Source organism: Sceloporus undulatus, chromosome 8 (genome assembly GCF_019175285.1).
Source record: "Sceloporus undulatus isolate JIND9_A2432 ecotype Alabama chromosome 8, SceUnd_v1.1, whole genome shotgun sequence".
Lineage (NCBI taxonomy): Eukaryota > Metazoa > Chordata > Lepidosauria > Squamata > Phrynosomatidae > Sceloporus > Sceloporus undulatus.
Window position 1 is genome coordinate 8,239,531 of NC_056529.1, and position 72,089 is coordinate 8,311,619.

Sequence of the window (72,089 nt, forward strand, 5' to 3'; positions counted from 1 at the left end):
ACATTAAAAAGTAACATATAAACTGTGAAGAAATTATAGATGAGAAATTATATTAAAGGGATTTGAGGCAATATGGTGGCCATTCATCCATTTTGTAAACTCTAGTAATGGAAAACTCAGCTACCAATAATGTCCTAAAATTCTAGAGAAGCATTTTGTGAATCTGAAACATTGTTATGACTCTTGTAATTAAATGGAAGGGGGAAGCAAGATAGTTATAGACACTGCACCTATGCTCACCAGTTAAAAAGGTATATGGCTGAGAGGTTACTATATGGAGAATATTAACTAATATATTCTATATACACATGTATATAGTACGAGTGATATACTGGCCTCCTCTTTTCATAGGAAATCTGAGAATGGCTGTTGTGCTTCTCTGCACATTACTAGCTGCTCAATCTTCATGCACTTTCCTACCACAAGTAGCGTGAAAGATTACTTCCATATAGTTGAAGCAAGAGACCTATTCGATCTTGTGGTCATCTATATTCCAATTCTGACTCTTGGGCCTTTTAGCAAATGCCATGATTTTAGTTTTTTGATAGTTGAGATCTATTTGATCCTCTCTGCAGAACTGTTCTTAGTGCTGCTTTTAGGCCAGTGGGTCTTCTTGAAAGTACCGCTGTATCATCTGCATAAAGCAGAATTGAAATATGCCTTCCTTCTACTGTCGGAGGATAGATTCTGAACTAAATTTTCTCAATGACCCTTCAGACTGCAAGAGGCTTGCATCTGTTATAACTCAGTTCCTCCTTGTTTACCTCCAACAACATCTTAGCTAGCAAAACAGTTGTCAGATCTCTTGGTAGATCTCTATGAGAATTCTGCTTCTTCTGGCAGCAGAATAGCAAATTTACTGACAGAAGAACTTTGCATCAAATCCTTGTACATACTTGTATAAGAATTGCATTGTTAATCCACAGCTCCTGTTTGTGAACAAGGATGATATTGAACTCAATGTGCAGCGAAGGACCTCTACCACTGCTGATTGATTTGGGGTTTGACACATTGCCACTAATTAACATTTAGCAAAATGCATTAGCCTGGGATAAATTACCCATTTCTAGACTTGCCAGACTATTTATATTGTCAAAATTTGTGGGACTACTTCTGAGAAGGTATGAAATGGCTGCCTCTTGCTCCAACAAATGAGACTAAAATGTAGCCATTAGAATGGAAGAAGGGAGACCACCCTAACAGTGGGTGTTTTTCCACAATCTGCCCTTTAACATTTCTCCTGCTTCAGTTTCCAAGTGAAAGCTACAATTTAGAAATGTTAGATTCAGCATTACCAGTAATCATATCTAGGGTGCCTGTGGCATCAGATTTAACCAACTCGCACAGCTTGATTTGACAAAGCATTGAAGACAGTTTTTCTTTACAACTGCTAAGGGCATTGTGAAAATTGCCTTGGAGAGTGTTAACATAAAATTCTATCCAAAAGCCAAAAGACGGACTTAGCTCTTAAGGTGACAGTGTGGCATTATTAAATATATTATAGCATTGTAAAACAATTCTGGTGGTATAAATGTGGTCCTCAATCTTTAAGGAGGCAAAGGACTCTAGCAATAGGTTGGCTGCAATCCTGTTGGTGACGTATACAAGAGTAATGTTGTATGTCACAAAACTACCATTCCCAAAATTCCATAGCATTGAACCAGGGCAGCTAAAGCAGTCTCAAACTGGATTATTTTTGCAGTGTGTTTTGGTTGTTGAGGAAGAAGGTATTAACTACATATTTTGTAGTTTTGTTTTGTCCCTGTGTTTAGGAGCTTCCCTGACCTGTGCCCTATGTCAAAACTTTCAGGCCTGCACTATTGCCTAGTGACTTAAGTATTGGGTTCGTTTCACTCATCTCTGTCTGAACTGTGATTAAAAGCATAGAAATACATTCAAATTTCATGCTGTTTGGTTAGCTGTTCAATAAAACATTCTTCCACATCAGACATGCAAATTTGTGCTCAGCTCTATTTACTGGTTACAGTGAACTGTTAATAGAAGATGTAATGGGAGCACAATTGTTCAAAGCAAGCTTTCATTTCCATCCTCACACTAAATTCACATATGGCCAGATGAGGTGCAGAACAGTAGATATAAGCAAGGAGAAACAGATAAAAGAATATATCAAGGAGAATCTGGTTTACTTCAGTGAATGCAAGTTATCAGGGAGTGATGCAATGAACCTAGAGATTCTGAAAGACCTAAGTATGAAAGAAGGTCAGATAACTCATTTTCTTTTCTTTTTCTTTTTTTTTGGGGGGGGGGGTAAAAGATTAAATCTAGGGGAGCACTGAATGAAAATATATCTCATTAGTTTCTTCCGAGTAGAAAGACGTTCTCTTCACTGGTCTGCAGAAAGACCTGATGCCAGCTCAGTACTGCCAGCATGGGTAAGAGCCAGTTGTGTTGTCACTGAGTCTGGTACTGTCACTGTGTTGTTCCCAAACCTTTCCCATCCTAAGGGTATTGGCTTTTAGAACTATAGTCATCCTTCTCTGTCCACTGATTCTTTAGCCACTGATTCAGGGGGGATGTAATCCCATCCAGGACTGGTTGACACACCTCCAATCCCAGGTTAGGAGCATCTCTGTCTTGACTGGATCCAGCTTCAATTTGTTTTCAATTTGTTTGATCCAGTCCAGCCCAGGCATTCATTCAAAAGATTCACTTATCCTGGATTTTTCCTTCCCCAGCAGTTTCATGTAGATGTCAATAGTACTGAAGATAGAATGGCTTCTTGTGGTAGGCCATATAACAGCTCTTTTTTGATGGTTGGTTTGAGGTCCAGCTATTCCCAAGCACAACCATCTAGAATTTGCTGAGAGATAGGACTAGATCCACTGAAGCACAGTGCCTCTGATTCCCAACTTCCTCAGGTATTCCAGAAGGATACCATCATGAATGGTATCAAACATCACTGAGAGGTTCAAAAGCACCAGCAGGGAGACACTCTCCCTCTCAATGCAGAGGCAAAGATCAACCACAAAGGCGACCGTAGCAATCTCAACTCTGTATCCTGCTCTGAAGCCAGTTTGAAATGGGTCTAGAAAATGTATATCGTCCAAAACTGCCTGGAGCTGGAAGGCAACTGCCCTCTCAAGCACCTTGCCCAGCAAAGAGAGATTTGAAACCGATCTATAGTTGTTGAAGTTCAGGAGGTCCAAGAAGGACTTATTTTTTTAGAAGTGATCCTATTGCTGCTTCTTTTAAACAGAATGGAAAACTTCCCTCCGTGAGATATGCATTAATAATATATTGTAGCTGAATCAGCCAGGAAGGACAGGATTCATGACACTATTTCTTTCCCATGTGAAAAACTGGTCCACATCTTTTTCTTATGTACATAGATTTTGCAGCTATTTTTCCTAATGTAGATTTTCCTCCACTTGTATCTTTACATGGATATTCCAGCTGTGTCAGTTTTAATAAATTCACACTTTTAATTTGTGCTTAGGTTTTGTATATGACTAGTTTCACCAAAAACATGTCAGAAACCTCACAAATGTGTAAATTTGTTAGGTGAGAGACCTATTGTTGTGAAACAGGACTCTGGAAGTTTGAATACTGCATCCAGTTCTGGGCACCGCAATTCAAGAGGAACATTGATAAACTGGAGTGCGTCCAGAGAGGGGTGACCAAAATGGTGAAAGATCTAGATGCCTTATGAGGAGTGACTTAAAGAGGTGGACATGTTTAGCTTAGATAAGGTTAAGAGGTGACATGTTAACCATGTTTAAATATTTGAAGGTGTTTCGTAATGAAGATGGAGCAAGCTTGTTTTATTTTGCTCCGGAAACTGGAACAGAGAGCAATGGACTACAGGAAAAGAAATTCCACCTCAACATTAGGAAGAACATCCTGAGAGTAAGACCTATTCGACAGTGGAATATGCTTCCTCAGAGTGTGGAGAAACTTCTTCTTTGGAGGTCTTTAGACAAAGGTTGGATGGCCATCTGTAGGAAATGCTTTGATTGTGTCTTCTTGCATGGCAGGGGATTGGACTGGATGGCCCTTGTGGTCTCTTCCAACTCTATGATTTGTGAAACAGATCCTTTTCTTTATTCCAATGAAATTCCTTTCCTTACAGCTTCCAATAATATCTAGAGGACCGCAGGGGCCTGCCCTTGAGTTATAAGAGTAGAGAAGGGTTTGAAATGAGTTATAAAGTTTCTTCCTGAAGAAGCCCCACATTTCAAATCTCATCGTATCATCAAATAATCCCCAGAGAATGTACAGTGACCTCATGCTGGCAATAATGTTTTTAATATGAAAAGATCACGTCCTTCATGGGATGCCAGCAGACGTCTGCTTGAAAATGTGAGCAGAGCTAGTCCCATTCATGTCAATGTAGGCTCTTTGCTGTAAACATTCTACGTTACATATTTAATTTAAAAGGATTCTCCTGGTTTTATTCTTAATATAAATATTATCTCAGCAGTTATTTGTAAATATAGTTCCAGCAGTTCTTTTAAAAATTTGCTTCTTCTTTTTTGTATCCTTGCTATGCTAATGTGCAATAACCCATTTAATTACTGGAACAATATTTGTACTAACCAATGGAAGCATTTCCGTAAGGCGATGGCTGGATTTATTCTAGAATAGAAAGTAAGTACATTAGGGAATGGGGAGTAACATAAAAGCACACATAAAGCTATTATCATGCTTTTTATCATCATTCTCAGCTGTCTCTAATAGTCTGCGACATCTGCCATGTAGGCTGGGGAAAACAACCACAGGCCCTGCTTTCTTCATTGTCGCTGTATGTTTGCAGTGCTTGGCCAGCTGAGATTTCTGATCTCGCATAAGAATTTGAAGTTTGAGACTGAAGTAGAAATACCTGCATAGCAAATGTGGGGCTGAAAATGTCTTGGGTATCATGGCCCAATTTGCAAATGAAAGTCACAAATAACTTGAATATCTGATCAGGATGAGATTAAACATAATTTGACGAGTGCAACGTTCCCCAGGCTGGTGGTCTCCATATGAGTATCTGACTGAGGTTGAGGCCTTTATTCATAGATCTCTATTCATAGTATAGTGCTGCTGTTGTTGTTTGAGAGAAGAATTATTTCGTACAAGTTTATGCGTCCTCTGTAAATATACCACGTCCCAAATTCCCCTTGTACAATTCCCCACCCCATTTCGCCAGCATCTGTGCTCCCCAACATATTAAATATTGAATCTTGAGAGTCATTATCATGGAACAATATGTAGAGGTGCAAATGAATGAGGTAGTATAAAATTGAAGTAGATAGTAAAGAAGGTAAATGAGGTAGTAAAGGAAGCAGTATAAAAATAGAACAAAAATATTAATACTACAGGAATAACGGTAATAGGTTTTTAAATTGGGGGGGGGCTGGTTTTTGAAGTTCCATTTTTGGAACCATTTTGATCAGTGGTACCAGAGGTGTTGGCTATCTCCTGTCTCCCACCCTCTTTTTGTATTTGGCTGATTTGGGGTGGATCCATGCACTGAATCTGGTTGTAGTTCCTAATCGTGTACTTGGGCGGGTTATAGACCGGCAAAAAATACATATTGAATACGTATTAGGGTTAGGAAGGGGCGGTGCTTCCAATACATATTCAATATGTACAATATGGTGGCGGCCGTTCCACACGGCCGCCGCCATATTGACGTAACGGATGCTCTGCGTCCGCACGTGGCGCACCGGAAGTGACGCCGTGAGTGCGCCCTTTGGTACTTACGGCGCCTCTTCCGGGGCCCAAGAAGGAGCACGATTTCCGCGCTCCTTCCTCTGAGCGTCCGGGAGCCCCACGGTGTGGCAGCTGCGGCTCCCGGACGCTACAAGCGGTGGCGGCAGGACAGCGCTGCTTCTCGGCGGTATGTAACCCGCCTCAGTCTCCAAAATACCCCTTGTTCTCTGATTCATTTGGGTGACCACAAGCTGTACAAGGTTATTTCATTTGTTAGTTTGCTGCTGGATGCAGTTTGCTAAAATTCCACAGTGTTTCCTATCTAATGTCATCATTGACCCCCTTCTTGTCTCCTCATCTCTAAATAGTGCACTCTCCCCTCTTTTGATCATGTTTCCTCCCTTATTTTCTTTGCCCCCTCATCTCTTGCAAGATGTTGCAGGGAACTGTTAATCTGCAAGGTGGAATGCTGCAAAACTTTATCAGTGTTGTCACCAATGTTCTTTCTTTATCTCAGTGGTTCTCAAACTTGGGCCCTCCCAAACTGGCTGGGATTTCTGGGAGTTGAAGTCCAAAACATTAGGAGAGCCAAAGGTTGAGAACCACTGCCTTATCTCCTTCTTCTGCGCTGAGCAAGAATGCAGGAATGAGAGTCACCTTTGGGTTGGCCAAAACAGCAGTTTTTCTTAATAAGAGAGAAATAGGAAATTAAAAATGTATTCTATTGGGATGACAACACAATGACACCATACATTCTTCTAGAATGCAGTTACCCTTAAAAACATAAAGAATCATTACAGAAACATACATTATAATCTTGAATATGTGTGGAAGTACCCTCCCTCCCCAGAACATATATAGCTGTCCTTACAAAGAAAGCATATATAACCAATACCCAGTACGTACATTTTTGTTGTGGTTGTTTTTTGTTTGTTTTTTTTGCAAACACCTGCCTTACATGCCTATTGTCTATTATGGACCATTTGTATCACAATAGCCATTATTACTATTGCTCCACCTCTAGTACTCCATATTAAGTAGCACAGTGGTCCTTTTTCTCCATCAGTGGGTTCAGAGGCACTAGTGGATGTGTGTATTCCAGGATCCATGGGGCACAAAGCAAACATGATACTATCCTTGCCATTGGGAGCACCATCTGATAAAAAATTAGAAAAGTAAGAAAAGATAAAATCTATATTAACATTTCTTACAGAGATAAGCAGGAAGAATAAAGTATTAAGGCTGTAGAGGTCTCACATCCAACAGTTCAGTGTCAGCATGCTTTTTCGTCAATTAAGGGTAATATAAATGGGACAGTGCACAGATAAAGTTGCCATGCCAGGCGCACCCAGAGTGAGCATAACACACAAGGTGTGTTATGGTGTAGGAAGGAAAAGGCAAATAGACTGTGGACTTGAGGATGTGGCTAAAGGGCTGCCCAGAAAGGTTTCCTGACGCATGCAGCAGGAGATGCTTTTTTTCATGAAAAAATTGCAGAGACTAAACAGATTGTGGCAAGCTTTTAAATAACCCACAGCAAAACAAATACAGAGTGCAGGGGAAGGAAGTTCATGTTGCTTCCAGATCTTAAACCTTTGTCTGATTTCTTTACTCTCCGGGAACCTGACGAAGCAACATTAAGGATTGCCAAGTGGATTGCTAAATTGATGGCCTTTGATTTTGAAATCAAGTTATTTACCAGGTGCTTAAAGCCCCTCTGCTGATTGCTTGGCTTGTCTTCCAGTCCAAATCAGGAAGACAAAACAGCAGATGAGCACAGAGACATGGCGACTGCAGAAATTTACCCATCTATTGAAGATGCAATCACTCCTTCTGAATACAGAGTATCCATAAATGACGACATGCAGTATTTTGAATTTTCCCCGTATTTTCCAAAGGCATTTGTAACAGGGAAGGGAGTACAATCAATAAAAGCCTATATTAGATGAGCTGATTTCCTGAAATATTTATGACCCACTCCACAAAAATAATTGTTTAGGACAGTTTTGCATGGTCTCTTTTATGGCCCCTATTGCAAAATATGGCCCCTATTGCAAAATAATTATGATTTAAATTTTAAAAAATGATTTAAATTACTGAAGTATTTGGTTTTCCATTTCATTTACGTTCTTCCACTTTGAACGCTTCTAGCAAAAACATGACAAACACTAACATATTCTCATTTGGTAGTATGGGCACAGGCTCCAACATTTCAGAGACCTCAAAAAACCAGGATGCAACATCAGAGTGTGGTCAAGATGGCAAAAGTTAATAATGATGAAGAACAGCCAAGCTAGGATGGACTGCAGCAGTTTGCTTTTGCCTCCATTTACTGGGAAGTGCAAGATTTTGCCCTCTCCTATCTTTTTCCACCCCTCTTTTGAGTTGAGTACAACCTACTTTTGCCATTTGAACTCACTTTGCAGAAAGTGAACTAATCTGATGACAAAGGGGGAAAGTGTGAGGAGGACAGAGAAATTAAGGTCCAAAACACACTGCTGAAATAATCCAGTTTGAGGCCACTTTAACTGCCCTGACTCAATTGCTAGGAAATTCTGCGAACTGTAATTTTGTGAGACATTTAGCCGCCTCTGTCAGAGAACTCTGGTGCCACAATAAACTGTGATTCCCAGGATTCCCTAGCACTGAGCCAGGGCAGTTAAATCAGTCTCGAACTGGATTATTCCTGTAGTGTGTTTTGGAGCATAGACTTTTTAAAAGCAGTTGAAAAAGCAAGACTCCAAAAGAATTAATCAGGAATATCCCTGTCAAATCAGGACAGTTGGAGGGTATGCATGTGATAGCCAGCTCCATTTTTGTGGTGCACTCACATTTTAGATGCCAAAGATTGATTCCATTGAATATTTCAAGTTCCCTGGTCCGGATGCACACGTGAAACAGGATTGGGACCATCCTATCCATTCAGTATTCTATTAGCTTTCTAGTAATGTGTGGCAGATGTCTCCCTAGGGAACATGTTGTTCCAAATGGTAAGAGCTTTCTGGGCTGTGATTAAGATTAATAACCTTGTGGGCATGGGTTTTCACACACTGGCTTTATTTGAGACAGACATTACCAGATGTGCCTTCACAGAGCTCTTATTCTGTCTAAAACACTTATTTTACCCGTAGCACACACAAATTGCAGTTACATCCCCATCTTTTCATTCAAAAGCAAATGCACTGAAGCACCAAGAGGGCTTTTTTCCCATTTTTGTTTTTCTCGAAATGAGAGAGAGAGAGAGGAAGGGAGAAACAGAGAAGGAGGGATTCTTTTATTAAACCCATTTCCACCATCTTCATGTAAATGGCATATAGCCTGTGTACACGGTATCTGCAGAATGGGACTGTGGAACGAAAGCTCATCTCCAGCATTAATTTGTTTGATATTTATCTCATCTAATATGTAAATTAAGAAGCTGTAGCAGTCATTAGCATGAGCTAATGTTTCCTTTAAGCTAAGAAAAATCTCTGGCTGATGCAGTGTGGAAGAAATAACTGTACTCATCTCTGAAGCTAATGATGGTCTTATCACAGCAAATACATACATACATACATATATATATATATATATATATATATATATATATATATATATATATTAAAACTACTGTAGGATGGAATAGGATTATCTCCTTCCTTCCTTCCTTCCTTCCTTCCTTCCTTCCTTCCTTCCTTCCTCGTTTCTTCTTTTCTATTAGAAAGAGAAAGGGATTGCTTAAACATTTTTGGTAAAAATATAAGTAAAGATCCTATATCAGAGATTATGATGCATAACTTTATGATGATAGAGCCACATGATGCACAACCATGCTAGTGACTTGTTACAATGCATGATGACAGACTATGCAATGTGTCCCAATGGGAAATGTGTGCCATTGTGCATTGGGCCACATTGTCCATCAGGACATATTGTACATGGAGACCATTGTGCAATGGCCACATTGCTGGCACCATTTATGCAATGATTCTGGAGGCATGGCCATTGTTGTGCTCCTCTCCTGAGAATACAGTGTGCAACATTACAATGATTGTACGTGATTTTAAGTCAGTTTATGATGATGGAAATACCTAACATGATGCTAGTCATAATATTCTTAATCTTGATGGCTGGACATACAAAGAGGAAACCGATTACAGGCCTTCCATCTAGGGCTTGCCCAAGATATATTGCTGCTTGATGTAAACAAGTCTGATAGCTGGAACATCTATTTTTACCTTCTTCCACTACACCTGAGGGGGGAGGACAGGTTGTTTGTCAAACCCTTCCATATGCTTTACAAGGAACTTCTGGAATGACATTACCACTCTTGTCTACTTAGCTGTGCCTAAAATAAATGTGATTAAATTCAGTGATCTATTATAGGTAAACAATGGGTAGTATTTGGGTTTCATATGTTTCATGCCATTGGTTTTTTTTTCCCCTTCTGAATACAAAGAGCACAGATTCAATTAATCCATGAGCTCTGTCTGCCAAAAAGCTTTCCTGTAAGGTTTAGCTAAGAGCATTGCTTCACAGTTGGGTTTTGCATGTTTTTTCTTCTCCACCTGAATCCCAGGAGACATTTTTGAACTAACAGCTCTCAACAGGCTTTTCTAAGGGATGCAAAGCTGAAGCTAATCCTGCTAAGGATCTCTGCTGATACCCATACATGTCAAGTGTCACCTTTGTTGTCAAACTGAAGAGTTCACAACTGTAGAAGGAACAGGAAGGTCAGCAGGGAGAAAGATAAAAAACGTTCATTGGGAGTGAAAGAAAACTAGAGGTCAAAACTACCTGTTATCTTTGAGCCACACTAATGGGACACAGAGGTTGGTTTACTAAGAGCTTCAGTATAGAAGCTGCTGCCCTCCATTGATTGTGTAGAATGCAGCAGTGAGTTTAAGTCAATACATTTGTGGTTTCTATTTTTATAGCATGGAAGAGATCAGAAGTACAAGCTCCATGGGGCTGAACCAGGAAAATGAAACAATTTATTTTAAATATTTAAAATAAAAATGATGGTAACATATAAAAGACACAGGGTAGTGTAATGGTTTGAGTATTGGTCTATTCGTCCAGGGTTTGAATTAGCCATGCTTAGCCATGGAAACATATTCTGAATTTCTGATGTGTGCAAGTGTGATGAGACAAGGCACCTGCCACTATTGCCCACATATGCCATGACTTACTCCAGTATGAGGCATTGTTCATGTCCCAAGAGGCAGCAGCTGTCCCTTCCAGGCTGGCATGTGAACGCAAATGCCCAGGCAATGTACACACTGAAATGGCAGCAAGGACTGTGGCCAGAGAGATTAATGGGACATCAAAAGGGAGGAAGAAGCAAACAGCAGGAGGATGAAAGGAGGACCAGCAAGGAAAGAAAGAAAGGAAACATGACAATAATGACAGTCAAAATGGGAAAGATGGATAGAATGGAAAGGATCTGGAGTGGTGAGGATGCTGGATATACAGACTGAAGGTGGAAATTGTGAGCTTGAGCTGGAATCAACAAGGGGAGCTTTCGTGGTTGAAAGTCCTAGTCAGAGGGAGCTCTGGCCAATGGAATGTTCCTTGGATTAATGAGAAAGTGAGTCTTTCCCATTAATCCCATGTGGGTCTAAAATCCTTGTTATTTACAAGTAAACTGGTTGAACACAGAATGAATGAGGGTCCATGTGGGTCTAAAATCCTTGTTACTTACAAGTAAACTGGTTGAACACAGAATAAATGAGGAGCGACCAAGTGAGCGACATCTATGCCCAAGCCATGGAAAGCAGCAGATCAAATCAGAGGGGGTCTTACAAACACTGAGCTGGTAACCTGCTTTCTTAAAACCCCCAATGAAACCCTGGGACTATTAATGTGAAGAATTCTTCTGATTAAAGCAGTTGAATGGAAGCCTCATTAAATTGTCCTCCTTTTGTAATCAAGAGCTGGGTAAGTGAAGTACCCTACAAGATCATGATTCAAATTCAAAAATTTGGTGGTTGGCCTGTTTAAAGGAACACATAAAAAAAAGATTTAAGTTTGTGTAACGTAAATTTTATAGGTGGATTTTATTTTATTAATTACAAGTCTGAGTTGGATTGAATTTAGTAAGAAGATTACATTGTGAGAAAGTCTGAAATGGATAACAGTGACTGTAAACAGATGGAGCTGGGGAAAACAGTGAGGGCTTTGGCTTTGGCTTAACTCTGTGATTGCTGGAAGGAACCAAGGAGGATGCAGCTGTTTCAGGATCTTCTACAAGAGATGCTGCCACAGATCCATTTGTTGAAGAACTGAGAATTCCCACACTTGATGAAGTATTTGAAAGGAAATATGTTATAGAACTTGAGACAGGAGACTCTGGAAAAAAGCTAGTAGATCTGAGCGGGGGAGATAGTGTATAGTGAAACTGTAACAGGGGATCCTAATGTCAAAAAGATAAATCAAGAGGTAGAGAAAGCTGGCCCAAAGCTGGCCCAAAAAGGAGGGACAAAAGCCACTCCTTGCCAGCAGCCCATTTGGGACTGTGGCAGCGGTCAGCTTTGGGAGTGCGGCATAGGTCTCCATGTTCCTGGGCTGACCAGGTACCAATCTATATTTCCTTTCTCCTGGCCTAATCTCACTTTCCACATGATACGTCATTCTTTATATAAACTAAACTAGAGGATGACAAGATGTAGCTTTGTCTGACCTCCTTTACTAATGGGAAGCCATTCTGCTTCTCCATATTCAGTCATAGTAGTCTTGTCGAGAGTATATGTTATGCCTCAAGACAAATAAATGTTGAGGAATTCATCATTTTTTATGATCTACAATATCAAAGGCATTTGAAAGACCATGGCCTCAAACAGATGGCCCAAAAGGACTGCCATCGGGTTGCACTGGAGGTGGGTGCACATGACAAATTGGGCCCTGATGCATGTGGCTGCGATGGCCCCCACACAAATGGACCCCATGCTGTCCCCAGGTGGCCCTTTGGGGGACCCTATTGTGGCCCCATGTCTCCCTATATAAAGCAACAGGGTCTTAAGATGCTTGGAGGGAAGGCTTTCTCTTGGTTCCAACAGTGCCACAGGCCATCTGTAAGAACATATGAGAAAGCCTTCTCAGGCTGCAGAAGTCCTTTCCCGGGGGGTCTAGGGTAGACCACAAGTGAAGACCTTTTTATTTAAAGAATACATTTGATGGTTATGTAGTTGAGGGAAGTCTTTCTATGGTGTGTGCTTCTTTTGCATTTCTAATGTTACCGTTTTTAAACTACTTAAAAATTAAGAACAATTAATTATATGAATTATTTAATGCTTAGCTTTCTGAAAATTACTTTGCCTGCTCTGGAAGCCATAACCTTCCAAACTGCACACAGTTATACTTGCACACAGCTGAATTCTTGGTTGTAGTAACTGGCATCTTGAAGGCTCAGAGACACAAGCATTGCACCAAGCAGGGGCACAGTAGAGGATATATTTCTGAACAGAAATTTTTGCTTACTTTCCCCCAAATCCACAGAATAGAGTGTCAGGTTTTGTCATCTTTGTAAAATAGAATCTTGCTTTGCACTGTTTCTATATATAGCTGTGAAGCAGAACTAATACATTTCAACTGATAAATGCATCAAAGGGAGCATGGCTAAAGCAATAAACAGTTCCTGTGGTTGTGGGGCTGTTTATGCACTACAGGAGATGGAGGAGGTTGCACTTTGATGTAGTTATTATAATAATGAAAGTAGTAGTTGGGTTTCACTTTATTTTATTTAAAATCTCACTTTAAAAAAGTTTTTTAAAAGTTATGTGAACCCTTAAAGAAGAGAATAACATGGTAGATTGATGGCTTTCATCTCAGATCAGGAGAGGAAAAATTAAAGGTTGTGTCCCTTGGAAAAGCTATATCCTCCTTCCATTGCAATAAACAGACAATTAGCCATGTATGCAATTCTCCATTAATTTTCTGTTCAAAAGAATCAATAAGTGACTGTAGTGGGCTTGTTGTTGTTTTTGTTGTTGTTGTTGTTGCAAGAAAGTCTTTAAAAACAGTTTTAAAAGCATATTCACCATTTGTACAACATTTGCATGTCATTGTTTTGTGCAGAAAAAAAGCTTTACATGGAACTCTTGCTTGTACTATCATAGAGATTTAGAACAAAGGAGAGAGATAATAATTTTCTTGCAATGAAAGTTTCAATTATATGACTCCATAGCAATAAAGCATCCCCAGAAAGATGCGCAAACATGCACACTATAATCCAAGGTATAAACTGATTTTTGCCATTCTGGTGGTTGTTTTATCTGTTCGATTCAGTCAATGTGAAAGGTGAAAAGTTCCCATTTGCATTCCATTACTTGGGGGGAAATTTGATCCACGGGAGGTGATTTAAAGGTTTCATTTTAGGAGATTATGTATTAGATATATTAAATTAAATTAGATACACTAAACAAATAAGTATAAACATGTCAGCATTTGGCATAGAACAGTAAAATGTTCCCTAACAATTGTCTGTGTTTTTTTTCACCCTGAGAACATTTAAAAAGATATGACACATGCAACCTCAAATAATAAGCAAGCCGCTTCGACTCACATAAATCTTGCTAGATAATTCCGAAAAGGATAATGGGTTTTTTATTGAAGATGTGTGGTTCATAGAGTATTGATATTCATATTTTGATTTTTGGTCATTGGTGCACAGAAGGCAGGCACATTGCTTGGCTTGAGAAGGTCAAACTGATTTTGTGAGCACTGAAATGAAATTCACTGTTACTGTAAATTTATGTGCAATTCAGTGTTTTTAAACCTATGGCATAAAACTGGGTCCACAAGCTAATATGTAGCCAGGGCCTCTTTCCCATAATTTGTGTAATGTGACCCTACATGTCTGCTTCAGGTTAAACAGCTAGTGGCTTTTTCTGTGGAGCAAGTTCTTATGTTAGAATAAAGTCATAGGGAATAAAATTAACCCTAGGAAAACTCTGTTTTAATTATTTCAATGGACATTTTCCAGTATCAAAAAGTGCTGTAGAACCAAACACACACATCCACATATATCTATATACCTAAAGGCACTATCCAAAATCAGTCCACAGCTCAAAGGCACCATATACATCTTGAAATGAATAGGAGCGTTCTCTGACCAAAGCCCATGACCTTGTTACATGGTACCAGCATCCTAAGATAAGACAAGTAAGCAAGATGATATTCATAGCTCTGTCATTGTTTTTGTTTGCCTCAGCAAAGCTGTAAGGTTTTTAAAAAGAAAGAAAAACTGAATCTGCATAAGCTAAAAAAAGAACAATAGGCATCCAAAGAAACACGCAGGGCTCATTTTCACTTCTGAGCTACAAATGCTTTAATAGTAAATGATTAAAAAGAAAGCCCTATGCTTTTGATTCCAGACATAAGACCTGCAGCAGTGCTTTGTAAAATTTGAACTGGGCCTCATAGAGCAGTAACTAGCATTGTTGGAAATGTGTTTTTCCTTTCTTTCTTTCTTTCTTTCTTTCTTTCTTTCTTTCTTGAGACACACATACCATGCTCCAGGTCAGAAAACGTGAATCAGTTTATTGTTTCATCAACCTTTTGCAATGGGAGAATCTCTAAAGCTAATTGTTTACATTTCTGGGTGGCTTTTTACAGTATTAACCCCATGGCAACTCATATAAAAGAAACCCAATACACCATCACATTTCAATAAACAGTTTTAAAAGACCACTCTGATCCAATTCACAGGCAGCAGCACTCTATTACAAATTAGACCTGATGTGGTTTGTCTTGGACTAGGACTCTGGGAATGTTGTTGTTGTAGACTTCAAGTTCTTTCTGAATTATGGCAACCCTAGGGCAACATTGCGATGAGGTTTTCTTGGCAAGATTTGTTCAGAAAGGGTTTGCCATTGTCTTCGTCTGAGATGGGACTTGCCCAAGCTTACCAGTTGGTTTCCATAGCCATAGAGATCTGAGAGATCAGGGTTCAAATCCTTGATCAACCATGGAAACCCATTGGGTGACCTAGGACAATATTCGGCTTAGTTGGGAACAAGCTATCCTGGCCTGCCATCATATTTCCCAAGGAAGATCTGGCCAGTTTTAATTTATGCATTTTTAATTTTGGGTGGGGTAGCTTTCAGAAACCTTTAAAGTCATTTGCATGTTCTGTTACCCCAGACATCTTGGATATTTCTATCCCTAATCCCCTGAAAATTTACCCCTTGGGTCACTTACTGCCCTTGATGTTGGCAGAAGCTCATACTGTATATTCATTGCAAACTGGAAGCAAATCACCCTCTTTAATATTGCAGGCGGTATTTATTTTTCTTCCTCCAAGCTGCATAAGTAGCTTCTTCTCTCTCTTTTTTAGACTTTGCAATGAATTCATGAGGAAAATGTTGAAATTTACCATCTTGCCCTGAGATATCTATGAATGTATGATGCTTTTTACAACTCGTAAAGTAAAATGTGAGTGATTTACTGCATTTTGCAATAGCTGCAGATAACCAAGGGCATTTGTGGTGTACTCTTCCTGTACAATATGTCATAAATGATGTTACTGTGAGTCATCATTCTGCTGCTATTTAAAAAAATGCTTGCCTGGCCTTGTAGAGAAGGAATTGGAGTTTGCTGGTGCCAAGCTGAGAGACCTGTGCCATCCAAATGTCTCACCAATATTTATTTATTCATGCCATTTATACACCACCGTTTCCTTAATTTGGGACCCAAGGTGGCTCACAAAGCTAAATAAAGATCAGCCAAAAACCCTGCAATATTTAAATTAAAACACAATTCAGATGTATCATGCTAAAAACCACAATTTTTAAAAAAATATGTGTATATCTAACAAAACTGAAAAAACAACCAAGTTTTTAAAAAGAGTGTAGACACGCTGCATTAAAAGGCTCCTTGGAAGCAGTTACTTATTAACAGCCTCACTGAATAAGAAGTTCTTGGTCTGCCACAGAAAGGAGAACAGACATGAGGCCAGCCTAGTTTCCCATGAAAGGGAATAATTTATGTAACTTGGCATGCAATTAACTAAGTAGCAAAGGTACTAACAAACCTGGTTACTGAATTGCGAAGATGTGCAACTAATGCACATAGGGAATGCCAATGCTCACGGGAAATCCCCTTGTCAATGCAGTATTGCATATCGACCCCTTTGCTGGTTCTGCTATGTAGTTACAAAGCAGCAGCACTTTACTGAATACGGAAATGGTGCATCTTTAAAATTCTACTTCCCATACATGTCAGTCTCCTTACAAGTATGCAACCCCCAATAGAATTCCAGCCTCCATCTGTAGAATAGATATACTTTTATTTGTCTGGGTAACTGAGTTCAGCCACAACATGCTTATTCCCTCACTTTTCCCAGGCCATCTGTTGTGTCTTTTTAAGATGGTAAGCCTAAATTTGGGTAGCTACTCCAGAGCCATTCATTCATTCATTTGAAGGAAGAGATAAAAATGGCAGTCCATTCGTATGTTTCCTGAAAATGGGGGGGGGGGGGGCATGTATTACAACCCCTAGTCACAAATCCTATGGTTTGTTCCACAAAATAGCCTGTTCTAAACAAATAGACTGCTGTTCAGCAAAGCTAAATAATGTGTAACAGGTGCTGATTAGAATGATAACTTCTATGAAATAATGCCTGTTGGATGAAAGGAATTTTGTTCTCACAATTGCCAGTGAAATAATTACACTCTTTTCAGTTCTAAAATAAATATCATTCCAGCTGTGTGGCAATAAACATAAGCCTCTATCACCAGCACTGCTGTCAAAGGCCTAAAATCTGTTTTTTTCTTAAAGGTTTGACTAAGTCTGAACTTATTGCACCGAAGTCTCTAATTCTGGCTGTGTTTTCTCAACATAATGGACCCTGAAAGGCAATGCAAAAATCAAGCTGATGGATGCATTTGAAAGCCTAAGTTAACAAGTGGTCTTAGCTCAGGGTTGGCCAACCTTAACCCACATGGGTTATGAAAAACCAATGGAAACTCTATAGACGATTATATTGAATCATTTTGCCAGTTTTATAATAATACCTGACTTGGCTCCTGCTTTCCACTACTTAAAACTAAAATCTCCTGTTTAAAAGCTTGCCAGCAGCCCCTATATAGACTGCTGTAAACGGGTTGACCTCCCCAGCATCCATGTTAATCTTTGCGCAAAACCATCTATACTGTCCTGTTAAACCGCCAAAGAAATCAGGTATGATCATTTCTGTTTTGAAATGCGGCACATGATAAAAACCACGCATTCTTTTTGAACTCAGTGTCCTTCTCTCAGTGCCGTTCTGTTTACCAAACTCAGCAGTTCAATTATCAAAGATTGCTATAAATTCAGCATGCCCATAGAGCCTGAGGAAAGCGATCTTATTTGAAAAGCTGCCTGCTGGGCAGGTTCTCAGTAGCCTGGGGGTGAGGGATAGTTCAGTGGCAGAATGCCTGATTTAGAAGGTCCCAGGTTAAACTCTTGGAATCATAGCAAGACTGATAAAGACCAGAAACCTCAGGCATCCACCACTATTCAGAATACAGCCTCAGTGGAGTAATGTCTTCAGTAAAAGGCAGCCACGTCTGCACACTGTAACTATGTACAGCTTAGAGTCCAATATATTGGATTTTATTGTTTGTACTTCTTCCAGACTCATAGGGCCTGAACAGACAGACCAAAATAAAGCTGTTTTGGGTCACTTTGGAGGTATGCTGTTTAAATGATGCATGTGTCCTAAGAGGCCAGAAGCCACTCGAAAGCCACGCTCTAGACTTAAGGACTGGAACATAGCTTTGCTGCAGTTGCTGGCCTCTTAAGACGCGTGTTTCATTTAAACAGCATACCTCCAAAGTAACCTGAAGCAGCTTTATTTTGGCCTGTCTGTTCAGGCCCTGAGTCTGTTTGGACGCTACATTATGTTTCTCAGGAAGGCAAGTGTAAAGAGACATGAAGCATATCTACGAGGTGGAGGAAAATGAAGTTATCCTCCCCGCCACAAGCAAATAACAATTCTAACCCCCACTGAAAATCTTCTTCGCTCACCAAATTTCTAGCATTGCTAGAATACTTGGAAGTTTTTTTAATTGGAATGCAAATATACTCCAATGCAAAGTATGGGATGCACATTCATAATCCAAAGTATAGGATGCACAATCACAATGCAACATACGGAATGTACAGCCACAAAACATAATGCTTAACTTGCAAAGACAAGACACAGGTGAACATGCTATCCGTCCAATTCATTTAAGGATCAATTTTTTTTACATATATGTGTGTGTGTGTGTGTGCAACGTTCTTCACTCTAGTTCTGCATTGTTGGGGGGAGGGGAGTAGTGGCAATTTATAACATGTCAGAATCCTTATGTTTTATCATGCCAGTACTGGTTTCCCCATGTATCACCCTCTTTTGCTCTGTTATGTTTTTCTGTTGTGGTTTTAATTTGCCTGTCCTGGAATGCAATCTGTATTCCTCTTAAATCAATGGCAACCCCCCTTCCCTAGTAATAGACATGGATTCATTTTGCACAATTCAGTTTTGCATTGAGAGGTGAAAGAAGACTTCTTCTTTTTTTAAAAAAAGTAGAACTGAAGAAATCAGGATTTGTGAAGATCACATTAAAAGAGGGAAATTTGCCACAAACTGTTCTAGTGGAAAGAAAAAACATTAAACCACCTCATATCAAAGAAAAAGGTTTTGGCAATAGTTTGAACAAAGGGGAAATAAAGCAATTATATTTTGTTCACATAATAACAGAATCAAGCATCTCATAGTACTGCGAAAGCCTGAGGTCCATTTTCCTTCATATAAGGTTCCTAATAGAACAAGATTCAAGGGATAACAAAAGTTGGACACTTGTGCCCATTGTTGTGTTACCATTTTGGATAAAGGGCAATTGTTCTGAAAGCTGCAAAGAACTGTTTTAGCCGTTAATCATCTTACACATCCACTTAGCAAAAGGGATACAAGAATCATTAAAATTCTGCCATTCAGAGAGATAATAGATATCTTTTGAATAATATTCATTATATAGTCTATGCAAAAAAATTACATTGTTGCATTAATCAGAAGAGAAATAGCTAAACCTTACATTGTGCTCCTCAATTGAAGTATGACTGCTTAAGCTGATTACAACAAAATCTAACTGACTGCATATTTTTCATCCCAAGGTTAAATTCTCAATTAATTTTCCAGCATATTGCTGTCTTTGTTAAGTGCTGCTTCTAATTGCACTAAAACAATAGAATTCTCTGTTTGAATTGAGCGCATGAATTTAAGACACTACCAGAGATCTAATAGGTTCAAAAACCGCTCCAGAGCACACACAACCCAAATTCCCATCTCTGCTTACTTTTAAAATGAGGTTTGAGGCAAGAAAACTGTATATTGTTCATTCTCTTTTCTTTTTTTTCTTTCTTTCTTTTTTTTTAAAGGTGAAACCAAAGCTTCAAATTACAGTTATTTCCAATAATCTTTGGTAAAACCCTTTCATAGTAATTGCAGGGCAAAGAAAGCCTTTCCTCCTCAGAAATGCAATTTTTAGAAAAATCACTTAAAACAATTGTGAACAAACCACACAAAACATGTTATTTACTTCTGAGGTGCTTCAGTAACCATTTCGTTAAAAGCCATTGGTTTCTTCAGAGGTTGCCTTTTGCCTGATCTGTTCTGTCACACCTTCTGAAGTCAACTGACCAATGGCCTAAAGTTTATTTTAGTCCAGATTAGAGAATAACCATTGAATCAATTGCATTTACCCACGTGTTGCTGATGCAACAATTGATTCAATGGCGCTCTCCAGACCACCCCAAAAGGGCAGGCTGGAGGCACCCAGTTTTCCTTCGGAGGGACACTGCAGCAGCCAAACTATGCGGCGTCCCTCCAAACCAAAAAGAAACCGTAAAAACCTGGTTCTTCTTGGCGCATGCGGACAACGTCATCAATGTGCCATTGACTCGCTGTGATACATCCATGACGCAAGCGCGGCACCCAAAGGTGCGGATGCTGCGCCGCACTTGTGTCATGGGCACACACCCCATATGGAGGGGAGGACAGCATAATGGCAGTGGCGGCACGTTCTAGGGTTCCATAGCGTGTTGTTGCTGCACGCTCCAGAACCCTAGAATCTGCACAAGCTTCTTGCCCGTCTGTCTCAAGCCAATGGCTCTATTCTCATTGGGATGATTTCATGATCTCAGCCTATGTCTCCTAATTTTTTATATTTAGGTTAATGCAGAAGACTCAGTCTTTCGGATGTATTTCAGCTTACCATGTCCTTTTCTCTTACACGTGATTTTATGTATTAATTTATATTGGATGATAGTGATGATGATGACTGCTTTTGAAATATTTTGTAAATTAAAAAAATATATACAGTAGAATCTCATGACAGAGAATTTGAATGCTGGGTTGTACCCCAGTGATGTTTTGGCCCTCTTTCCCATTTTTCTATATTTCCCCATTTTTGCTATATCATTCCCATGTGTATTTCTCAAAATACAGCACTGGGACATTTTTTACAAGGCTTAATGCAGGCATAAACAAGATGCAGGCCACCAGAACTCCCCAGCCAGCAGAGCCAAAGATGAGTGAGTTATAGTGCAGTTACATCATATAGCTTTGGTCTCTTCCATGGCTTTAGCCAGTTTTATGTAGAAGCATCCCAAGAGCAAAATATTCCACAGTATGTCTATTCTTAAATGAAGGAGAAATTCCACCCCACATTTTGTTGGCACTAATGGGATTTTTGGCACAGCACTGCTTTTTTCCCCAGAAGTTCTACTGTTGCGTCAACATTTTGTCCATGGTTTGTGATAGAAAAATTCCACAGTGGGTACAACCTGCTGTTTGTGAACTTCGGTTCATCTCACAATGGCTCTCTTGAATTATTCTGAAACTTTTCGCACATTGTAAATGGCATAAACATGCTATTGTGAGTTATAAAAGAGGCTGCATGGAGCAATGTTCCAAGATCGGTAAAGATTCTAAAAGGGGTGATAAATCGATGAGGAAATGCACATTTCACCTGAAAGTGCTTTTCAGCAGTTCAAACCAGGAGATTGTAAGCAAGACTTTTATAGCAGCATTAAAATATACCTACCTGTCAGTGGATAGTCTCACATTTGATGGCTTACAAAAGGAGAAATGTCATAGGTTGGTAGTATTTTTGTTGAGAAAACATGGCAGGAGCCTGTCCATGCCTACCAGTTGTTGTGTTATTATTTCGCATCAAGTCCTTTGAATCTATGAATGAGAGACCTCAAGAAGTCCCAGTCATACCAACGCAGGGCCATGACTTTCCAGAATGAATCAATCTTCTAAGCGTTTCAACTACTAAGCATTGCACTTTACCAAGTGAAATGGTAAAGTTTATTATCAACTTTTCCAGTGAGTCACATCATCTCATGTTTAAATATCTAAATATCATGTTTAAATATCTAAAGATAGCTAAAGAGTTCAGACTTGATTTTAACATTTCAAATGAACTGATATGCCTAGCAAAGGAAAAGTATACATCTCGTATACTTATGATGGCTTTAAACAATGTGGGGAGGCATATCACCTTGTGTGACTTCTTTTCTCAGTAGGCAAGTCTTTGTTTCCTCTATCTCAGTGCCTCATCCAGTTTGTACAGATCTTGGAATAACACTGCATAACAGGTCATTACCACTAAACTCGAAAAACTATAATTTCAACAATCTCCTAGCTGCCATGGCTAAAAATGTAATATCTGCATTACTGTGATCTTGCAGTGAAACCATTTGTTCACACTAAATAAAGTCTTTTTTTCTTCTTTTTTTACAGGAAAGAACAGTGCAAAATAGTATAATCTGCACCAATTCCCAACGTCAAACATTCCTTTCTGTACACAGGGGAGGTGGATGTAAAAGAAAAGAAGAATGACAGGCAGAATGAGTGTAAGAACAGAGAAGGATCTCAGCAGAGCATTTACAATCAGGAACAAGGGTGCTAATCAATGACGAAGAGGCTTCCGAAAGGACATGAAACAAAAATATTCAAAGCATTTCAAAATCCAGTCATTTTCCAAGAGGCTGTGATTTATTAATGTCCTTCCTGAGATTCTCTTCACTTGGTTGGCCCCTCTGATGTTAAACACGTGCTATTCTTGTTTTATATATTTTACTGCTCCTTTTCTTTCATGCCACAGATTGATGCAACCAGAAGTTCCCAAAACACGACGGTGACCTTTTCATATGTATATAATTTATAAAATAACAATCTGCTCAGTATAATATCTGCACGCAAGCTAAGTTTTATTTAACACACTAAAGTCAAATGATATTGTCATGTGGGTATGCCAATTGTTATCGCCCACTCCTTACAGCATCTGTAGAGATGTCTTCATCAATTCAACAGAAAGAATTTGGCTGAGATCCTGCCTGGCATGAATAGGGAGTCATGTTTTTTTCCCAGGCAGCTGCCAAGCCTCTTGTGTCATTGCTAACTTAAATAGTTGTGAAAGGTAAGGAAGGTGATGAAGGGTGTACCTACACTGTATAAATAATGCAGTTTGCACTACTGTAAGTGTTGTAGCCCCATCCTACGGAATCCTGGGATTTGTAGTTTGACGGGGTGTTTAGGCTGCTTGGCCAAAGAGTGCTGGTGCCTTACAAAACTAGAAATCCTAGGATTCTGTAGGCTGGAGTCAGGGTCAGTTAGTAGTATCAAACTGTAATATTTCTACAGTGTAGATGCAACTCAAGTAGCATGGACTGGCTCTTGTTCCTCTTCATATCTTTATTTTGAGTTAAAAGCAGGGGGAACAAGAGACAGTCCCCACTGCTTGGTCATCTCTCCCTTTCCCCCTCTTCACTTCCATGAAGACATTGTACACACCATGTATGATCTCAGGCATGTATTTTTGTACTTCTGTATCTGCCCATCTGTTCAATGCCTACTGACTGCTGCACCTAGACAGAGAGGCTGGACACCATGTTATGGGTTAAATGGGATGGTGGCAATTTTAATACAAATACCAATCTGCTAAATTCACATATAATTCTCCTTTAGTAGACAATGTGTAAGAAAGGTAAGGCAGTGGGAACACAGCGGCCAATGGTTTCAAGACCACCAAATTCTAAACAAATGCTGTGGGTTTCTGATAAGCATCTGGCAAGACCATATTAGTCAATCCATGGATGAGTGAAAGTGGTCCATTGGAGGCGAGGCAACCTGCATTTGCCAAACTGCAGGTTTTCCTCTTTCTCTGGTTTTCTAGAAGCCCTAGGGCTTCCTTCCTCTCAATTCAACTCATGTCTTATGTGTCCTTTTTCCTTCCAGACCCACCACAGGGCCCCCCAACCCAAATCCTTTGAATGTATTGCTAAAGCTGATCATTTAGTGCATGGGTGATGGGTGGGAAAGGCCAGGGCTCCACAAAGCCTGGAAATGACATACAATGGCCATCCATTTTTAATCTAATGGTATCAAAGCAATTTATTTTCTAGGCACTGCATATAGCTCTCCCATTGATTTGGGTTTCCTAATTATTTTCAAGTGATCTTTAATGGATGAAAATACTTTCAGGATTAGATTTCTCTCATTAGCGACATGTACAATTTCAATTAAGTTCATTCTCTCTTCCGTACATTTTCTCAGCCAATGATTCCCTCCTGCAGTTCCGCCTACATTTTGACCAGCTAATCAGGGCTATGCTTGGGTGCATTTTAATTGGAGGATTTCTCGACACTGGACAATTTGGCACGTACACACACTTTTGGAGATTTGTTTTTTCTGAAACATGGAAGGAGAGATTGGAAGAAAGAGAGTGATACTGTTGGGAGCAAAGTGGACAGAAAAATCATCAGAAGGTGTGAATGGAAAAAACGGCAGGGGGATGCATAATGCACAGAGTTCTCCAATGAGAGAAAATTTGATCACAGTGCAGCTCACAGTGTGAATCACGCTGTTTTTCAGATAAGCTGCAAAATAAAGTTTAGCAGGGCATGTTGTTTTACAAGTTGATGATGATCTGTGTGAACTCATAGCGGAAACAAGCTTGAAGCTTTGATCTAAATTTGCTGTGCTTCCTTTTGTACAGCATGCTAGATTTGCCTTCCTCTATCTATCTATCTATCTATCTATCTATAGCCTTCAAGTTGGCTTTGACTTATGGCTACTCTATGAATGAGATACCTCCATGTTACCCTATCAACAGCTCTGCTCAGGTCTTGCAGACTCAGGGCTGTGGCTTCCTTGCGTCTATCCATCTGGAATGCAGTCCTCTTTTTCTAGTGCCTTTCCTTACCAAGTATTATAATCTTTCCTAGTGAGTCACATCTTCTCATGATATGACCAAAGTACAACAGTCTCAGTGTAGTCATCTTGGCTTCTAGGGAGACTTTAGCCTTGATTTGCTCTAGGACCTATTTACAGATAAAAATATTTACAAGATAAAATAGTGAACCCATTTACAGAAGGAACATTCAGTGCATGGTTCAGGTATAAGAAATTGTTATCATCTTCCCCATCAGCCCTTTTCCTCATTGAACTACGGCTCAGGGGTAGGATGAAGCTGGCTGCATTTTGGTAACTTGTGCCCCATTCAACTGTGCTCTGGGGTTTGTGGGGTTTTGGGTGACATTTATGATTATGACAATAGTGCCACAGTCATGAATATTTAACCTAGCCTAATATGGAGCAGTAACAGGTCTGCAACTCTAAGCAATGAACCTATAACTGCAATACAGGATGCCAGCCATAATTAAACTATCAATAAAATTAAAAGCAGTTAAAAGCAAGCTACTAGAAAGAAGAGCAAATATAAGCAACACACCACATTAAAGGGCTTTCCTCCTGAGCAGTCAACCCTCAAAGGCCTGCTGAAAGTGAAGATCATCACCTGCTTATGAAAGGATAGTAAGGAGGGCAGTAGCCAAACTCTCAAAGGAGGGAGCTCTGCAGGTGCGAGAAGCCACCAGGAAGGCCCTTTTTCATACTCCCACCCGAAGTATGTGAAGGTGATGGGACAAAGAAAAAGGCCTCATTAGAAATCTCAAGACTTAGGTAAGATCATATAGGGAGATGCAGTCCTTCAGATAACTGGGACCTCAGCTGTATAGCTATTACTACTAGGAACAAGTACTGAAATGTTAAAAATGTTAAATGCAAAACAAACAAACAAACAAACAACCTGAACTCCAAGTTACCAAAATAGCACTCTCTAAAAATTCACATTAGCAACCAAACTTTGGTGCAGAATATTCTCATGGAACAGTTGACGCTGCTAAGTAATTCATGCAAGGACTGGACCTTGTGCCTAAACGACTGCTCCAATATCCTTTGTGTGCTTTCACAAAATGGAGCGTAATCCTCCATTTTGGCTCCTTTCCAGATTTCCAATATCTGTCTGAATACAGTTCAGCATTACATTTGGAGTATTACCTAGAAACATTTGATTTAACAATGACCTTCTCAGTCACAACTCTTTGATAACATTTTCCAAAAAGACAAAATAAATAAATAAATAAATAATAAAAAATAAGAGGACCAATTTTGTTTTTCTATGCAGTTTCATGGTCAAGAGTTTTCATTTTGTTACTTCCCATGCTTTTTCCATGAAACAGAATAAATAGTCTTTTTCTGTATTATTGCTAATCTTTTACCATTGTCTTTGTTTTCTATTACTTCTTTGGCAAGGCCTCCAAGGCTGTCTAATTCCTTTTCTTCTTGTTGTTATTATGTCTTTGTCAAGCACTTCCCAATGTGATGTGTCATTGCGTTAATTAAAACAATAAATCGAACTCAAGGTTTCTCACTTTTCTGTTTCAACAGATGCTCTCCAGTTCATATTAATCTTCTTCTCTTGCTCCTCCTCTCCTTAGTCTTTGCTGTTAATTCACCAAATATCATAAAAAGATTACTTGCTATGTAATTCAATCAATCAATGAACACATGAACAAAGCAAGCCTTATCCAGAATCAGAATCAGTCGTAAATTCTGAAGTGCAGGAACTCATTGTGGCAGTTCCCAAAACAGTGGTGCTGAGCAATGTGGAGGGGACAAGTAGGCTTACCTCTGGGGTTTCTTGATCTGTGGGGAGAATCCATTGACTGCACTGCTGGATCCTACAATGGGCCAAACACTGATGGGCAATTGGTACCACCACTTTCTTCTGCAAGGATGGACTGGCCAAAACATCTGCTGGTTCAAATTGCCCCACATCATTATTATTTTTTCTGCAAAGCACTATAATTATGGTACTATGTAGTGGATTCAAGTCAGACACCTACTCAACCCCATCTATTGTTAATTAACCATTAGGATTGATCGGGGTCCGAAGCAGCTGCCTGATGTCCCCACTCCCTCCTGTGAGCAATCGCCAGCATAGGTCCCCTGTAAACAAACAAACAAACACACCTTGTGCCACTTGCACAAAGGTGTGTGGGAACATCAGGTAGCCATTTCTTAATCTACAGGGGAATAGACACCCCCCCCCCATTGATCCCAGTGGTTTGGGGGACTTTCATGGTGCCTACATTGACTCTAAAGTGTGTAGGGATTGGGAATAAGTAGCATACAAATGCATAACTGTAGGTTATATATTCATAATTGCCCAACAGGATTCTGCCCGTCGTATCTGTTGAAAGAGTGTTCTCATTCTGTCAAGGATAAATTAATGGCCAAGACCAAATATAATTATAATAGCAGAGCTCCATCCCCACAGTTATATTTTACAAGACCACCTTCCAGAGACATACCTTTTCACATGGCAGCTTTACAGATGAAGGGAATTTGAGGTACTGCAGATTGGGGCACTGCTCTCTGTCTAGGCTTTCCTAATCTGTGGCACATCAAGATCAAGCTGGTGTAGACACCCCTCAGGATCCTGGTGCAACTGCTTGCCTCAATATGCCCTGTGACTGGGAGAGCATTGCAGTCATCATTTCTGAGCACCATGTTTTGCAGTGCCTTGGAAAACCTTTAGTTGGGTCTCTGCAACACTGAAACATTGGGCTTTGGGTGGGGTGGTGGTCACATAATGGTTGTAAATGTAAATCTGAAACAGTTATGAGATTAAAACTCCTCTTTATGATCTCAGAACTACTGAACAGAGTGCCAGCCAAAGAATTTGAGAGCAGCAATGGTCATGCTTGGTTCAACATTTTGTTTTGAAGATTAGCTCACCATTAAAATCAACCAATAGTTGATTTTGTCACAACAGCATATTGTAACACCTTTGTGACTAAGTGAGAGAAAGAGGTTTCTAGAAAAAGCTTAGAGAGAGTAAGTCTACTTCAGCCTACGCATGGTCAGATGCATGAAGTGTCTATGGGCACTATTAATATGTTTACATTCCCATTCCTTGCTAGGAAGGGGCAGATATTACTTTTCAGAATTTACAGAATAAGGAACAAGGAGAATTTTCAACATGGATATGAGTTGCAGCATCAGTGGGTCACCAGGGAGGAGCAGGGATCTTTTGTCTGCCTTTCCTTTTTGTTTTCATTTCAACAGGTTGCTGCAAAATTTATAAGCCTCACATGAGGGCTCGGGAGGGTTTCCTCAGTAGTTTATGATTCTATTACAATTGAGACTTCACATAAGCCATAATCCTCTATTTGATAGACTTGGGCAGCTACACACCTTAATCAAAGGGACATCTATGACATTCAGGAGTGTGCTTAGCATTTGCGCTCAGCAGCAGTTGTAGGAGCTGAGACAAAGAACACAAACTGAAAATTATGGATGAACAACAAAGTACTAATGCAGTAACCCCTTCCAGATTTTCTACCAAACTTTCAATTAAACAAACATGTGTAGGAGACAGTGGCACTACTCAACCTTCCCTAGACCATTTTGGAACACTCATGTAGCATCTATGGGCATGTGCAGACTAAACATATGGTTGGTTTATGCTTGTAAGATACCTCTGTTGTGTAACTGAATGGAAATCACACAATTCTTTCCTTGGATCAACAGTCAGTGTGGTGCAATAGTTACAGATTAAGAGTTAGCAGTTAGGTAAAACAGGGGCAAGGACATGGGGAGCATATTTTTGGAGGGCAATATTTTCAATGAGGATTTGCCTTATGGCACTGCATCCCAGACACCTGAAATTTTGCTGGCATTATGTTCCCCAAGGACCAAGATGCAGGTGCCTGACAAGTTTATATTAACAGAGAAAATGCATCCTATACACTATACGAGACATGAAGGTGGAGAGGTGGAGGCATCAGAACAGGATCTATGCCAAATCTGTTTGGATAGTCACTCCTGGAGTACATTTCCAAAAGACTCAAAAATTTAAAGTCCTTCACATCCCCATCTATGAAGAAATTTGTCAATTTGACAAATACATAGCAGAAATAATCATATACTAAATACCTAAGTATCCCATACCTTGAAAGGGCTCAGGCAATGCCATAGCTAAGAAATGAAACTTGAATAAAACTTGGATTAGCAGTTTGCAAGCCAATCTGGTCTTGATGTACCATTAAAACCCACACATACACACACACACACCTGGGATCATTGTATAAATAATACTAAATCTTGCATCAAACCAATTGCTGTTCTTCACCAGTTTCAAAAACTGCTAAATAGAAAGTAAATGTATCCTTCCCTTCAAAGCAGTCTGTTTTTCCCCCAGGTGCCAGCTTTACATAGTAACCTGACATCTTCTCATCAACAATACTTTAAGAGCTCATTGAAATAATGAAATAGCTGCAGTTACTTCCATTAGTTGGTTTATAAATAACACCTGCTGTTTAGTACATTAAAATGAGAAGTGATGAGTTGCTCTTGGAATACCAGTACATCGTTTCTGCTGAACATTTAACTCTTCAGTTCAAGGATATGTCTTTTGACATTTATTTGTTTCTTTACCTGTTGACTGGTGATGGCGATGATGATTATAATGGTGGGGAGGAAGACGAAGGAGTAGCACTGTAGGAGCTTGAATGCAGGTAAGCACCATGGAATTATCAGGCATAACTCAGAGTTATATGCATTGTTTCCAGCAATAGGATGAAAGAATGTGAGATTTTTCAAAAGAGGGGTGCACTCCCATCAAGATTGTCAAGATTGAGGGGGAGATTCTTGGAGAGTGCACAGGGAACTAGTGAGTAGCTCCTTACACACTGTCCAAATGAAGACATATGCACACATATCTCATTGCAGACATGGTGCAAACATGTCCATCCGTTAGGGGTGTGCTGAAAGCCTTCTGGGGTGGATTTTGGATTTATCTTCCATGCTCTTCCTTCCAGTTTGTTTGTCGATTGTTTATCAATGCAAGGAATTGCGTAAAAGGTTCATTGCTGCACCATTGCTGCCTGGAGCAATGGATGCAAGCTACAGGAAAAGAGATTCCACCTCAACATTAGGAGGAACTTCCTGACAGTAACGGCTGTTCGACAGTGGAACACACTCTCTCGGAGTGTAGTGGATTCTCCTTCCTTGGAGGTCTTTAAACAGAGGCTGGATGGCCATCTGTCAGGGATGCTTTGATTTAGATTTTCTGCATGGCAGGGGGTTGGATTGGATGGCCTTTGTGGTCTCTTCCAACTCTATGATTCTATGATTCTATGAGTACTAGATACACAGAAGAATCTACTGCAGTGCTTTCTTTCTCCTCCACCTGAGCAGCTTATAAAACCAAGCAAAAATAATCATTTCCCTCCAATAAGTTCACAGGAAAGACTATAAGATACTTATCAATGAAGATATCTGGAAGAAAAAGTTGTCACTGAAATTTTATAAAAGTGCCAATCACTGCAGACTTCTATTCTCTCCAGGATAAATACATATATATCAGAATAATGGTAGGTCTGGTTATTTTGTCTGCTATGTTTATCGAATACATGTGTCATTCTTACTTTATCAGATAAATGTACAAGGTACAAGGTTAGATATCTCAGGAGCAAAGGAAAGATCTATGCTGAAAACAAAACAAATGAAAGGTGAGAATTACTGCTCATAGTCCATGTGTAGAGCTCACACTAGACTCGAATTACATTTTTTATGGTTACATCTTTCAAAGCCAAGACAGTTCTCAGCATAAGGTCACTTCCATCCTAAAAAGAAAGCTCAGATTACAAGAAAGTATGAGAAATGTAAAACAAAGCTCAGAATCCCCCTGATCATAACGCTTAGTCCATGTGGGTCTTAAAACCACAGTTTGTTGTGTGCACTCTCTCACACTCTCTTTAACACACTTTTAAAATAATTCCCTCCCTTGTTAACTATTAGCCATGTAACCTGTTAGATCCTGTTTTGTACAAAATCTGTTTTATTATTTTATCAGCCTCTACAGAAAGGAGTTAAGCACAGCTTTAATATGACCTAGGAGTATTTGTGGCAAAGCAATTTATGATCAGGCAAATAAAATTCTCTCAGTCATGATTTCAATGCATCTTTCCAAATCCCTTCTGTATTTCCTTGCTCTTCTTTTTCATATTAGGGTTGCAAAACCTGAAGGTTTTTCTCTTCTCACTTTGAAATTTGTGTATATCTTGGTATGCACATCACATCCAATTTATTTTCATTTTCTTCATTGAGTAAAGTATGTTTGTTCCCATTTCTCGTGTGTTTGTTCATTTTGTGCATTATTCAGAAAGGAAAAAAAGGGAAAGGGAGGAGAATTCAGCACTCTCAGTTTTCTTTTAATGACAGGAAATCTAAAAGTATGTGCATGCTTTTGTTAATAGTCTCCCATACTACTAATTGGATAAATTTGGTTTTAAAAATGGTTAATGCTCATTTATTTCTCTTCTCTGTTTATGACAAGCTGAGCCACCGATTAAAATGGGTAGACAAGTTGCAGAGCTCATCCTCACTGTTCCACCCATCTACCCATATCTTCTATCTTTATAATCTAGTCCATCGCCTTTTCTCTGGTTTTCTGTTCGCCATTCCCAACAGTCACAAATTTGTACTTCTTCAAAGTAAATGTAAGATTGCTCCCAACTTTTCTGACAGCTTCCATCCATGTCTAGCTGGTACCACTTGTCTGCATGATCTTCACTTGGAAAATATGTTCACTTACAAAGGGATTGCTTTTCCATTTTGATCCCTCTATTGTCAATGTTTCTGAACATGTGTCAGATCAACTGAGGCATGATCCCTGTCCCTATGCCAGCTGACTTCATAACTCGCTCATTCTCACTATGCTTTGTCAAGTATCTGTTGGAACTTCACACTTCACTTAGGATGCATGTGAGGCTGAGAAGGAAAGCAATGGGATCCTATCAGAACTTCTATGAGGCCAGGTGCCTTTGGCTGTCTGTAGTGGTACTAGATGTTTCATCATGCTGCTGCAGAAGAAGAAGAGGAGAATGCTCTATGACTATTCTATCAGCTCAAATGTTTTCTACATTTCCTTAGCTGTCATGAAACACCAGCAGTAACAGTAACCTATAGGACAGGGAGAGCCCAACTATCTTTGCTCCTGCTTCTTCAAAGTCACGAATGCATTAGGCTACCTGAAACATTTCTATTGCAGCTGGTGATTTTAAGGACTGTATTTTAGAACTATTGCCTGGCTATATAATCTCCCCATCCCTTTCCATTCTTTTGTTCTTGGATGTAATGCCTTTTGAATGACTAAGCCTGAGGCTTTCCCCCACTCCCCCCACACCTTGATTTATAAGAAGGACAGAGAGACCCTTTAGCTTGAACAGTCAGGCAAAAATGATTTTAATAGAATCATAGAATTGGAAGAGACCACAAGGGCCATCCAGTCCAACCTGCTGCCAAGCAGAAACATTAGTCAAAGCACCCCTGACAGATGGCCATCCAGAATCTGTGCAAAAACCTTCAAAGAACACTCCAAGGCAACATCAGAGGCTCTAGAGCAGTATCTTGCTTAAGGGCAGTGGCATCTAATGGCATCACTAGAGGTTTGTGGGGTGAAAGAAGATGGAAGGAAAAGGAGTTTCAATAAAACTAGGGGGAAAGTTTTTGAAGGTACCCCATAATCCTTAATAAAAGCATCCTCTCCCTCTCTCACTCATATGTAAGTTCTCTGGGAGTGATTTTACAGAACATCTGTACTTTGGTTCAAAATTAAAGAAGCAGAAGAATTGTGCTATTACGCACTGTGCACGCAGATGCACACTGTGCATTATATGCACACCTTCTGTAACACATGACATTGTGCAATATTGCACTTCGCTAACACGATGGTGGTGTGCTATTATTTTGACTCCACGAGTGTGAAGTTACACTCCAGCTAAGATCCTGCAACATAAAACTCAATCAGGTGAAGCTTAAGCATCCTCCTCCCCTCCCTAGACCTTCAAACCCTTGTTTCCTGGGCTCACTTCCAACAGGCAGGCAGTAACCAAGGGAGGATATTTCAGTGGCAAGTAAAAATATTTTTGTGCCATCAGACTTTTTCAAAGTGATGAGTGTTGGACTTTTTAAATGCTATGCAATTCAGATTTTAAGATTTGTATATAGTTTTTTAAAAACACACACACATTTTATTATTTCCATGTTTCATGTGCTTAACTTTATACAATTGACAGTTACACTTTTAAAGATGTTGTTGCATTGTTTTCAATTTGTGTTCTTTTAAATTTGCTGTTAGCTACCTTGAGCCCCTATAGCAGGAGAAAAGTGGGATATTAAATAAATAAATAAAAATAGCTCAGAGTCTTTTGACCCAATAAGTCACATTTCGTTATTGCAAACTTTCTTCAATAATTTCACCGCTACAATTGTCGAACAACTGGGAGTCAAAAATCTTTGCCAACTTATTAAAAACAACTCAGATTTCCCAGTAGATCTAGGTCTATTTTTTAAAAATGTCATCTATTGTTTCAGCAGGGTAGTGACACTTTCAGAAACTTTTGGACTAAACTCTCACACTTCATCATCATTGGCTTTGGTTGTTCACGGGAATTACAGACCAAAATTATCTAGAGGGCCACATTTCCGGCACACTTCTTACATAGAGTAGCTGGATGTGGCCTCTCCAGCTGAAGAAGCAATTGGTAAATACTTTAGGGTTGTTGTGTTGTTAGTTGAAAGTGCTGTACAGCCAAGTAGCTTCAGAAGTGACATGAAGGCAACGAAATCAACCATGTTTACTACTGGATTCAAACTTGGAGAGACAGCCAGTGATGTGAGTGGAAACAATGACGTTTTGTGACTAACTACGCTAATCGGCCCAGGAAGCTCTTGCAAGTTTTTGTTATCTGTAATCCTGCATGAGTTTTACTGGCTCATTACGGCCAATTAGCAGAACATTTTATTTATTTATTTATTTTACTGGAAAGCGGGTGAAGAACAATGCAAACTCTTACAAGGTGGAGCATTAATTGGGTGTCTGACTCTTTACAAAGCCCCACCATTCATTTTCCCCCTCTCCATCTGAGACAATCAACATAGTTGTGACAAAATTGCTACCATAAGGGGAAAAGACCCACAATTTCTTTTTTTAGTATTTCGAAATGACATCTTACTTTAAATCGGGGGGGGGGGGGGGGGGTGGTTCATGGGGTACAATCGCCCTCTAGCATCATGTTTTGGATTTCTATGATCCCCAAAACCACAAAATCCTTTTTTTTTTTTTAAATGTGTGCATGGGAAGCATCTCTGAAGATGCCAGCCACAGATGCTAGTGAAATGTCAAGAATGATCTTTTCTAGAACTTGGCCACATAGCCTGAAAAACCCACACAAAAAACTAAATTCACTATACTTTTGCCCACCCTCCATGATATAATAATGTGCTATAATTGTGCTATAATGCTATAATTGTGAAATGTAAATAGGCTCCTCGTCTGAGAGAAGTCCAAAGGCCAAAGTGGTAAAGGTCTAATTAAAAGGAAGTCAAAAGCTCAAAGATAAAAGGGTCCGATGAACAGGATTCATAAGACTATTAAGATGGTAGAAAACACCTGTTCCTAGAAGTGAAAGCTTTTGGGCACCCAGCCAGAGCAGGGCATCAGTGTTGCCTATGAAACTGATAACATCTTAAGTAACCCTTTGCTCATGGAGACACTATTTTTAAAAATCACTTCTAATTCTTGTAGTCATTTCAGTCTGGAAGTCAGGCGTCTGTACTCCCAGGGAAGTGGTGGCTGCTTACTATTGTCCCCTGGTGGAGAAAGCAATCCATGTCTTCAGGAGAAAGTCCAACTTCCAACTCATTTGAAGGCCCCCGATCTCCCTGATATGCCTCCCTAGTATGACATGGATTTTCCTCTCTTACATTTGATTCTGGGTTTAACAAGGCTCCATCTATTGGGGCATGACATATATCTGCAACAGTGCAAAGTGTTTGCACCCTCTTCACCATAATTTAGGGCCAAATGTTGTGATATGCTGTACATGTGATCATATTCAACATGTGTGCACTGCCATTTTTAAAAATAGCAGCTGATCAGAATGGGGGCCCCATTATACAGAGAAGGAATTAACCCTTTTTCGGCATGCCACCCATTTCCCTCTAAAGCTGCTATTTGTCCCATGGGAGAGGCAACAAAATGGAGACAAATTAATAGTAGTTACCTTCCAGGGAAAATAGTACCTTCCAGGGAAATTTCCTCTGCAGAAACAGCTGACCCCCTCCCCATGAACTGCAGTCCTGGTCATGACTGTTTCTCCTCTACAAGCTGTCATTAAAAAAAGGAAAAGAAAGAAATACATTAAATATGACCAAAAATAGATTAGCCTAAGAATTACTTATCCATGCCATGCATTATATTTTTCCATCACCTATGGTGAAAGTAAATTCCAAAAGTAAGGAGAGGTTTTCATTTTCCCATTCCCCACCCTTCTTCCTTCAGGCTGCATATCTTATCTTGCTCATCTTAATTAACCTGCAAAGAGCTCCTGCAAAGCACTTTCGATCATCTAAACAGTTCAGCTCTCGAAAAGCTTATCTAGCATGTCCTATGTTCATATAAGATATTTTGTAAGGCAAAGAAATCAATGCATGGGGACAGGAGAGATAACAGCATCAGCAAACTATGGTGGCAAATGCTTCTTACATTGCTCGAGGCTTTGCACTCACATTCATGTTTTAATGCCCTGTCTCCTGGCTGAAACCTTTGGCAACTGGTGAGCCAAAATAAACAAACACAAACACACAATGGCTAGAATTCTGTTGGTTTTCTACATTGGTGTGGTGATGCCAGTCAGCAAAAGGGAAAAGGTGGATGTGCCCCCTTGTGGCCTGGCTCAGCTGTGGCCATCCTCAATGTTTCCACAATTGCTGGAACAACTGGACTGTCATAGAAATTCAGGAACAGACATGGTTCATCAGCCACAATTGCTGGAGTTCCATTCAAAACAGAGTTTGGGAATGCATCTGAGGAAGTAGGCTTAAGTTTATGAAAGCTCATGCTGCCATCTTCTTTCTTTCAGTTAGTCTCAAAGGTGCTACAAGATCTCTCTCTGGAAATGTTATTTTTTGGGTGGTGGTGGGGAGGGATTCAGGAAGCAAAAATACTCATGTCCAAATTATTTTTTTCATGATCTGTACCCAATATGGCTTTCCTATCCTTTATCAAGGTGCTAGCAAAGAATCCCAGTACAAGAACTGCCTCACCTAGTTTGCCAGGTAGAGGTAGAATGAAAGAATGAAATATCGTAATGGATTTTGACACACTTTTCACTGGACTTGATAGCATTGATATGAGCGACCAAGAACAATAAGATCAATGAACATAGTGAACAAAGTCACATGTATTCAGCTGCCACCTCTGATGAAGAGATGCTTTCCAGATGATGATGGAGACTTGCTTGGAGCTCTTCGGTCGGCCTAACCACTGATTTATTTTATTTGCTTGGTTTTATTCTTTTACAACTTTAGTTTATTTACTGTTTATAATCCCAGTCCTTCAATATCCTGATAAATACTAATGAATCCTTGCAAATAACACTGTTTGAAAGTGCTCAAGATTGTTTCTGAGTGGCAATAGCCAATACCAAAACCCTCTGTTACCATTGAGGAAATTGTTTGGAAATTATTTGTTTGAGAAGTGGCAAATATCAAGATTTCTGTCTACATATAATCTTGTCTCAGAGATTGCATTGCAGTGTATTGGATTAATTAAATCCATCTGAATATTTCTTCTGGATATTTTCTGCAATAGCTGTCATGGTGTTTAGTTTACCAGGAAGACTCACAAAGAGTTCACTTAACTTATCCAATGAATTGGCTCTGACAAAGATTTATAATTCCGTAATGAATTCATATTGGGAGAAAGACTTGGTTCATCTAAATGTGGAGAAGTAGAAAAATCCCTTTAGTGATGAAACTATCATGTCCCCAGCTATTGCTTCATAAACTAATTACAATTTAACATTTAACCAAATTAAAAAAGGTAGAGGTTGGCAAAGTCCCGACAGTTGGATGGTTCAACTTCATTGCCAAGGAGCAATCACTTTCTACTGCATTTCTTTCTCAAAATTCTAGTGGAAAGCAATAGGCTGCTAACAACATTCACTGAATTTTATATAACCCAGGAGAGAGGTTTGCAGGGGAACCGCAGTGACATCAGTACAGTTCAAGTTCATGATAGTCCTCATCCGTGCTCAAAAGATCAGTTTAGAAAGGACATCAAGGTGATTTTTTTAAAAATGGCCCATAAGGTTGGGCATAGGACACAGAAGTAAAGTTAAGAACACTGAGAATATTAAAAAGGTGGAACAGAAAGAAACAGAAGAAAGAATTACAGGAAGTGTTTGACTTGACTGACTGTCCTGCAAAAGTGGCCACACTTAAGATACTCAGAAGGATCTCCAGAGAGAGAAAAAAGCATTAAAAAGTAAAGCATAAAAGTATAAGTATAGATCATCACCAATACAAAGCTCCTGCTGAAGGTTTTGCATTGATCAATGGGCACAAGACCAGCAATGAAAAAGGGCACTCATATCTCTGGATAATGCAGAATCCTTTAAGATGGATTCAGCCTGTAGAATTGCAGACAAACTGTCATTTAAACTCCAGTTGGATTGTAGTGTTTGTCCCTCCAGAGCTGGTGTTTATGAACTATCCCAAATCAAGGGTTTTCCTTGAGCAACCAGAGTGCAGATGGATGTGAATGGCAAGCAATGGGGTGTTTAGAAAATATGGAGCTGGGTTGTTCTGTCCTTCCTGATCCTCCTTTGGATCCTGTGGTGCAAATTGCCAATCCCTTAAAAACACATGTAAATCAAGCCCTAAAAAAAATAATGTCCCTTGGGATTCCAGTGGGAGGACATATATTTAGTTAGTCCATTGCCACAAGTACTTTCTCACAGCCTACATCAGCTTCTCCTCCACAAGACAGTAAGACTTGTTTCTTGGAATATTGCTGGATGGAGGGCCTACCAACAGGGTGAAAACATGACATTTTTTTTTATTCAACACTGATAGTATTTCCCTTCAAGAGATATCGCTTACAAGCAATATTAATTTGCTTCCTGGTTATAAAGGCTTGCCTAAATATGTATGCAAAATAAAGGAAAGAGAAGAACAGTGTGTGTTGGAGTTGGGAGTAGCTATTTTGGGAAAGGAAGATCTGGGTTGGGCCAGGGATTTGGATGCAGATGTGGTGTGGATCCCTTGAAACATAAGGCTCTACATCATGTGAAGAGCCTCCATGAGTAGAAGAGAGTCTTCATTTCAGAAGCTTGGTCTCAACACCATTACACAAGTGCCTCCACAAGTAGAACAGAAGATTTCCCTCAGTACAATGAGAACAATTAAAATGAGGGTAGACAAAGCTGGTGTGCTTATGATGGTCCTATATCCTCATGTGTTAAATAAGAAATCTCCAGCAGCTTTTAATACTATCAGCCACAGTCTCCTCATTTAAAGAAAGGACAAACCAGGAAAAAAAATCTTTTTTACTTTGCTGATGTAGTCATAAAAGAAATTAAAAGTAACGTAATCTTGGTAAAACACATTAGAAACCAGACCTTAAGCCACTGGAGAAAACTGATTTTAAACTTAGTTACTGAGCTGCTGTTTCTAGCATATTCCAGGAATATGTCTCTCGGGTGGGTATGGATTGCTGCATTTGGTTTTACATATTTTCACACTGGTGAGTGGAAGGGAAGGGCAAGTTTCTCATATAAAAGCAAAAGAGTTTGTGCTGGAGATAATCCATGCCATTGTGCCACGATGTGGAAATTGTGCAAATATTTACATTATTGAAATATAGCTACAAAGCCGTGGTGCCATTGCTTATGAAGGACAGTTTCCAAGTTATTCCTTTTCAAATGAAGTAAAAAAATGTAATAAAAACATTTCAAATTTTACTTACTATGAACTATGTTTCATTCTTGCCCACAAAGTACAGATAGCTGGCAATGGAGTCCAAAATTAACAAAGCACTGGAGGGCTCTTCTTTTGCATCTTTTACATATTCTTTCTGCACTTCGGTGTCTCATTTCCAAGCCTACTGCAATGCACTGATTCTCTGATGAGTACCAAAACTCATCAAATATATGAGTACCAAAGCTAATAAAATATTTAGTTTTATACACACACACACACACACACACACACACACACACACTTATAGGTTTTATTTATGCAATTTATATCCTGCCTGTCTCCCACCACAGGATACAAGGAAGTTAAAATCACAGAAAAGCTTAAAAAGAATAGGCAACAATGATAAAAAATATTGAACAATTAAATCATCACATTAAAATATCATTAGGTATCAGGTACCCAGCATAGTATAATAGTTTCAGTGTTGGACTATGACTCTGGGGATCAGAGTTCATCCCCACGCAGCCATGGAAACCCATTGGAAGATCATGGGTGAGTCACACAAAAAAATCCTATAATAGCTTCACCTTAGGGTCACTATAAGTCAGAAACTATTTTCAGGCACATGACAATCAAGTACTAAAAACATGCCAACAAGAATAAAAATACAATACACAAACCCTTTCTGCACAAGCAGTGAATTTCCCAAAGCCTGTTTTAATAAAAATGTATTTTCCTGTTGGTGGAAGATAATTCCAGAGCCAAGAAGCAAGAAGGCCCTTCCACATGTCCTCACCAGATGGACCCATGACAGATGGGGAGCCGAGAAAAAGTCCTCCCTTGATATATGAAGAACTTGGCAGGCTCATATAGCGGGATACAGACTGTCACATAGCGGCTTGGGACTTTATAGTTCATAACCAACATTTTGGATTGTGCCAGGAGACAGACCAGCAGCCGGTGGAGATGTTCAACAATGGAGGTGCATGTTCTCTGAACTAGCCCCTATCAGTAGACTATCTGCAACATGTTGGACCAGCAGAACTTTCTAAACACTTTTAAAAGGCAGCCCACGTTACAATAATTCAAATGTAATGTAGCTAAGGCCTTCGTCACTGTGGGCAGATGAGACGTTCCTAAAACTGGGCACAGCTGGCACACTAGGTTTAACCACGCACATGTACTCTTCATCACGGTTGAAACCTGAGCATTCAGGCTCATGGCTCAAGCCAAAGAGTGCACCAGAACAATGAGTCTGTAATTCCAGGGAAAGCATAACCCCCATCCAGCACAAGCTGAATTCTCTGATCTGCCCTTTCACTGACCACAGATATCCCTGCCTTGTTTGGATTAAGCTTCAGTTTCTTCAATCCCAGGGATAAGTAGACAGCCTCCTTTTCCTGCATTTCAACCTTCTGTCCAGGAAAAATTTCAAAATGTCCTTCATTTTGAGCATGATGAAGAAGCATGGATTTACAGTATATTTATATTCACATTCTTAGCTTTTAGTTTGTAATGTGCTACATTTTTTGTGAATGCCCTACATTTTGTGGTGTTTTGGCTAGGGCATCTGGTTACACTAAGTGACCAGTTCTGAATGGAAATAGCTTTCATGCAATTAGGTGGAAAGGAGCAAGTCATATTCAACATACTAGAGACACTTGACTCCCAAACTCTGCATAATCTATCAAAGAGGCTTTCTGTAGATGTATGTGAGACAAGACAGAACGCTGAGGAAGAAAGAATCCTCTTTAAATATCAAATCAATGTTAGATATCAAATTAATATCAAATATCAAATTATTTTTGTTGTTGTTATTTAATTCTGCTTTGAATGTGATTTCTAAATCTTTGTGGAGTGCATTTTTCTCCCTGTTGCTCTCCTTTCCTGTAACATCTTTCCACCAATTTTCCTCCCTGCGCTTTTCCTTCACAGTCAGTCCATATCAATATTCTGATCCAAGGGGTTTCACAGTGGGATACAATTGACATGGTTATTTACAGCAGATTTTCACTTGTAAACACACAGAATCTAATTGCATTTTGTGTTTTGGAGGCCGTTTCATAGCGGCCTCCCATCACAGTTTCTCTCATGACATAAACGTGAGGACAATTTGCTCCAAATTTTGGAGATGATGAAGTGCTGCTCCTATAATTTGAACTCCCATGCAACTCCGATGTTAGCCAAGTTTCTGTCTGGGGGGACCAGGGAAGGGAGAGCTGTTGTATCAGGCACATAAATTAAACATTTAGAGTTTACAAATGCTTCAAAAAGGGGGGGAAAGCATCATCAGCTAAAGTGGTGATTTGGCTTTCCCTGAAGACATAAATGGGAAAATCTGTCAGAATTGCTTGGATGTAAAAGAATCTGTTTTCAGCATTCATTGGACAGATGGGGAAATGTATCCCAGGCACTAACCTTGCAGGTGGTGCAGAGTAGCCAGCTGCCACTTCCGCTGTTTCTGGTCTCTGGTCCCAGACCCAGACTTTATTTTATCAGTCTAGGGAAGGATAAATTTGGTTTGAGATGACTGAAAGACCAGAGGCCAACTGTATTTCCCAAGGTCCAGATTTGACAAACAGCTCATCATGAAGTACAACTGTTCCTGGACTATACCAATAACTCAAACTGAAAGTAGCAATCTCATGACCAAATGCTCTCCCACTTCAATATACAGTATGGTTTTATTATTTTAGTATGTTATCCAAGGAGGGCTGAAAGTAGTTTGGGGCAAACCATCAAAACTGTGATGCATAGGACTTCATAACTATCCAGGCACTTGTTATGGTGATATACCTTATTTGAAAAACAAGCTCTCCCCTTGAATACCACTTAGTAAAATGGAATAAAAATACTTCTTGGAAAACTATATTTCCTGATGGCTACTTGTTCCCTTGACTCACTAGAAGTGGAAGGACCTGTTGTTTTCTCGCTTGCCACTACTGTGAGAGCACTCTTTCCAGTTAAGCCAGATCAATATGGATTTGAAGATAGATTCTCTTGTACTAGTAGATTCTCTTGCTCTAGTGCCACAATGGAACAAGTAATCCCTGAAAAAATGTAGTTTTAGTAAGTAGCTGGGAGGAAGGAAATGTATAACAGATTGGAGGGAAAGTTTTCTCCAGCCTAGATTAACATCTGAATAGAAAGGAATTGCACAAATAGGTGCGCCATTAGTGATAAACTTTTGCCCTTGGTATTAGACTAAGGAGGTTCAGCCTTGGTTTGTATTTGGACGGAGGAATGGGGCCTTGATGCAATTCTTGTTGCTAGCCTATGTGTGATGGAGGAATCCGAGTAATGATGTCCACTAGGGTCATAGAAGGGGCATTTAAAGACATTTTATTGCAATTGTGATATCAAAAGAAGAGGGGTCCATTTGGGCTAACACCTCTGCATAGAACACTTGCAGATGTGTTAAGATTTGGCTTGCTGCAATTTGTTTCAGCTTCTGCCACAGTCACTGGCATACATGAAAATTATGTGCAGTTGTTTGTTGTAAACCTAATTTAATAATACAAGTGGGGTTAGGAAAATTCTTTTCCAGAAGTAGATGTATTTTTCTCCCAGGTACAGCACTCTGCAGGGGAAAGTATCTGAAATAATCTGGTATTTGTGGACATTTTGAAACTTATTTCATTCACTCAGCTTTTAGTGTCTTTTTTTTTTTTTTTTTTTTTTTTTTTTTTGGACTGAACCAAATGTAAAATAAATCTTATTGGTGGCTTTGAGTCGGTGCTCTGAGGTGCAAGTGACATTTTCCAAAATTGCCCTGTAGTAGTTTTTTTATTGCTAAGGCTACAGGCGATTTACACACAAAGGCAATGAGTGAAATAAAACAGTACAACCATATAAACATCTAGAACACTTAAACAGAAATTCAAAAGGATTAAAATACATCAAAAGTTGCAGTGTAACTATGGCTCTAAGTGAATTAGATATTTATTCAGGGGTCTGCAAACTGAAACACAGTATATATGCAGAACCAGGACTTTTGGAACAACGTTGTCAATAGTTAAATGAAAGTATTTGGCATACAGCTTTACTTTCATCTCAGTCGCATGAGGAATAATTACCATATTTTCTCAGAAACCTAAACACCAAGACAAAAGTCGGAGATCTGATGCACAGTAGTAAAGAGCAGAAGAGTAGGGATGGATTAGAAATTTCAGTCTATTTATTATTGGAATGTATTCAGTTCGCACTTCTCACTGCTATATATGCACTCAGACACAATGTACAACTGATAGTCTGTACGTTTTGAAGCTTTCAATCTAATTCACACAGAAAACTCCCCGCTATGTATCCAATAAATCAGTATGTTTGGGAAAAGCTTTTAAAGTCATGTTTAGCGTATGTTTGTGCGTATCTTATACTCTTTCCAAGCACTTTTTCTTCAGACACATATATTTATTGACTCTACTAGTGGGAGGAAAATGCCTACATTTCAGAATTTCCACCAAAAATGCATATGCTTTTAAAAATATATGTGCAGAAGTATATAGAAATGTCTATGTGAGTGGGGACCTGAACTGGAATGAGGTCTAAGGTGGAATTAGAAAAACTAGTGAGTGCCTTTTTCTCATTTGCACATCACTAGCTAAGAGCAATGTGGTCAGTTCAATGGAGCCAGCAGGAGGGGATTGCCTCACCTACCTCCATGAGAACATCAGGGCACATTTATGAAGGACAACCCACCTCCCAGATTCATTTCAGCATCAGATTGATCAGAATTCTTCCTGTTCCTCATGTCTCTCACCTGTCACACTTCACATGCTGACAGAACGCAGCAAGCTAGCTAGATAAGATGGAAGTTAATAGTCATTCTGGGGTGAACTTTCCAGCCAGTCGCTGATTATTTTATCTGTCTGACTCAGTGATTGGAAAATAAATGGAAAAGTGGGTGAAATGATTATTATTGGGCTAAAACAGCTGATACAAATCTGTTTATATTGACAGGATTGTTTTAAAAAAGAAAAAAAGTTGATCTACATTTAGTGGAATAAAGGTATTGTTGTTATTATTGTTGTTGGTGATGATGATGATGATAATGAGCATGTATATCCTACCCATCAGCCAAAAAGGGTCCCAGAGTGGCTTACAAATTGTTAATTTAACAGTTCCCTGTCCCCAAAATGGCAATATAATAAGACAGGAAACACAAATAAAACTGAATATAGTGAAGGAGGTAGCATGGCATAGTGGTTTGAGCATTGGACTATGACTCTGGAGACCTAGGGTCAATTCCATGCTCAACCATGCAAATGCCATGGATCAACCTGGGCAAGTGATATGTTCTCAATCTCAGCTGAAAATGTCACAGACTTGGAACAACTACTAAGGAAGATCAAGGAGGAAAGTGCAAAGGCACAGATTCAACCTAGACAATGAGGAAATAGAAATAGTAAAAGAATTCTCATACCTGGGATCAAATATTGATCAGAGTGAGGACCGAAGTCAAGAACTCATAAGAAGGCTAAGAATGGGTAGGGCAGCTGTGAGAGAACTAGAAAATATCCTAAAATGTAAAAACATACAACTGAGCATGAATGTTAGACTCATACAAGCCATTGGATTCCCTATTGCCATGCATGGATGTGAGAGCTGGACAGTTAAGAAAGAGGATAGGAAGAAAATTAATTAATTGGAGATGTGAGGCTGGAGAAGAGTGCTGAGGTTACTATGGACAGCCAAAAAGTCAAACAAATGGATCCTAGAGTAGAGCAAAACAAAAATCTCTCTGGAAGGCAAGATGACAAGACTGAGGCTATCATACTTTGGCCACATCATGAGGAGGCACAAATCACTGGAAAAAACAATAATGCTAGGAAAGGTGGAGGAAAGCAGAAAGAGAGGATGGCCACATGCTAGATGGGTGGACTCTATTATGGAGGTCATGGGTATGAATTTTCAGGACCTGAGCAGAGCAATGGAGCTTAGGGAGTCATGGAGATGTCTCATCTACAGGGTCACCATGGGTCAAGATTGATTCAAGGGTGGATAACAACAAAAAAGGCAAATCTATCATTGGGTTCTCTTGGCAACATTTCCTCAGAGGGGGTTTGCCTTCCTCTGAAGCTAAGAGAATGTGACTTGTGGTACTCAGTGGGTTTCCACACCCAAATAGGGATTCAAACCCTGGTTTCCCAGATATCTAATCCAACCTTCAAACTACTATACCTCGCTGGCTCACAGTGCATCAAGCCTCAAAGGCCTTCTCATAATTCAGGCACTGGGTAGCAGTCTTCTGTCCAGAGACATCTTTGTCTGCAGACTTTTTACTCCTGCTGCCATTGGCACTTACAATGGCCAACAGGATCTTGGCCTTAGTGTTCTCGTTTTTGATGGCAGGTTTGTGTTCATTTGTTCTCTTACATTAAGTCAATCCTCTCTGGCCAATGTAAAATGGCAAAAGGGAATTGCTGGCATTTAAGACAGCATGAAAAAGGCAAGAGGGTGGAATAAATGGAGCACAAAGAGAAACCATCTGCCAGTATTGGACGATCACAATGAATGGGTTCCAGATTTTATTTAGGAGCCAGACATATTTCATTCACTATTTGTCGGGATCTGCTGCACCCATATTCAGCTGTCCATTAAGAATGGAAATATTTTTTTTAATGGTTGAAAAACATATTTACGAGTTGAAAAAACCTGGTGAGAAGATTCCTGGACAACAGAAACTTCGCAGTTTAGAATTTATTCTGTGCAAAAAAATTGTTGAGGGTTGTTTTGTTTTGGAAATAATATTTTCTGTGTAGGAAATAATCTTTCTACTCAGAAAAATATTTCTCATGCAGAAAAAAAAGCTATGTCTTATGCAGAAATGTTATTGGGGACTTCTTCTGTACAAATTTACACACAGGTGACATGCACAGAAAATTGCATCTTCTGTACAGGAAACAGCATAGAACTGCACAGAAAGTCTTGACTGCTATGCAGAAAGTGCTGTTTTCTGTGCAAAACAAACATATGCAAATTTTGCCCAGAATAGCTCCTGAAGTAAGCATCAAAACCCTCTGTCATTTTCAAACACTTCCTTGCGACAGGAAAAAATGTTAACATTACTCATTGCTTACTTTGAGAAGAAACCTGATGCAGAATTACCTCCTTATTGCCATGCACTGAAACATGGAACTGCACCTGCATTTTCAGTGAAAAACCATCCTATCTTGTACTAACCCATCATTCTGCCCAACATCCTCACTGAATCCTCCTTGGCAAGAGATATAAAAATGCTTTCTATTGCACTTGAGCCTTGCTTGAGTAATGAGCTCTTGACTTTTCCTCATATTGCAGCATTTCCCATTATTTCTGGCCCTCACGTCTGGCTTGTTTCTAGGCACTGCTGACTGATTTATCCTTTGGTCCTGCATTTGTTCTTCAGCCTAGTCCCATGACACCTTGTTCGCACACCTGGGTGGCTGCTGATCTGCCGACAACATTACCATAAACCTCAGTAGTACAGTTTTAATTTTAAGACTTTCGTGAGAGCTTGTCAGTGATGAACAGGGTAACGCAAGTGCAGCTCAAATTCCCAATGAAGATGCCACAGATGAGACATGAGCTAAACACACATTAAATTGAGATTAATGCATAGCATGATGCCAGCTCAGGCCAGTTTTAACATGCTTTATATGTGTCTGTAGCATACATACAAAACAGACTTTTCTCCTCTAATTCTACCTATCACAGTTCCATTTGGTGAAACAGTGTTTGTTCTACAGAAACTAAGCTGAAGAGTGGAGAAATCACCCTTATTGTTGTTGAAATAAACTTTCAAATGTCTAATGTTTCCTCCCCTCATCCTTTATTTATACATTTATATCCTCCCTTTCTTTAAAACTGAGACAAAAGAGGGCTTACAAAAAATAAAACAAATACAGCTAGAAAATATTTTCATTTAAGATAGCGGATTGCAAGCTCACAGAACAACCTTCATTAAACTGTTCGTGCCAAATCTACTTTGCAATTAGGTGGAGGACAAACCGAGTTTTCTCCATTTTAATACCGTATATAACAACGGTATCCTTTCATGTATTTTTTAATGGCAAGTTGCCACTGTCTTTATTGCCTGAGACCTCAACATTGTCTTTGTAACAAAAATCTTATGCTTAGCCTGAAATGCAAAACTAAGTTAAAGTCATCTCAGACAAGATAATGCCCTACCAGCAAATGGCTTTCAATTTCTTGCTCATGAAATTTAAATGAGCGGCCTACACATCCACAAACAAAAGAATCAAAGCATTCAAATCTTTATTTTTTTGAGAAAGATAATTTTTGCAATTTTCCATTGTGTGACAATATTTTTTTGTCACTTGGGCTGGACTTTCAACACATAGAAGGTGAAGCACGACAACGTTGTTTCTTGTCAGGATCATAATTCCTGCCATACTTGGTAACTATATATTCTGTATATGTTTTGTAGTATTGGATGATGGGGTATGCTACACTATAGGTGATGCTAGGAGGGAGGATTGTTTATCCTCCTTGGAGCAGATGTGGAGGGAGGAAATACAAGCGGTGAGCCTCAAGGTTGGTTTCATGGGAATGTTTGGTATGAAGAGGAAAAGAAGGGCAGTTTAGGAGCAAAAAACACATCTTAGTTTGCAAATGAATGAGATGTAAGCATGCAAAAATATTTCGAATTGCTAAGTACTTTTAACATGTCATGTAACTGAAAATGCTTCAGTCCTAACAACATTGTTATTCTGCGATCAACTCAGTTTTCTGAAAGGAAGAAGAAATCTTTCTGGCTTTGCTGAGGCTTGTGTTTCTGAACAGTAGTTAGCCAGTACATGACATTTCTCCTATAGATGGGTTAATATGTTTCCTGATGAATCAAATTTCAGCAAGAGGCCTACTCAGAGTTTCTAAATGGCATTTCACCCAGAATGTTGAAGAACTCGTGTGAGATGGAAAATCCACTTTAAAAAGGATTCTGTTGATAGAGTTTAGTAATCACTTAGGAATGTTTATGATAACAACTCAGTAATTAAAACGGGATGAAATGACTGACTATTTCAGGAGTGTCTAGACTTCGCAAAGGCAAAAAACAATTAGCAATGGGTATCCAAGCCACACTAATTACACAGGGCTTGCAATCAACACTTCGAATACTGTGTTTTTAAACATGAAATTCCATTTATCTGCACAGATTCTTATTTTTCACATAATCTTCTCTGCTGAAGACTTCAACGGACTGCTAAATGGTTAACAGTCCAAAGTTGATTTTCTTGCTATCAGCATTCTTCACTGTCCAGCTTTCACAAGCATACATAGAAATGGGATATACAATGGCATGGACAATCTTAACTTTAGTATATTAATGTAGTATATTTAATATATTAAGGGGCTCTACAGACCACCCTTAAGAGGTGGTGGGATGTCGCCCCTTTCCTGCCTGGTTTGGGGCCATGGCCCCAATCTGGCCTTTGGAGGGTGCAAAAATAAGTCACGGAGGCGCAGCTGTATGGCACTCCTTTGGTGCTGTATCATCTGGACGCAGCACTGGGGCACACCATGATGCCGTGTGCCATCTGGAGCGATATGCGCCATCATGGCACTCTGGGGGTGGAGTCAGGGCATGCGTCATCAGGCCAGTCTATATAGGGCCGAACTTTAGCTATTTCCTAATCTAGCTAGTGAATAGTTCAGGTAAAAAAAATCTTTATCTCACCACCTTTCCAGAGAAGGTTGAGAGAGGAAGAAGGTGGAAAACCAACAGATCAGTTGAAAATCTTGAGTGAGAATGTCTGTTAGTCCCAAAGAGAGAGCGACTTAAATCCCATGATTAGTTTGAATGAGAGAGTGAGAGGGGAGAGTTTGCAAGCAGGAAATCCCTATCTACCTAAAGAGGGAGAAAGAAAGTGCAAAAATCTTCCAACTGAACTACTCTGTGCTCCATATTCAATTTATGAGGCCAGACAGGCAACTTGATAAATCCTTGTCAAGACAAAAAAATGTTTTTATTTTTACTTAATTAGGACCACTGATTGCTTAGGGAACCTGATTAGCTTCTGCCAGGGATAAATATTGCTTTTTCATAATGTCTTCCTTTTATTAGATCACTGTAATTGCACTGTAAATATATTACTAGAAATAAATTATTAATGAAGATGTGGGCTGATCAAGAAAGTCTTTGAAAATTAATCTTGATTTAGAAACATTCAATTATTATAGTGATAAACTGCTCTCTAGACTACTCTGAATGCTGCGGTAGTGGGGAAGGCTACTTTAAGCATTTGGTATAAGATTACCCAAATAGCTACAAACAACATTTAATGAAATTCTGAGGATGGTAAGAGTCTATTGACTCCTAAAGCCATTTCTGAATGGGCTTTTATTCTCCATGCATGACTACAGAGTAACAATGATTAAAAATCATTCTGAGATGCAACAGCGATAAGCAGCTGTCATCTGAGACCAAATGAACTTACCCAAGTAAAACCTATAAAGCTCATTGTAGGGAGTGGAGCCCACCATCAAGCCACAGAACTAAATGAGTTTGACTGCATTTCTAAAGCACATATACAAAGGAAGAAATCACAGTGAACTCATCTGACTTGCTACTGAGTAGACAGATTTATGATAACACCATTATTTCACAATGGTGCTAGGCCCAAGAAGGGAGTCCTGATACAGGGACTCAAGGGGGCTAACAAAATTTAAAACAGTCTAAATTAAAACAATACAAAGCATTAGAAACATAAAATTATCTGCCATCGAAAGGAAAGCAGGGATGGAGCCAGCCTGGCCTCTCTAGGGAGGGAGTTCCAGAGCTTGGGACAGCCACCAAGGAGGCCCTCTCTCCTATTTCAGAATAAAAACCTAACAAGTGGGTATTGTTCCACAATATAAAAACTTATCCGCGCTATCAGTGAAAAGAAAACAGTGGTGATGGACAGTGTCTTCTACAACAACTGAAGACATCAGATTATTTTAGGAGCCTACAAATAGACCATATGTGATGCAGCTCTCTCCTTCAGCACAGTGACGCTGGTGAAGGCAGAAAGAGAAGACAAAGTTTCAATGACAAGCTTATTTTAACAGGTTACCAGATGAAATCTCATAATTTAGGACAGTTTCTCTCAACCTGAAAGCTCTCCGACTCATTGAAATCCCACCATACCCAGGCAACAATTATATTATGAAGTATGTAGTCCTCCCCTACCAAAAGCTGGGGGGAAATAACTTTAAAGCAACAAAAGATCACCTTTGAAAGTACCAAAGCACCACAAGCAACAGTGACCACTTCTATAATATTCTTTGTAAATCTCATGGCATGCCCTGGAAAAATAGAGTTTTAAATAATGAGCCAACCAATGATAATGAATCCAGTTAAATGATTTGGGGTATTACTGTTGGGGATGATAAATTAATTTCCCAATTTCTAATGTTTAACATTATCAAATTAAATTCCAAGGCTAACATTCCAATCTCTTGTGGGGGATTTAAATATGCAACTTTCCATCTACATTCTGAAACAGTACAGTCCCAGGAGGGCTGTATCATCATATGCCTCTTCTGAATTTGTAGTCTGCATCACCCATTCTCAGAATAGAGAATGAAAAGATTGGTATATGAAAGGTATGGAATACAGCCAGGAGATTTAAATGCCTGGCTACCATTGAGACATCGTAACTAAACCAGATGCCTATTTAGAAGATGTAATTATTGGATGGTTTCCAAGAGATATAGCATTGTGACAGTTCTCCTTACTCTGACCTATGCATACACACATATATACACACACATACCACCCCCGTTAGGTAAAAATATTTCTGAAGAAATAATACAGTATCCCACAGTATGTTAATCCATATCACACTTCAAGGTTGCCACATTCATTTTCTATTAAAATGCTGTCTTTTCCTTTCATATTCAGCACTTTTGGCAGTCTTAGGACCTTATCAGATGCAGGGTGAAACGTCATCCAAATGTCATCCAAACGTGGCAGAAAAGTTGTGGAAGTGCCAGGGATGTGATCATCCGTGACACTTCTAAAGTATAATTTAGGCTTCCCTCTATGTTCCTGCCATGGAATTGTTTGCAGGGAAGCCAGGAGAAGCCAGGTTTTTTTAATAACTGGATATCCCATTATTCAGAAAATGGCTTCCCCGTGAACGAGTCCATAATGGGAACAAAACGGGAAGCCTCAATTACACTTTAGAAGTGCCACGGATGATCATATCCCTGGTGCTTCCGCAATGTTTCTGCCACATTTGGATGACATTTCGCCCACGTCTGATAAGGTCCTTTGTCTGAGTAGTGAATTTCAAACAAAGTCTTGATTTAGTAAAATGGAGAGCAATACATGACAGTATAGTGTCTCAGCATTTATAAATTCATGCCTACGCAATGAATAAAGCTTCCCAACAAACAAGGAAATCCAAGTTGTACACACATATGTCAAGACGCCGGGCCACATTAATAAGGGTCATAAGGTATTTGTAGTAAACATTGCAATGTATTTATTTGTTCATCTGTATTCTGTGAATGGTTAATGATAAGCAGAGACCTGGGAAATTTTGCTGAAAGGAATCAATGCTTTTGTCCCAGAGGATAGGTGTGGAGGGGGCAGGCTGGGGTAGGAAAGGTTTACATATTGAAAGAAGTGCCAATACTGAGGTGACTAGGACTATGTGATTAATACCTTTCAGCTATACATTGAGCCATTGATATCTGCTGGGATTTCATTCCAAGACTCTTGTGGAAATCAAAATCCATGGATGCTCAAATCCCATTAAATACAATGCCATAGCAAAATGTTGACCTGTATATAAAATGGTAAAATCAAGGTTTGCTTTTTGAAATTAAAATAATCTGGTTTCACGCCACTTTAACTGCCAGGGCTCAATGCTCTGGAACTCTAGGAATTGTAGTTCTCATCTGTCCAGGATTCTTCTCATCAAGGTTTCTCAACACTTGAAAAACATATTATTTCAGCCATCTTTGGAATTTGTTTAAAATGTTCTTTCTGTCTCTGCTTTGGATTCTATGGCAGAGGAAAGGAGGGGCATAGATGGCATAAGCAAACAAATGAATAAATTAATATATATGAAGGCAGTAAATAAGGCGGGGGAGAAATAGGCTGTAATGTCTAGCCCAGTAAATCGATCTCAGCTTGCATCTCTCAATCTCTCATCATTTCATTTAATGTGGCTTTCCAGATTAAACATCTCATTCCAAAGCCTTAAAGTCACTATAAAGCACTGTTTCTTCATCATTGTTACTTAGAAGGATCCTAGGCTGCTTTTTTTTTCTTCCATCACAATCTCAATCCAAATTTGCTTGGCCTTTTCTGCTAATTCCTCATCAGCATTCTGTGTATCCCAGAGCAAAGCTTGTATTGATTTGTTCTACTTAAAGGAACCATGCCAATCATGCTTTCTCAAAAGAATCCTTAAGAGGGGTTGAATGGAGGAGAAGCAAGTAAAATCTGAGAAATCTGTAATTTCCCATTCAGGGGGATAAAGAACCTCAATATTCTAATCTCTCTGGTGTGGTTGCAAAGCATGAAATATTTGTGTGCTGGGAAGTTTAGCATGAAATTTTGTATCTTCTGCAAAGAGGAAAAAATACCTCCTGAAACAGAGCTTCAAATGCAAAGTTCTGAACTTGTGCTTCAGTTTTCCATCTGGCAACAGAGACAAGACTTAAAGATGGGAAGATCTGTTATTCAATTTTCATTCACATTTCTGTGGTGTCTGGTTGTGTTCCATAAAAAAAAATGGTCCCATACCAAGTTTTGTAAATTTCCTTAAACACTTCACAAAGTAAAATGCAATTCTCCACTGCCACCAGCCAAGTTTAAAAGGTAACTGTTTCCAACTCAGAGAGCAGCATGTTTTGCATGTGCTACCATGTTCAAGACAAATGTGATTCTAGCAACCTAATTCAGCACAGAATACAGAGTGATTCCAAGTGACAACTTGAAGAGTGAAACATGCAAACATCTGGAGCTGGGTAGACAAATCTGAAAGTTTTGGTATGAGGGTTTTTTTTTGGAGGACGGGAACCTTTCCCACCCTGAATATGAAGAAATGTGTGTATTTTGTATGATTTGAATCTTCACTTTTATCTGTCTTGCATAATATAAGAAACTGAATCTTTTTTCATCTTGCCTGTAAGACAGACATATTTCGTTTGGTTTCCATGAGAGTTGTCTGCTTTTGTAAGCATGACTTTTATGCCAACTGTATTAAACTGAATTGACAAAGTCAACTAAAAATACTTCACTTAAAACAGGAAGAACTCACAATGTTTTGTTGATGGTAAAATCCATCAGATTAATCTTCAGATTAATTTACTGGCTTTCAGGAAATATATTTTGTAGGCCCATTTCCAAGTTCATGATAAAGCTATAGATTTTTTACATGGGGCCAAAAGAAAAGGGCCATGTTGTGGGCTGGATATTACCAGGAATCAGTAGCAGAGCAGGTCTCAGGAAGCCAAGGAAAGCCTCAAGCTTCATGAAATCCTTGAATGTGACTACACATGCGTAGTGTATCTAACACTTTCAAAGATAATGGATATTTTCGATATGCTGCATATGCATGGCAGGACTGAATAAATTTGTGAAGCCAAAATGGCAAATGCTAAGGGATTGTGAGATATGCTGTTCAAAATATATAGAGGGCCAAGTGTTCTCCAGCCTCGTGCTATTAAGTTCTTAAAGGAATGGTTAGTCCAGAACAACGAGTCTGGGAGAGACCTAGCATTAGCCTCGATTAACTCTGATTATCTGAAAGATGCTCTGTAAAGAAAACAGAAATAAGCAGTTCTTTTCCAAAGTGGACAATGGAGATCAACTCACTGCTTTTTTATTATTCCATGAGGAAATGCCAATTATCTGAATGCAGAAATGTTTTGCCTTTGTAGAAGGTTTTTCTTTCTTATTCATGAAAGTCAGGCATCCCAAGTTAATGTGCATGCTCTTCACGTTTTGTTTTCAAATAAAGTTCTTCAGAATAACATGGCTGTACAGTCTGGCATTTCACCAGACCAGGTTTCATTGATCTTTTAGTCAACCTTTGTTTATTCAGTACCTGATATTCTGGACAGTTGTGAAGGAGAGTAAAAAGAGCTGTAAGAAGGGGAGTGGATTTATTTGTAGAACTGTCCTAATAGAGGAGTCCCAGGAGATTCCAGAGTAAGAGATGCTTTTCTGAGTAGGAGGGAAAAAAATGTCTAAAACGTTACTAGATAGCTCCTCTATGGACTTGAAAAGTTTTTCACTTCAAAATGGATAGCTGAACACAACTGAATCATTAATATTATCTGACAGAATGAAGGTGAGAGAAGGGGCAAGGAGACATTTCATGAGAAGCAATAAATAACACACAAAAAAATTAAATACTACAATTAATATGTTAGGCCCATAGAAAAGACTAATATCTTTAATTGTATTATTGGAATTATTTCTGTATGAGTTTGCTTTGATACCATGAAGTTGGCCAGTTCACACACTACATCCACCCTCTGCATCAATATGAATGATATTTATGCTGATTGGCAACATAGTTGGGACAAGAGGTATATGCACACTGCAAAATTAAAGCAGTTTGACATCATTTTAACTATCATGAGTCTATGCTACGGCATCCTGGGGTTTGTAGTTTGGTGAGGTATTTAGCCTGGTTTATCAGAGAGCTCTGGTTCCTCACCAAACTCACCCAGGATTTTGTAGGATGGAGTCATAACAGTGAAAGTACTGTCAAACTACTTTAATTCTGCAGTGTGGATAAACACAAAGATAAGGAAGACAAGATCTATTCACACATGGCCCACCAGCAGCAGCTCCCTTCAATAAACATGTGGAGATATTCTCAAGGCCACATAGATTAACCCTATCCACTGTCTGAACTGCATGATGCCTTTTCCTTAATGAACAGCCATTTGATGTCAGTGTACACTCAGAGAGTTCCCATGCTCATGATGAACCCTGATGGAGCAGGATCTCTCCCTTATGAGAAGATTTATTTACAGTGCACCCGCATCATACGTGGGTGCCCTGTACATGGCTTTTAGCTTATGCTGAAACCGCACAACAAGGAGGAAATGGCACATGCACCCATGGTGCACATGCACCGCCACGACTGAGCCCCGTTAGTTTCAATGTGGCTCAAGCATACACATAATTTGTAAGACAAGGGCACACTATATTATGAGTATCCAATAGGAGGGAGTGAGGAGTGGTGTGAAGTCTGGAGCTGGCTAGGGCTAGGGCTAGATTGCACAGCTCCAGTAATCTCCGTGTATTTTCATGAAACTTAAAGATGTGTTAATATAAAGTTAATGTGCTGATACACTGAAAGGTCTTGACAGATATACTCTAAAGACGGGTGTATCTTTCATTTAAAAGCTGTGATACTTAAATGTAGCATCTGTTTCCTCAGAAAAATGTGCGACTAAAAATATACAATCTCTACATTTTTACTCAGAAGGAAACCACATTAAAATCAGGGAGAGTGAGATGGTATGATGCAGTATGTGGAGCATTGTGTGAAATGGAAATGCTCTGCAGGGCAACTAAATATGGAATTAAAATTGTAGCTGTTTCGTCACTTGTACTGACACAGTACGCCAGATTGGGATGGACTGACATAAGAGGTGAATTGGTGGTGGGCACAGTCAAGGAAATGGGACCCAAGCAGCTGCCCAGTGTTGCCATGTGGTGATGCCAAGCCAGCCATAGTAACAACATTCTATCTTCTGTGTCGTAAAATTATAGAGTTGGATGCGGTTCCAAGGATAAGCTAGTGCAACGCCATGCCAATGCAGTTAAGCATCCCTGACATGAGGTCATCCAACTTCTTCTTAAAACTCTTCAACAAGCAACCCTCCAAGGTAATCTGTTTCATTGTCAAGCATCTATTACAGTCAGGAAGTAATTCCTGATATTTAACCAGCATCTCCTTTCTGCCAGTGTCAGAAAATCTCTCAAAGACAATGGCAGTAGCACCATAGTTAATGCTTTTTAGTACTGCACAGTACTGGTGAACATCCTTATGAGGATCTTTTACCATAGAAATTCTATGCTGAGACAATCCAAAATGAAACCAGAGATAATGCCATGATATGAGTCTCCCGGGTCAGATGGCATTCAATGAATTTCTAGGGTAGAGCAGAGGACATCTAAGAGCAGCGCTGCGGATAATGATGCATTGGACTCTTACAGAAGGGATGTTCAGCTGTTGACATGCTCACAGGTGAAAGGTAAGTCTGAAGTTATGCAATACATATTATAGGAATATGGGATGTGTGGACAGGTATGGAACACTTTGATTCAGATAATTACACTGTGTTTTACTCAGGAAATGAAAATCAATGAAGACATGGAGGTGGGATTTATACTGAGGAGAGATCTAGCTAAAGAAGTCAATGAATATAATGCAAAGTCTGACCGAATAGTATCAATAAGACGCCAGGGAAAACCCATCAATATAACTTTAATGCAAATTTATGGACCAGCTACAGAGGCAGAAGAAGAAGGAACTGAAAGGATCTATGCTGGAGTCCAGGAAGACACTGATCACACACCAAATCGTAGTTGGTTGGGATTCAGCTTATGCTTCAACTTTTCCTTTGCATACTGATATTCCAGACTAACATGGCTACATGTGTGCATTCATTTGATCTGGACACTATGCTTCCACTTATGTGGCCTATAACACATCACACATTTTTTTAAAAGCTATTATATTCATGTTGAATAATACTAAGTAAATATAATAGGTAGCTGTATTTCTTCAAATCCTATCTGCACTTTCTCTGGCAATTGTTTCATTTCATTTAGCTAGACTCCCAGCCCTCCCCACTTTCCTATGTGGAAAATGCATATTTTGATACCAGACGTTTCCAAAACTAAATTTTCCCAATGCACATATTTCTTTTGCATTTCTACCACTGCTTAAGATAGGTTTGTGGATTCTTTTCAAATACATAAAAAAGGATGAAAACAACCTGATGCTAGTGTTTTCATTTCAATGCCAAAAAGCTGAAATATACGTGCACATTTTCATTAATAGTCTGAGATCACCATTTGGACATATTTGTTGAAATAAAGTATCAGTTAGCACAAACCTCTTTTCCATCTCCATCAAAAACTCACAAAATGCCTTCCCTTTGGAATTCTTTTGTGGGCTGGTGTCAGGCAAAAGGGACGTGTATTTTTGAGTGGGCACAACCTCTTGGAAAGGTAGACAGCTATGTGGGTATAATCTGGCCTTTAAACAAGATTCTCTTGCATGCTCTTTCCATCTTTTGCAGGAAGTGGCTGTCAAGCTGCCTTAAACACCGAAATAGAACTGTGGTCTGTCAAAAGCAGTATGTTCAGTGTGTTATGTCTCTAGTGGGCTGTGGTCAGAAGCAGATGATTAATATGTCGAGCCTTCCTGGAATGCTTAGGAAACCTGACTGGCAAAGGAGGTAAGAAAGGTCAGGATGTACAGTCTACTTGTTGCAGTTTTAAAGTACCCCATTCATTTACAGAACACTAGTCCCCACTGAACACAATGCTTCTAATTTGGTTATACATGAAAGGAATGAAGATGCAACGCACTGCAATTCAGTAATGCTTCTCGGTGTGTGCCAGTTTCCTGCTCCTAGCTCCCTTAGAAATAAATGGACATAATACATGGGCAAAATCCTGTCCAATACATTTCTGAAGGAAAGTTAAACACGGTGATGGAGGGATTTCATTGTTGAGACTGGGATTTGAGAGACTGAGGTTCAAGTTTCCACTCAGCTGCGGGACTCGCTGGCTGACCTTAGACCAGCCCCAGCTTCTCTCAGAGCCTGACCTTGTTGTGTTTGGAGGCCTGAAGCTACTGAAAGGAAGAATTTAAATTCACCACATGGTGAGAGGGTGAAACTTTATTGTTGTATGTTTTCTTCTTTGTGTAAAACCACAGATTAACTGCTCTTGCCTTCCTGGGTGCCTAATAGAAAATCCGAAGCACTTTATCTATACCTAGTCCAGGACATTATTAAGAAACCTGGCTTGACACAGGTACAAAGTGGGACCAGGGGAAAAAGAACCGTAGGCACTATTTTGAGCTCATTAGAAGAGGGCCGGTATATAAATCTATAGTAACAAAATGTCACATGCAGAAATCTTGGTAGATGCCACAACGTTAAACAGCATTCTGATTGCAGTTCAACAGTGTCTAATTCCAGCTTGAACTGTTGAAATTATTTGAGATTTGTAATATTATTTAAAGTTTAATTCATGAATGTTTGCAAAGAAGCATGAAATAATACTTACAAACTGCAAATATCATGGATGGGGTGGTGCAAACATGATATTAGCTTTTGTCACCAATAGGTTACCAAAGGCAAATTATCAGTATAACAACAGTGCTCCAGCCAGTTATCTTTCTGACATTTTTATATTTTTCATCTGCCTGACAGATCAAGAAAAGTTAAGGACTTAATGGTTTCATTCTCTTTCTGTAAATGGTTTCATTCTCTCTTTCTATTTTCTTTGCTCTACCCGCAGGTTTACTGACAGTTCTCCTTCACTCTCTCTCTTTTCCAGATTAGATTAAGAAATAAATACGTTTTACCACATTTGCAGTGAGTAAAGAGCTTTTGAAATGTGGAACCTTGCTCATGCTTAAGAAAATGGAAGATGTGCACAGACTGTAAGATAGGTTTGAGTTTAAAATGTAATGAGAGAGGAAAATCACCTTGCAGGTGGAACTGACAGTTGAATTAGCTCTTTGGTCGCCTATTTTGAAGGTCAGATCAAAGTGACATGTACCACAGAGTTATACTTCCCAAAGGAGGTAAAGATTTCCACTGTTCCCTTTCCACCATCCCGAGAAATGATTTGGAAATGCATTCTGGTTGCTGAGGTGGGCAATTGGAGACTCCATGTTGAGTAACGTTTAGAGAGGGTATACCAGTTCCATAAGTAACAGTTTTAAGATGTTGTTGTGCTGTAAAGACTCATCCTAAAAACCTTTAGTTTCATGTACTGAATTTTTCTTTTCTCCCTTGAGTACCAGTCACTGCACTCATGTGTCTGGGTTACCTTCAGACCTTATACAGAGCCTGTGCTACTTGGAACTGCCTCCATATTCTGAGTTCAGTGTCCCTGAGATGTGTTATTTTTTACCTGTTTGAAGAGTCCAGAAAGCTGTTGAAAAAGGGAAATCTGACAAACAGAAAGCATGAGACTTGTAGAGGTAGAGCAAATATTAGCTATCAGAAGTAACACTGTGGCCTTGTTCCCACTTGCGGTGAATTCAGTGGCTGGTCCAAATTGATGAATCAGCGCAAAAATAGTTCCTGGTTCCCACTATGTTTGCACTGATTCTACCAATTTGCATCAGGCACCATGGCCTCTCCTAGCCCCAACTGTCCCCGGACCAGCCTCTGTACCAGCTTCTTCTGGCCTCCTTTGGCCTCTAACCGGCTTCCCCAGCTTCCCTGTGGCTTCCTCCCATTCCCTGCAGCTGGAGAAGCTTGCAGAGAAACCTCCCCGGCTTCTCTGCAACCTCTTTCCCAGCTTCCCCCTGACCTTTTTCCATTCCCCACGCCAGGGAAAGATAGGAAGGAGGTCACAGGAAGGTCAAAGAGAAGCCGGTGGCCCAGGTACGGAAAGGCATGGAGGCTGGTGATGGGGAGATGCCAAGGCCATTGCAGCTGCCCTCCCCCCATCACTGGTGGCAGAATCAAATCTTCCCCATTTAGTTCCCACTTGGAATGGAGAGGATTCAAATCCGCCTCTGGTTCCCATGGGATGAATCGATTTATTTGAGAATAAATTGATGCATCTCCCCAAAAAAACACCCCTTTAATCCAGCAACTTTTTGACACAGGTTAAATGGGTAAAAATCATGCCCTCCCTTTCCAAATCGCTTCAGAGATCTGAATTAAATGGGAACCATGGTGGTTTAAACTAGATCATTTCAAATCACAATCTGGTTTAAACCATAGTGGGAACAACCCCTGTGTTATTCATTGCCCCACCATTACCTGGATTCCAACAGTAGTTCATTGCATTGTCACTGTGTTACCCATTACGTTGTCATTATTGTTCAGCTTCATAGGGTGAACAATAGCTGCCCTATTATTAATTTGAAAACAAGGGCCCCATTCCATTCAGAGTGGTGTAAAACCATGATTGTTTCTTCTCCAGCAATCATACCATCCCACACTGGAAGGGATGGGATATCCATTCACAGACACCAACACCCGCAAATGCCTTTGGAAAGTAACATGTATTATTATTAACAGGGTTGCCTGAGCTTACTTGGATTTCTGGAACAGATAAGCTATTAATATGAAAAACTAAGGAAAACGGATAAAACAAACAAAGAAAAGTAGAGTATCTGATCAAATGTCAGCCAGAATTAAGTCTTGAAGACTTTGGGATGTGTCTTCCCCAATCCCTAATCCCCACCCCATTTTGTTTTGTGATTTGTTTTGTTTCGTATTAAAAAAACCAGGAATAAAAGTTATATTTGATGGTAAAATCCTAAGGAGTCTCCTCCCCCCTCCCCGAAAATACAAACTTTTATTTAGACTTTGCAGACACAAATAGAAAGTCCCAGCATCTTAATGTCTAGACAGTGCAGGGAACACTGAGAAATATTTTAATGGGCTTTTTCCCTCCTAAAATGAACACAAAATGTCAGGAGTAATTTCACTAACATTACAACTATCATATTACTTGACATGAACATGCTAGATTAATATTTTATATAGTATCAAATCTTAGTATTAATCTTTTTTTGGACTACAAGGAGTTGATTAGAAATTGAACTGTTTGAAGGACAATGATTAAAATGAATAGAGGTTTCTTTTTTATGAACAAGATATCTCACCATGGCATCCTTTAGCTTTTAATGCAATGCTAATAGAACATATAATTAATGTAGGACCATTTTCTTGGTCTAAAACGTGATTTTATGCACTCAGTGCTTTCCAGGTTTAAGGCTGACCTTCTGTGTTTGCGTAATAAGATTTCAAAGATGTGTAAACATTTAGAACAACAATTACAAGCGTGACCTAATGGGATTTCTGACACACCGGTCATGATAATACGTGAGGGTGCATCATAAATTTAAAGGAACTGCCATATGCATATCAATATGTGGATAGATTTAGTTCCTCTACTATGGAAAGAAAAAGGATTCATTGGTAAATGGACTTTATTGAGAACTCTACAAGAATTTAATAATCTGATTTTGCAAACACTGAATCCAAGAACAGAAGGATGCTTCACCTCTAAATAGCAGTGTATCAAAAGTAATGAAAGAAAGCTTTCATTGCTTTGGAGATAATAGGGTTGGGAAGGAGCAAAGATGTAATTCTTGGAAGATCGGAATGAATATGTTCAGCAATTTCCTTCCTGCTGTGAGAAAATCTTTGAAAACCACACAATATTGGCAATTTGTGACTAATTATGAGCAAAATTGTCACATGGTTGTTCTATCCAGAAAACAGCCATTTCTGTGCATCAAACAGCATTGTCAGTAAAGAGAATAATATTTCAATGTAGAAATGTTAATTCCTGCAAAGAACATGCTTTCTTCTGTACAGAAAATTGTATTTTTCTGTGTAAAGGAACCATGTATGCCTCTTAAGCAAAAAAAAGATTATAGCATTCTCTCTGCATAAATTAATATTTCTAGGTTACCTAGGTTCCAGGATACCTAAAGGACCGCCTCTCCCCGTACATTCCGCCTCGCACCCTCAGAACGTCTGGGCAGCAATTACTGAAGGTGCCTGGGGCTAGATTATCCTCCACAACACGGAGGACATTTTCCATCGCTGCCCCAGCCCTTTGGAATACGCTGCCCACTGAGCTCCGCTCGACTACCACCCTGGCCCAATTCAGGAAGGACTTGAAAACCTTCCTGTTCCAACAGGCATTCCCCGATTAAAAATCCTGTGGGCCTCCCTCCTCTTCCATGGCCAAGAGGTTGGGCTATGGGGGCTTTTAGTCTGTTATTTTTATGGTTTGCCTTGATATGTCTGTATTTTATTCTGTTTTATTGTACTGATGTTTTTAACCCATGTTGTAAGCCGCCCTGATCGGAGGAAGGAGCGGGATAAAAATAAAAACTTTATTATTATGATTATTATTATAGGTTGGAATATTATTTTCCATGCAAAAATGCCATTTCCTCCACATAAAATGCTATTTTCTGATACAAAAATATGTATCAAAACCAGCACTTGCAAATTTTGTGCAGAATAAATCCCAAAGTGCAAAGATTCTCAACAGGCCAGGATTCTTCTACTCAGGGTTTATCAACACAGAGAGAAACAAACAAACAAACAAACAAAAACATGTTTGCTTCTTCTTTTTTAACAATTTAAACATATATATTTTAAAATATTCTTTCCATCCCAAGGAAGGAGACATCATTCAGTGGTAGAAACCAACGTTCTGCATTCTAACTTTGGAATCTCAAAGTTAACTGTGGCTGCAATGCCGAAATAATATGATTTGGCACCGCTTTAACTGCCATGGCCCCATGTTATGGAATTCTGGGAACTGTAGTTCATTGTGACACCAGAGCTACAGTTCCCAGAATTCCATACCATGGAGCCATGGCAGTTAAAGTGGTGCCAAGCTGGGTTATTTCTGCAGTGCAGATGCAGCCTTTATTTTAAGGGAGGAGAACTGGGAAAACCAAGGACAATGGAGGATTCTGTCACATAACACAGAGCCAATGGATGAAAGGTCTTTTTTCTAATGTGCACCTTATTGGGATAATAACTATTCTGATAGACTATGATTTCTTGTCTTTCATTACCTGAGAACAGTTAATATCGACACTACTACAGTTAGTATCATCACTCAGAGTACCCCCAAACAGTCTCTCTTATTAATATGACAATAATATGAACAACAAACTGTGTCAGAACATATCTCACTTGAATTTTTCCACACTAGGCCTGTGTGCCAGCTTTTGTGCCAGTATTCACTTCAAAACCCTGCTAATTCATATTCAATGGCTGCTGCAAGATGCCATTATCAATTTAAGTTTTAAAAATGTCAGACAAAATGGCAAATTGGATCATAAAATTTGCTCTCATTGCAAATTGTCTTGTTTCAAAGAGCAGCCCTATGGAAATCATTCATCTCGGTGAGATTTCACGCAAAGGAAGGTTATGAGCTTGGAATGGGTGTGTATGTTGCTTTTTATGAACATTTTGTGTGGGTGTCAGAATTGCTTTTCATTATGGCATTTTTTTTTTATTCCTCGGGAGAATGTTAAGCTGAATTATTTTTACGTATTTAATATATTTAATTAGAGTTATCTGAATTTTTTTTAAATAATTTACATACAAATGCAGAGCCAACAGGTTTGAGCATTAGACTCCAACTTTGAAGACCAGAGTTCAAGTCCCCACTCAAGCATGGAAACCCACTGGGCGACTTTGGGAAAGTCACACTCTCTCAGCCTCAGAGGAAGGCAAAGGCAAACCCCTCTGAACAAATAACAAATTTTGCCAAGAAAAACCTATGATAGGTTCATAAAGAAAGCTTTATGAGGCAATTTTAAAAAAATCTGTGTCTCCAATCCATGTCTGCCGCATCCATTTGATTATTGATGAGTTATTACGGCATATAAATTATGTCTGGTTAGTCTAATTTCAAGATACCCACACCCTGAAAAATAGTATCAATTCACTTGTTTCTGCAAAGTATATTGTCCTACAACTGAGAGGTTACAATGTGCAAGCTCTGACTTTGTAAAATTAATTGTGAATATCAGAATTTTTGCAAATAGCTTATAACCGATTGAAGCACTGACACAAAAATATCAAAATATCATCTACGAAAAGGTTAATAATGTGTGTGCAGTTAATTATTGTAATGCCTTTTATATCATTATGTGATCTAGTTAATTCTGCTAAAGGCCCAGTTACTATTGCAAAGAATATTGAAAAGGGGGGATATCTCTCTTTAGTGCCCTTCACTAATCTTACAAAATCAGAGGTAAATGTATTTACATAAATATATCTCATGAGCTGTTATATAAATGCTCATTTACAGAGATAATTCCTGCACCAAATCTGTGTTTCTTTAAGAGATAGGGCCACTTGACCCTATCAAAGGCCTTAAGTACAATAGAGGGGTTTAGACTTATTCCCACAATGAATAATCTTAAGCACCCTTCTAATTGCATTTGAGACATTTTGCTTCAGGATAAAAAACAGATTGATCTGAAACTATAAAATGTGTAATAAATGAGCTTAATCTTTTCGCAAAAACTGTAGTTCATATTTTATGGTTTTTGGTTTAATAGGCTTATTGGCTAATATGATAACACAGAAAGGAGATCAGTACTGTCAGAATTCTAGAATCATGTCAACTGTATGAGTCTACTCTCCCATCAAAATAATACTGAAAAGATCTCCATTTTGGGGGAGCTACCATCTGTCCATTCTTAAATGAGAATACATTTTTAGAAAGAGAAAATGACAGCCACTGTTAAGCAAAAGAGAATTGCAGCCACCAAAAGAAAATGGCAGTCGTAAGAAGATGCCTTTGGAAGAAAAGTGGCTTTGCTAGTGGCAAATATAAAGGGGGAAAGTAACAAGTAGATCTTATAAACCTGTGAGATGTCAAATGACAGGAACCTGATCAGCTGATCTTGGATCAGTCTCTCTGGTGTTGTCTACATGGACTAAATGGCCTGGGTTCCCCTTGACCTCATTTTGTCTAGTGCAGAGATTGAAGGTCTAAACCCCCGGGGCAGGATCAATCCTGATCCTGCTTGTGCAGACATGGAGCCAAAGGATCTGGTCTGACCCTGGGGTAAAGAGCCTTTACTCTGGGGTAAAACAGCCCTGGAACTTCACAGCAAAACTCAGTTGTTCAGACCTTTCCAGTGATGGAGCCAACTGAGAGCCCGCCTACCCTAGTCACCCTGTCTGATTTGTGCCTGGCAGTGTGGGCACACCTAGGTACCTCATTTCCACATCAAATGGGGCAACTGGGAGGCTTCTCAATTGGATCCACTGCCAGAAAGGTAAGGAGCGACATGCAAGTCTTGGGTCCTGGGTTGGTGAAGGGGTGCATGTGTAAACACCTACCAGTCACCACATTGATGCAGGGACTAACCCAGGTGACTACTGAGACCAGGATAGCACTGGCTCAGCCTGTGCTATCCTGGCCCAGCTGCTCAGGCCTCCAGTCTCAGTCCAATCACTGGATTGTACTTACGATAAGTACACCTCTCTGGGAAAAAAAGCAGAATAAAAATACAATAAACCTTTAAAAATTAAAGAGCAGTTTTCCTTGAATCCCCAGACTTCTGGCACTGAAGACTGAAATCACTGTTGCATCCTTTGCCAGGCAGAGAAATTGGGCATGCAAAACAGAATGATACCAGCGACCTTGAACCTGCTACTTCTTTCCCTGAAGTGATGGTAGGTTGTTACCTGTCAAGTAAATTTATTTTGGTTTATACTGGAGAGATTATTCCAGTACATATAACTCTCTTTTTTCGTCCTGCTGATTTCCTTTTACTCCTTTGCTATAAAAAGCAAACTGTTTTTTTCTGGCACTATTTTATTTTTCTGTTTAAATAAATGAAATCCCCACTGACTATAATGTTGGTTTCTATTCAATCCACTTGGCAGGTCCTCTTTGTGGTTGTGCTCGGCAGTGATGTCCTTCCTCATCCAACTCTGCCTCCTGGATGCTGATTCTCTCTGTGGTTCACCGTTTCACCCTCCCTTCCCTTGCTGTGATCATTATCCAGCTGTACACACATACAATTGCTTTCAAAACAAATTCCTTGGTTTCTTTTGTACCTGCAATGATTATACCCTGCATCCCTTTCTCATTTACAGGCACAGCATCTCCTCTATTTATTGGTGTCTGCATGGCTATGTTCACTACCACAGCAGTAGCACAATTAGACACACCTCCCAGATCTTGTGGGTTCCTTGTGGCGGTACCATCATTCATTGTAGGAAATATTGTTTTGGATGACGGCGCAGGAGAGAGGTACAGTGAAAAGAGCAAGAGCGCAGCATATATTTGCCATGGCTTTTTTATTTTGCTTTGGCACAACTTCACAGTAGCAGTGGTGCAACTTTTTCTGAAACCTTTTGTTATGAACTACAAGAGTCTTGAAAGAACTTGGTTCTTTCTTCTACTCCTCAGGAAGTATGTGCAACTGCAGCTATCCCATATCCTGGAATGGGATATGGCTCTGCCATTGGGCTGAATGAAGCAGCTGCATCAGGGGACAGAAGTGGCACCCCCAGCCATTCCCTCAATTTCCTAGCCCTCATATGCCCCACATCCCTTCAACTAACCTGCTGCCCTCAAGTGTGGTAGACAACTCTACCCTATTTCAGAAGTATTCCAAAGTAGAATAGGAACATGGCAGATGAAAAAGGGAAATATGTCTAAAGACGTACAAAGAAGAGGGAGAAAGGGGGCCCTAAGCTCTGGGTGGGAATGGAAGAGGTCAAGGGGCACATAGAAGTAGAAAGACCAGGGATCATTTGTGTGTTTGTTGCCACAGAATAAATTAAAAGTTTTCGCCCTTATCAGGAATTATGAGAAATAGCAAGAGTGTTAATCCTCAGGGAATGTGCAGATAGATACCCTTGGAAGATTCAGCACATAGAATGGCCTCTACCAGTTCTCAGGGGAGATGTATAGTGGTGGGCAGAGATTCCCTGCTGAAGGGAAGAGAAGCAGTCATTTGTGGGTCTGACAAGATGACTCAAGGTATGTTCTGTCTTCCTGGGGCAAAAATCCATGATGTAACAGAGAGAAAAGACTTGTCAAGCCCAATGACCATTACCCTTTCCATTTGATCCATGTGGAAACTAATGACATTGCAAGACATAAATTTAGAGTATCACAAGAGATTATGAGGCTCTTGGTAGGAAGTTGAAGGACTTTGATGCACAGGTTGTCATTTTTGTCTCAAGGGCACGACTCAGAATGGGAGAGAAGAATAGAGGAGGTGAACATATGGCTTAGCAGAAGGTGCCACTGGGAATGATTTGGCTTCTTGGACCATGGTTTGTGGTTTCAAGAAAATGGAGTTCTGGCCAGGGATGGGTTGACAACAGTACACCTGGCTTGACAATATATGAAAGGTATCTAGGAGTCTTAGCAGACCACAAACTGAACATGGGTTAGCAGTGTGATGCGGCATCTTAAAAAGCAAATATGATTATAGTCTGCATCAATAGAAGTATAGTGTCTAGATCAAGGGAAGTAATAGTACAACACTATTCTGCTCTGGTCAGACCTCATCTGGCATAGTGTGTATAGTTCTGGCCACCACAATCCAAGAAAGATGTTAATACACTGGGGCTTCTCCTGAGGAAAGCGGCCAAAAGAGTGAAAGGTCTGGAAACCATGCCCTATGAGAAGTGGTCTAGGGAGCTGGGCATGTTTAGCCTAGGGAAGAGAAGGTTAAGAGGTGAGTGACATTATAGCCATGTTTAAATGTTTGAAGCAATGTCATATTGAGGATGGAGCAAGTTTGTTTTCTGTTGCTCCAGAGACTAGGGAATAATAGATCCAAGCTATAGGAAAAGAGATTCTGCTAAACATTAAGAAGAACCTCCAGACAGTAAGAGCTGTTCTACAGTGGGACACATTCCCTTGGAGTGTGGTGGAGGTCTTTAAACAGAGGCTGGGTGGCCATCTTTTGGGATTGCTTTGATTGTATTTTCCTGCATGGAAGGGGGGTTCCACTGGATGGCTCTTGTGGTCTCTTCCACCTCTATGTTGTTGTTGTTGTTGTTGTTGTTGTTAGTATACTTTATTTATATAGCACTGTAGATTTATGATCCTATGATTCCAAGTGCTTATATAGCTAGGTACAAAAACCAGTGTGTGTGTGTGTGTGTGTGTGTGTGTGTGTGTGCAGTTATGGAGTTGACAAAAGCCTTATTCAAGTTCCCTTACACTAACAAACAGCATATTTACTCCATAACAAAACTTTTATGTGGTAGTATTCCATGTTCATATGTGCCTCTAAGGTTTACAAAATGTCAGAGAACCCGAACCTCATATAAGTTTCAGTGCCATGAGAACCACTGAGAGGAAGGATCAAAAGATGTTTTAAATAAGCAATTTCCAGGAACTTATACATTAAACTAGTTGCTCTGAAGTAATTTGCTGAATTTTTATAAAGTCTGGCCAACCTATTTGATCAGACTCCCTCTTTCTAAAGCCTGGAAAAATTCCCTTTCCTCTGGCTGCTGCTATTTTTCTATCTTTGATTGGTTAATACTTTGTCTCAAAGTTTTGTAGGTTGAGGTCATGGAAATATAAGGAGAATCTTTCAAGAATGACTGATAAAAATGCAGCTAGAGATTCAATCTATTGCCAGATCCTTAATGTGACAAAACTTCACTTACCACTAGAAACTATTTACGTTTCTCAAGTCCAAAAAATACTTTTTCTTTAATCCAATTGCTAATTCCCTCGAAAGAAGACCCATTGAATCAATTAAATTTACAGATGTGAAAAACTTCTTATCATTAATGCATACAAAGCTAGTAGGTACGATGGTGTCATCTCCATGGTGGAAAAAAAATGTATTTGGCTGGGGCAGGAGAAGGGGGTTTCATTTCAGATTGGCTTTAAAGAATTTGGAAAAATTTCTCCATCCTCATTTCCATCCATAGCTGATAGTGAAGCAATTAGTTTTTAGAGACGTTTGTAAGGGAGATTCGGGGCTAAGAATGGTAGTGTAGAATCCTATGACCCTGCAAATGTGGTTTGACTCTGAATTGGATGGCTGTTACCATCTGGTTCCAACAACATCTGGGCAAATGTCACCTCCCAACTCAAATTTGGAAATCACATACTGTACACAAATGCCACACTACTCTCTTCCCAGCAATTCAGTTTTGTAAATGAAAAGAAGGAGAGAGTCCTCTTTCCCCCAAAACTCGATATTCATTTCTTCCAAGACTTCAAAATATGTAGGGCTAACAGAGCCATGAAACCATAGCAACATCTGGAAAAACCACATGAGGGTAACCTAGGAATGAAATATCTATATATGTACAGTTAATTAAAAGGAAGAAAAGAATGGAAGATGTGGTTCTACAGTTGCTAGCTCTGAAAGATGATGTAAAGAAAGTGTTTGGTTTCTTTTAAGCTTTATACAGTACCTCAGTTTTTAAGGAAATGATTCTGCAAGAGATTTCCAACACCTTGTAAAACTTTCACACATACAAAAAGAAATCTAATGCCTTTTATCTTTCTGGTGAGTTTTCTTCCCTTTGGTTCTGCAGTGCCAGACCACCAAAAAATGGAATAGATTTATTTATTTTATTCATGAATTAATCTATTTATATGCTGCCTTTCTCCTGGAGACCTTGGACACATCATGAAAAGGAAAAACTCATTAGAAAATTCAGTGACGCTAGGAAAAGTAGAAGGCAGCAAAAAGGGAGGAAGACTGCAGGTCTTCCATAATCCTCCAATCAGCATAGACAGTAAACACACTGGCAAGAGGATTCTGGGTGTTATAGACCAAAACATACATTTCCCATGCTCTATTTCTTTGTATGCTCGATCATAAGCCCATTTTTGCTTTTGCATTTCCAGTGAAACATTTATTTAAATCAGGAATGAACAAAGTGTGGCCCTCAAGGTATGGTTGGACTGCAGATCGTACAGCCCTAACTAGAGAAGCAGATGGTGGGAATGCTGAGAATTTCAATACAGCAACTTCTGTAGGATGTACTTTACACCCCAGTGATACAAATACAATGTTTTATTCTCTTTCCCAAATAAATATTTTCCAACATATTTTTCTACCATCACATTTTAAAATGTATTTTCATGTGAAAATGCAGAGACATTTGGGAAGTGTAAAAATACGTAAATAAATTCCGATCCATACACTAATCTGTGAGGTACAGATCAAAGTCATTTGTATCAGAATTCACACAGCTGAAATTCTTCAAGCATCCCCAGCAGTGCTCTAAAATCAAAGTTTACATCCCTGATCTTCCTTTTCATCTTGCTGTCATTCGAAACCATCCAGCTTGTTGAACTTTTTTGCTGCTTGCTGAATTTCTTATTGAATCCTCACGTCACTCTTAAATGGAATCTGACATTCTTATCAGTTCTTATGGCAAATTTAGGAAAATGTGTGTGCTCTGGGAAACGATGTATCCAGTGCTGACTGAACTAGCAAATGGATGGATGTTTACGAATGAGGAGTGGCACAGTTTGAGTATTGGCTCTTGCCACTTCTGGCTTTTCTTTTTAGAGTATTTCAGAGGTAGGTATCCTTGCAATGCAAATGTTGGTGGGCATCAGCAAGGGGAATCCTAAGAAATATGAACTGTTGTTGCAACTTCAGTGACATTCCCCAGAATTCAATCTCATGAAATGTCAAAACCAGTCATCACACTGGAGCGCAGTGATTTGCAAATGTTCTTTTTTAAATAAGGGAGAGAAAAGGAATACTGAATTTTTGTCACTATAAATACTTAACCAATAGCGCCACTAATACTAATGGATACTACACATCCCTGAAATATAAATTTATGATGAAGTCGTGACAGTATCTACATTATAATCTGGAGGAAAGCCCATCATGTAGAGAAAAACCTCTGTTGGACAGAGGCAGGCCTTTAAATCACATCACTGTAATATTCTCTTGCAAATAGGAAATCAACAAGGAAGGACTAGAAACTTTCTTCCTCTTCCTAAATTGTTGCACATTTTCAAAAGAAGCGCCCTGTCTTACAGCGTAACATGCTGCCATCTTTTTCATCACCTAAAGAATACTTTAATACCATTTTCCAGAAAGGCCCATCCTCTATACATGCCAGGAGGAGTGCGCAGAAAATGTGATAACCAAATGGTAGTGTTTCCCCCATAAATTAGGTAACTTCAAGCGCTCTTTTTTAGTTCTGAAATTGTGAATTGGAAAACAGAGCTTTAAGCAGAATCCTTGTGGCCAGCAAATTCTGCCGGAGGAAGTTGGCAAGACACTAATAGATCTTGGAATCAACTGAGTGGGTAAAAAGGCTGAGAAAAGTCAGAAACTGAACAGCAATTCCTTGACAATTAACTGGGACTGACCCAGAGGGGACAATAATGATAGAGCAAAATGCCTACTTCCCCATCCCCAAATGAATCCCTAATGATGCGGTTTTATCTCGCAGCTCAGCAGATGGTCAATAACCTGCCCAGGAGATTGTATTTCTTCCCTTCCTTCATTTGCTTGCCCTGCTGAGAAATTGCAGCTCAGACTTGACCATCCGCATATACATTTCTCCTGATCTATGTGGATTAACATGCTTTGCTAAAGAAGAGAGAAGACTGTGGCCTCCATGTCATTGCCAGCTAATCCAAAATAGAGATATGGGGGGGGGACATCTGTATAGATGCTGGAGAGGAATGAGTATGTGGGAGAGCAGAATGTGAAATTAAAATGTAAATCAAAAAGTAATTGGCTTCTGGTGCCTAGTTCAGATAAGATTTATTTGTGAAGAATAGCTAGTGCGTTGAAAACGCAATGGGTCCAGAACCACGTGACACATTCGCATTTAATAATGGCACCCAATCTTGGCCATAAATATTGCAAACATTGCCATTGGAATGAGAAGCCCTATGAACCATAATAAACCCCCCTGTGATTAATTCCAAAACCCGCTCTGTTTGTATTAGACCTGCAGTGGCCTCCCTGATGAGATCAATACAGTGCAGCCAAGCGGTTCTAATGGAAGCATTATTATCTTTTAATCTTTGGGAAAGTGAGGACTTTCCCATCTTTTCTCTCCAAAATATTTCAGCATTCTGTACAGTTGTATCTTTTTTTTAAAATTTTTGTTTCTAGTTTTTTTTGGGGGGGGGGGTGAGAGTTGCAGAGCAACCTTGAAGGTGCTTGTTTTGTTTTGAGTTTGGGCTCCCGCTCCCTCCGCAACCATCTCCTGAAATGAAGATACATTAGTGCCTTTTCAAGGATTTATCAATAATATGACACGGTCACTGTTTGCACAGCCAACAGCTAAAAGGCGCATTTGTATGCTGAGACTTACAGTTGGTCACAGTGACCTTCCCTGTCAGCCTTGGTTTTTGCTACAGACAAAATGCCTAGAGTGAATGAGTGGTAAAAAGGACAGACAATTGGATAAAGGGGGAACAGAGGGAGGCTACAAGAGAAAAGGAGGGCGAGAAGAATATGATAACATATCTTTCTCCAAGATGCCAGAAACATCTTGTTAGAAGCTAGACTGCATACATTACAGTGAGCTCAGCCATCTCATTCCATGACACATAGCTTTGTAGGGGTTATTCAGATGATGAAAATAATCC